A 72,089-nucleotide genomic window follows, 5' to 3' on the forward strand; every position below is an offset into this window, starting at 1 on the left:
CACTCTAGATAGGTCTGCCTAGCGCTTTCCGCAGACAGGGGAGCTCTCTAAGGCGGTACGGGACCAGATTGCGGAGATGGACCTGCACGACCTCTGGCGCACCATGCATCCCACCGATAGGGACTACTCCTACTTTTCCCACGCACACCGCACTTATTCGCGGTTGGATTATCTTTTGGTGAGCTGCCCACTTCGCTCGGCCGCCACGGCGGCGGACATCGGGGTCTTGTCCCTGTCCGATCATGCGCCGGTTTCCGGAGTCTTTGCGTGGCCGGCGGCCCCCCCCTCGAGAGGGATGTGGCGGCTTCGGGACACGCTTCTCCATAAGAAATCGGTGGTGAAGCGAGTGGAGGAGGTCATCCAGGACTACCTGACCCACAATAACAACTCTGACACGTCCCTGGCTACGCAGTGGGCGGCTTTGAAAACAGTCGTCAGGGGAGAGTTTATCTCCATTTCCTCGGCGGAAAACAAGGAACGCCAGCGCAAGAGGGAAGAACTGACGGCGCAGGTTAGGGAGCTTGAGCAGGTCCACCGCCGGACGGGGGCTCCTCGTGTTTGGAAGCAACTGAAGGCGGCACGGAAACTCCTCTCTGCGTTGGATCTAGATCGGGCGGAGTACGCAGCGCTGCGCCTGAAACATGCCTTTTACACCGGCGGAGACAGGTGCGGTAAGCTCCTGGCCCATAGGCTCAGGGCTGCGCGGCAACGCAATGTGGTGAAGGAGCTGGTGGGAGTGGATGGGATCCCGGTTTCCGGTGACGCGGAGGTGGCAGATACCTTTCGATCCTTTTACGAGGCACTGTACGCTTCAGAACCTTCCCCACCGGGAGAGGCTGAGGCCTATCTGGAATCCGTGACCCTCCCGGCCCTGGACCCCTCCCAGGCGGACCACCTAGAGAGGGACATTCACGTGGAGGAGGTCATCTCCGCGATCGCACGGCTGAAGCATGGTAAAGCCCCGGGCCTGGATGGCTACACGGCCTTGTTCTACAAGACCTTCTGTCCCACTGTCGCTCCTCTCCTGGCTCGCTTGTTCAACTCCTTCTCCGAACCGGGCGCCATCCCACCGGACCTCCTCTCGGCGACTGTGTCGGTTATCCCCAAGCCGGGGAAGGACCGGACCTTGTGCGGCTCGTACCGGCCCATTTCGCTCCTAGATGTGGACCTCAAGCTTTACACCGGAATCTTGGCGGCCAGACTGGGTCTACACTTACCAGGTTTGGTGGAGGCGGATCAGGCCGGTTTTGTACCCGGTAGGCAGACGGTCGACAACACGAAGAGGGTGACGCACGTGCTGGAAAAGGCCTCACGCATCCCGGGGGAGCGGATGCTGCTATCGGTCGACGCGGAGAAGGCCTTTGATAGGGTTCACTGGCCATACCTCGAGCTGGTCCTTGGGAAACTGGGGATCGGCGAGAAGTTCCGCACTATGGTCTTTAACTGCTATAGGAGACCGTCGGCGTCAGTGCGTGTCAATGGACACTGCTCCAGCAGCTTCACCATTGAGCGCGGCACGAGACAGGGTTGCCCTCTCTCGCCGCTCCTCTTCGCCCTTTATATGGAGCCGTTTGCGCAGAGGATCCGCGACAACCCGAACGCTATTGGGGTGAAGATGGGGCAATACACACACACTGTCAGCTTATACGCGGACGATGTCTTGCTGACCCTAGATGACCCCAGGCGGTCACTCCCTGCCTGCGTCCAGGAGCTGAACGCTTTTGCCCGCGTTGCGGGCTTTAAAATGAACATGGCCAAGTCGGCTGCACTGGATGTGTCGCTCTCTGCCGACACCAGACGGGACCTTCAAAGTCTCTTCCCTTTGCAGTGGTCCTCCTCCACGGTGCCTTACCTGGGCATTTTGCTTGCTCCCACCCTGCCTGCCATGGTCGCAGCTAACTATTCCTCTCTAGGCAAAAAGATAAAGGAGGAACTCGGCCGATGGAACAAGGGCCTACTCTCGTGGCTGGGCCGAATTGCGGCGGTGAAGATGACGATACTGCCCCAGATCCTGTATCTTTTTCGCGCTCTACCTCTTCAGCCCCCCGTGGGTTGGATACGGCAGGCGCAGGCAGACATCTCCCGCTTTGTGTGGCAGGGCCGTAAGCCTCGGATGAAGCGGGTCCTCTCCATGCTTGCCCCGGAGGCGGGAGGTCTCGGGGTCCTGGACCTCCGGAAGTACTTTCAGGCGGCGCAGCTCCGGTACCTGGTGGAGTGGAGCCGGTGGGAATCGGACAAACACTGGCTCTTTCAAGACCAGGCAGTCGCAGGCCGTACCCTCCAGGAGGTCCCGTTCCTACGGCGCATTCATTGCCCGCCTAATCTCTACGCCTCCTTTATCACCCGGGTCCCGCTAAGAGTGTGGGACGCGGTGGGTGAGCTTCGGGAGCTCACCACTTTTCCGTCGCCGTTCACTCCCATTGCTGGCAACCCGGACTTCACTCCGGGCCTGGAGCCGGGGGCTTTTTCCCACTGGGTGAGTGCGGGATGTAGGGCGCTTTTCCAGATCTACGGGCCGGAGGGCGTGCTCCCCTTCCAGCAGCTCCGACAGGAGTTTGGTCTGACGGAGGGGGACAGACTGCGTTACATGCAAGTCCGCCACTGGGCTCTTCAACCCTCAGTGCGTGACGTCGCCGCCCGTACGATTACGCCCTATGAGCGATGGTTAGTGACCCGGGCCTCGGACGCCAAACTCATCACTGATTTGTATAAATTTCTCCAACCCCCGCCGTTTCACTACCATAACCCAGGGAGGGAGCGCTGGCACAGGGAACTGGGCAGGACCCTGAGCCACAAGGACTGGGACAAGATTGCGTATCGGGCGAGGCACTCTGCGTACCACACTGGGCTGACGGAAACCTTCACTAAAGTGTCCACCTATTGGTACTACACCCCGGAGCGGCTCTACGAGATGCGCACACTAGGCGATAAGGGTTGTTGGCGCGGCTGCGGACAGGAGGGCACCCTCACGCACATTCTCTGGGAGTGCCCGGTGCTGTCGGCCTACTGGAAGGAAGTCTTAGATGAGGTGGATAGGCATTTTGAGATTGAGCTCCCGCGCTTCCCCGCGTATGTCTTGCTTGGCCTCCCCAATGACTTGATGTACCCGCTGAAATCCCGCAGGGGCAGGCAGATTGCGATTGCGCTAGGCTCTGCCGTTCAGAACATACTTGTCCTTTGGCGCACCCCCACTGCCCCTTCTATCACTGGTTGGTTGCATAGGCTCTGGCAGGTACTGGGTATGGAGAAGATATCGCTAACGGTGGCTGGGAATGTTGACCAGTTTGAGGAGCTCTGGCATCCCTTTTTGGCACTGCTGTCCACGGAATTTCGCGAGCTAACGTGTCCACGGTACTTGCGCCTCCTTAGGCTGACACCGCCTGCGCCAGCGGCGGAGTGATTGTGCGGATTGGGGACCGGGGGTTGGGGGTGGGAAGTAGGGTTATATGCTTCTAATGCTGACTTTCGGACGGGGATGTTGGGGTATTGTTTTCTTTTCTTTCCTCCTTGCTTTTCTTTCTCCTCCTTTTCTGGGGTCGAGGGGCTGGTGGAACGGTATGCTCCTCTTTTGCTGTGTCGCAGAGTGCTATTCTGGCTTGGCCTTGCCTAGGGAGTGGGGGCCTACAGGGGGGTTGTTCACAATGCCTTATTGCCTTATGTTTTTGCCTTGTTACCCTCTGGGGCATCCTGCCTCCCTCTTCTTCTTCTGACTCGCTGCAACGTTTTGCTTCTTGTATTGTATGTTTACCTGACCTCCTGCTCCCCTCCCCGTGTTTTTTATGCCTTAATAAAATACTTTAAACCTAAAAAGGAATCGTTCCGGAACTGGATATCATGTTCCTGCAACCACAAGGGGTTCAGGAAGGGATAGAGCCATATTTTATTGACAATACATAGCTTATATACTTAATTTACATCATAGAAAGCAATATAGTAGGCGTAACAGCTGAGAGAAGACAAGATAACAGCATCCACGTGTTACTAGTACGTAATCAGAAGGCGTGGACTAGGCGTGAACTGGAGGTGTGTGCTAGAAACGTCACAGGTAGGTGTCACTTGTGGGTGGCACTAAACAGAAATGTTGCAATGTCAGCAGAAATCGGAGGCTTGGATGTGCGCGCAGCTGCATGACGTGTGATTGACGCGAAGCTGGAGGGTGCTGGGGACTTGACATTTGAACTAACGGAAAGAGACAGAAGTCTGGCATGTCAGATCAACTTGTGTTTCTATCATATCTGATATCTGGTGTTTTAGGAACTGAGTTATCTGGGCGGAAAGGTCTCTGGGGCAGAAGCTATTCTATACTGGCTGAGGGTGCGTGTATAAGCGCCTAAGTGTCTGCATGAGAAGCGTGGGGGCATGGGCCTTCCATGGTAGCATGGTAACAGGAGCTATGAATTACTTGCATAGAGACAGTGTGGCCGGGCCCTTTCGCTCTGCAGCTGGGGAATGTTTACTTAAGCTAGTAGGTAGGAATGCATTTTCGAGGAGCAGATCAGATAATTCGAAGGTTGAAGTCAGTCTTGGCAGGAAGCAGGCTGAGCTGAGCGCGGTGGGTCGCGCTGGAAGTAAGTCAGAGTTCACGGGTACAGAGACAGCCTGGGCTGAGGCTTTCGGAGTCAGAAGCCAGAAAAAAGGCTCGATGGCAGAAATTCAGGGCCTACTTAGCCAGAGCTGAAAAACGTGTAAAGTACACCACAAAAAGACGTTGGCATGGTATACTTAGGAACTGAATATTGAACCCATTCAGGGTGGGTCTGAAAGAGGACATGTTAACGTTGGACGCAAATGTATTTGCGTCTTCATAGCTGGCACAGGAGGGAAGTTACATGCACTTTAAGCTGGTACATGGAGACGGTGGGGTACACGATAGGGAACACAACTTGACCAAAAATTTATATTTCCTCACCATCCTCAGATTGTTTTTTCCCGCCATTGGGTTCAGATGCATATTTGTTAACTCAAGTTCTGAATCGATAAAAAACTTTCCTTTTGGCCAAAAGGCCTTTAGTTATCTTCGGTATTGTCTTGCGATCGGTGCCCAGTTCTTGTTCCAGCTCGGTTCCTGAGCCGGACGTCCAGAGGAGCCGCGTGGCTTTTGGCGCTGAAGGCCCGGTCGACGCCAGAGGCCTTACCGACGAACCATCATGGAACGGAGCCCGTTCAAGAGGTGTCCTGTTTGCAATTCCAAATATCCTCACATTGATGTTCACCCGGTGTGCAACAAGTGCCTGTCTCCGGATCATGATAAAGCCAGCTGTATGGCTTGTTCTCGTTTCCGCTCCAAGAAGACGATTCGACTTCGACGCGCAGCGCGCAAGGAGGCCCAACAGACGGCACCTGACCCGGTGAACATTTTCGATACCGAGGAGGATGAAGGAGTCGAGCAGGAAGTTCGAGAGAACCTGTCTGATCCCGCTTCGGAGATCGACTCCAGTTACGACGCTGATGTTGAGATGGTCGATAATGAAGACGTCGTCGACGAGGTAGGAGACGACGATGTGGCCTTTGGGGCCGTGGAAGATAGATCGAGCGAGGAGCTAGGCCCAACCGTTGGTACGGGGGCCGAGACCCAAATACTCAATAAGGCTCAGGTCGAGGGATCGCCACATGGCCTTACCCGAGATCGTACACTTGATTCTACAGCACTCGCCTCATGGCCCGGCTACGGAAATTCAGGGCCTACTTAGCCAGAGCTGAAAAACGTGTAAAGTACACCACAAAAAGACGTTGGCATGGTATACTTAGGAACTGAATATTGAACCCGTTCAGGGTGGGTCTGAAAGAGGACATGTTAACGTTGGACGCAAATGTATTTGCGTCTTCATAGCTGGCACAGGAGGGAAGTTACATGCACTTTAAGCTGGTACATGGAGACGGTGGGGTACACGATAGGGAACACAACTTGACCAAAAATTTATATTTCCTCATTCCCTCCTTGTTCCCTACGGACCCTTCATGATATCTCGATCCTCATGAATCGATCAGTCTGTTCTTGTAACATCATTTGCTCGTCTTTCTTTCTTTGACGGTTTGAGAGGAAACTGGAATGTCCAATACATGATGTGGCACACAATCCACAAATCGCCGGCCCACACTGTAGGCACAGGCAGCAACTGAATACTATGATTAGGCCAATACCTAGGAAGGATAGGATCTTCCATCCCCAAGCAGTTAACGTTGTCCAGAACCAACCGGACCAAGTGCAGGTGCCTGGATTCTGATGTATCAGATTGGCAATTTTATGAAGACGTGTAATAGCTTTGTATACAGATGGCGCGTTTTCTGGAATGAAAACACAGCAACTTGACCCGATGACCTTACAGGCTCCACCTCTATCTGCCAAGATGACGTCAATAACAAGACGATTTTGAAGGACAACAATCCGCATAGCAGACTGTTCCTCTGTTAAGTTACCTAAGGCGGAGGCAGTTTCATGTACTACTGCTTCAAGTGTTCTTGTTAATCTACGTATTGCTTTACTATTTTGGACGGGGCCTACGAAGAAAAAGAATCCTTTATTAAAATCTGTGTATTGCTCCCATGCCGTTTCAGTATAGTCGACAATCGGGAGGTCTCTTCGGAATCTACTGTCTACTAGATTTGTATTTCTATGATAATCAGGAGGAGCTAAGAAAACCGGGGGCAGAAGGAAGGCAATGTAACAGGTACCATCCCAATCTGGAGGTAGACTTATGTATGCGGTATGGCCACAAACAAAATATGAATGACGTCTAGCTCGAAATGAGGACCTACCCTCATCAGTGAATTCGACCACAGTAGTACATTTACTATGACCTAAGTGTACTGAACCCTTCTTTTTAACACAAAAATGACCAGTGACTGGTAATACTGACATGGCGGGGAGGGTGGGTGCAGCTTCGGACTCAATAGTAAGAATCATAAGGTTAACTGTGTAATTGCCTAACCCATATACTTCGTTTTCTAGATCAGTCCCTACTGTAACAGATTGCCCTTCACTGTCAGGATAACAGGCGTAGAATAGAACCAAATTCAGGTTTCCCCAAATCCAGCCCCTTTCGAGGGTAACGGCAATATCAGAATCTATGGAATTTATCAATCTACTCCATGCACCGCAGGAGCCATTGTGAGAGAATGGATACGGAAAAAGAGGCAGAGCTCCCTGGTATTTCTGATGGGGAGGGAGTCGGCCACATACCCAGCAGTTGGTAGCATTGCTAGTTTGATGGGAGTTATGTAACATACTAATGAATGTGTTGTTGCGCAGCGCGAGTCTGTAAGAAAGCTCATGTGGAGGTAACTCACTAAAAGAATGTTCAGCAGAAACATTGTAAGCAGATGGTTCACGCTTGAAAATAGGGTAATAGATGGGGAGCAGTATACTTGCAACAATAATCAGAAGACTTAGAAAAAACATAATTAATAGTGTCACTATACAGTGACTACGCAGTGATTTGCAATATGTACGTTTCTTGATTTCTCTCTCTCTATCTCGATCTAGGGGATACATGTCAGAAACTATTTAACCGATTCACCTAGGGGAGGACTTAAACAATTAAACTGTCTGACTTGCTAGATCGGAGCTTTTGTTTATACTCCTCTTGGGGAGTTTTCTCTCGTTCGGAAACTTTAAAGTCACTCGGCTTAATACAGTCTTTGGAGGGGGTGGACGAGTCTGGGTCTGGTTTCAGTTCATTGCATAGTTTAATATGGCTCGTGTGGATCCACCCCTTTCTGCCCTCCACTTTCACCGCTGTCCTCGTAGTAAGAAGAACGGTCTTCGGCGCTTTCCAGCGGGGCTCCAGCGGACTTTTCCTGTCAAAGTTCCTAATTAACACCAGGTCGCCAGGATGGACATCATGCGGCTTTACATCAGTGTTGTCAGGGAAGGCTGCGGCAACCTGTGAACGACATGATTGGAGTGCAGATATCAAGGAGGCAAGGTAATCTGTCAACATGTTACAATCAACATCAGTAATTTTCTTAGGAATGGGCGTCCCCCACATATTCGGTGGTCTACCAAAGACCACCTCGTACGGTGATAGTCCTGATCTCGAGTGGGCAACCATTCTCATGTAGAACAGTGCAACTGGCAGGGCGACTATCCAGTCGACCCCTTTCTCCTGACATATTTTGGCAAGGCGGGTCTTTAGTGTCTGATTATGCCTCTCTACAAGGCCTGCGGCTTCGGGATGTCGGACACAATGGAATTTCCACTGATATCCTAGCAGCAAAGAAACTTGTTTCATTAATTCGGATGAGAATGGCTGTCCGTTATCTGAGTACACGACACGAGGCAAGCCGTATCGTGGGAAGAATTCTCGAACCAGCTGCTTGGCAGTGGTCGGGGCAGTGTAATCTGGGACTGGATATGCTTCGGTCCAACGGGAAAGTGTACAAACAATTACGAGGACATATTTGAATCCTCGACAACGGTCCATCTGGATATAATCCATCTGGAGGACTTCAAAAGGGTGATCGGGAGGGTGAAATCCACCTTGCTCTACAGGGACGCTTTTACCTGGATTGAACTGACAACAGATCATGCAAGTACGCACTTTCTGTTTTGCTGCTGCTCGTAAGTGTTTATTGCTCCAGAGATTTTGTAAACTGTCTAACATCGCTTTTTCTCCTAGATGTGCTGGACTATGTGCTGTATTTATTATGACTTGAACCATAGAGTCAGGGAGAAACCATGTAGATTTTCCCTTCGTCATCCAACCTTGATCTGTCTGGATCCCTCCTAGTTCAGTCCATTTCTTTATTTCATCTGCAGTAGCATGTGTCTGAATATCGATCACATCTAGGGCGGGATCCCTGACTGTCATACAATTTGTCGGTACTATTGTCTTTGTCACGTCAGTTGTCTGGGTGTGAGTCAGTGCTGTATGTTTTGCTGTCTGGTCTGCCAGGTCATTACCCTGGGAAACAGAATCTGTAACTTTAGTATGTGCTTTACACTTCATGACGGATATGCCTGAAGGCAGATGTATTGCTTCTAACAGTGCTTGAATGAGAGGACCGTGTTGGATCTTGGCACCGTGAGAGGTCAAGAAACCTCTTTCTTGCCATAACATGCCGAAGTCGTGTACAACTCCGAACGCATAACGGGAATCTGTGTATATGTTAACATTTCTGTTCTTGGCTAGTATACAGGCTCGGGTCAGAGCAATAAGCTCTGCCGCTTGAGCGGACAGTGTGTCAATACGATGTGTTTCTTTAACTTCAGTTTCAGTGGTCACTGCATACGCGGCCACTAATTCTCCTGTGCTTGTTCTCATACATGAACCGTCCACGTAAAGTGTCAGGTCTGGATTTGTCAGTGGAACATCTGTTAAATCTCGTCTGGGTTTTGTTACTGCATCAATGATCTCTATGCAATCATGCGGGGCTGGATCTGTCATAGTTGTAGGTAACAATGTTGCGGGGTTCAGAATGCTGCAGCGTCTGATTTCTATGTGTGGCTGGAATAGCGTCAATTCGTAACCTGTCAGTCGTGGTATAGTCAAGTGCTGAGTCTGGGTTCTGTTTAAAAGAACCTCTACAGAATGTGGAACTTGTACTGTTAACTGATGTCCTAAAACAATTGAATCGCTCTGTCTGATTGCTAATGCTGTTGCTGCTACTGACTTTAAGCATGCAGGGAGTGCCTGAGCTACTGAATCCAAGGTACTTGAAAAATAAGCGCAAGGCTTATGTGAACCTGCTTGGTCTTGAGTGAGGACAGACAATGCTGTGCCTTCACGTTCTGTAACAAAAAGTGTAAACGGTTTGCTGTAACATGGTGTCGCTAAAACTGGTGCTCGACATAATGCTTTCTTTAATTCCTCAAAGGCTTGTGTGTGTTCCTGAGTCCAAGGGAGGACAGTCGAAGTCGCTGCCTCCTGTGTCGTTAACTGAATGAGCGGTTTAGCTAGAAATGCATACTGGGGAATCCATTGTCTGCAGTACGAGGTGAGGCCTATGAAGGCCCGCACTTCCTTTTGTGTCTGGGGTTGTGGCATATTTACAATTAACTGAATGCGATCGGGAGTGAGCTGTCTCCCCACTTTGGACAGCAAGTGACCCAAGTACACAACTTGCTGAACACAGAATTGTAGCTTCGAAGGAGACACCTTGTGTCCCTTGTCGGCCAGAAAATGTAAAACTGTCAGTGATGCTTGTTCACATTCGGGCTCACTTCGTGCGGTGATCAGCAGATCATCGACGTATTGCAGTAGAGCGGTATTAACTGGCATTTGAATACAATCTAGTTGTCTTTTCAGTGCTTGACTATAGATGCTGGGGCTTTCTGTGAACCCTTGAGGTGCGCGGGAAAATTTGAAACTTCGTCCATTTAAACTGAATCCGAAGAGGTATTGGCTCTCTGGATCAATGGGTACACTAAAGAAGGCGTTCTTGAGATCAATTACAGTAAAGAACGTTGCTTCAGAATCAATAGCAGTCAATAGGGAAGAGATATCGGGGACCACAGGGTACTGTGGAATAATACATTTATTCAGTTCTCTTAGATCAATCACCAGCCGATATACTGGCGGTGCATTGGGGTCGGTACGTTTAAGAATCGGAATGATGGGTGAATTACAGATATTGGAGTCGGTCTCGACGACCACTCCTTGGGCAATGAGCTCTTCAATGATTTCCAGTAAAGCCACTACAGCATCGGGTGGTAACTTGTATTGTCTGATTCTGGGTAAAACAACTCCTGCCTTGAGTGTAACACGGTATGGTGTGATATGCATACAACCTACATCAGTTGGGCCTTTTGCCCACAAGTGATCTGGTACATTTTTCAATCTGACATCAAACTCTCGTAAGACATAATGACCCTTGTAATCCCGCAGAAAGAGTCTAACTCCCTCCGGGGAACAGCATATTATGGCTCCTAGAGCCTTCAATGTCTTTATTCCTTACAGATTTTCTGGACATGATTTCGTGAGTAACAAGTCTGTGATACGTGATAATGGACCCACAGCCAGGGGAACGGGTTGCGATACCTCATTTACGATAGGCTGTCCTGAAAAACCAAGGGAAACATTCTGTGAGCCTGAGAGGGGTGCCCCTGGGACTTCATCATGGCTGATTGTGGTGCGACTTGCCCCTGTGTCAATTAAAAACTTTCTGTCTTTTCCCAATACTTGACTGTGTACATAAGGACCTTCTTGATCTACAGGAATTTCAATAAGAGGCAAGCCACCTTCCCTCTCTAGGCTGTTTCATGTGTATCGTGGGTAATCGGGGTATGCAGACTGGGCATACTGGTACATCTGTTGCGAAACTTGCTGAGTTGCGGCAATGGGCTGTGGCTGTGGTACCGCTACTGTCTGTGCTGCATGTGATGAAGCATGCATAGGCTGCGTATTCTGCATGGGCTGTTCGTTCTGTGAGGTCTGTTGATGACCATGATCTTGTCTAGGCGGATGCGGTCTTTCTTTTGTCTTACCTGTCGCTATATTATGTTTCAGACCTGGGCATTCGTGTACGTAGTGGCCTGGCTGCTTGCAATAATTGCATGTCCCTTTAACGGGAGCTGTAGCGTGACCTGTCTGGGTCGTACCCTTTCTCTGACCGTCGGCTGGAACCGACTGGGCTACTAACATTTTCATTTTCGTGTCTTTCATGCGTTTCTGTTCCTGATCTTGTTCTTCTCTAATTCTGTTCTGATGGTATTGTAGCATTTGTAACATCTGGGATGGCGTATTTGCCTGCCAAGTACTTTCAACTTTGTACACGCGGTTCTTAACTAATGGCAGGGAATTCTCGACTAATTTTGATACAAAAAGATGCGGATATGACTCGCTACTTGGTTTAAGGCCACTATTAATAATGAAACATTTCTCGAATCTTGAATAGAAGTCACTAGTATCTTCATCATGTTTCTGTTTACAGGACGAGATGGCGTCCCAATCTTCCTTTCTAGTTGTCAATAATCTTGGCAGAACCTGTACTAGCAAACCAGGTAATGCTTTAGTTTTCTCCCCAAGGCCTACCCCTGGGACACGTTTGTTCTCTTCGTCTTCTATTTCTGTCCATACAATCTTTTTCTCCCCCACCTCCCATTCTTTTTCCTTGAGTTTCTCATAGATGCCCGTGGGCAGCAGTACCTTTAACATTTTCATGATATCTTCATATGTGTAATCCCCCATCAGTAACATATCTTTAAGTTCTCTGTGAAAACCTGCAGGGTCTTTATCGTGGCACGGTACTAGTTTCTTCATTTCTAACAGTTCTAACTTAGTCAGAGGCGTGTGTACATACACACGTTTCAAGTTATGATCCTCACCCATAACTGGATGCACTTCTCGTAAAGGGTTCTGACTTTCAATGCCATGCAGACGTTCCATATGATACATTTTCCTTTCTGGGGGCGGAGCGGGAACATATTCGGAGCTTACGAAAGTGTTATATCTATGTCGTTGTTCTAGAATTATTTGAATTAATTTGGTGCTTAAACCTCTCCATCTATCCATGAGTAGTGCTTCTAATGTATCGTGTAAGGGACCTGGATCAGAATGTTGGTTTCTGTATAACGTGAGGAGGTGCTGAATCATGTATACACCTGCTAATTTCTGTTCGTCTAGGGAAAGGTTCAGGAATGTCTGCGCTACTGTGTCATCATTCTATATATCCGGATTGTCAGCCCATAATACTGCTGACCGAGCTAGTTCTTGTTCATCCATAGAATTGAGTACATGGTACCCCATTCGGTCTCGAAGCCTTTTATCGGTCTCCTGGAACTGATGTTCAGTAGAATTCGGATTGGTTAGGCCAGAGAGAAAAACTCTCTTGCTTTCTGGACGAATGCCCTTCCTAAGGTAAGTTCCCTTACCTACATACGCTATCGTGTCTGTAGTCTTTTCTTGTTCTTCAGGTTCTTCTTCCCCCTCGGAGGAAGCCTTTTCTTTCTCTTCTTTGTGTATGTCTATCACTGCTTTTCTTATTTTCTTGTACATACTGGCTATGCAGGTCCCCTTGTCGTGTTTTCCTTCAGATATATTTTGACCCCACCTGTTTAGTGCATCTAATTCACCCTGATCTGTCTCAGGCCTGTCTCGTTCTCTTATTAGGCAATTTATGAAAAAACGTAGTATCTGTGCTTGAACGTCAACTTTCTGATGCTCCATGGCATCCTTAATACTGTCAGGGTCTACCCCAGTCTGAACAAACTGATATATTCTATCTAGGCGCTCCTTCATTCCTGCAAATAACAGCAGGAAATCAGTAGCAGATCGTAACCGTAGTGATGCCATCATCATTCTATCGTCTTTGCCGGGTACTGGATCATATCTGCAAACTGTAAGGTTTTCTTTGAGTATGTCGAGGCGGGGTGATTTGAACGTGAAAGGACTCTGCAAGTCCCCGAGCTGTAACCTGTGCGTTAATGGCGGGGTCCGGAAACCCCCGGTCGCACCTCCTGAGGCGGAAGCTTGGACATTATCTCTCTGTGGAGTCTGTATCTGAACTTGAATTTGTCTTTTAGTAGGGTCAGGTAGACGTGGTTTCGGTAGATCAATTTTAGGTGCGGGAAGTGGTGGAGGTGGTGGAACAGGGGGAATCTGTCGGGCGGGGGAACCTTGTTGTGGTACTGGCGGAATATGATCTTGGGGCGGGTTACCACCCCCGTCCCTGTCGTTAGGCAGGGCGCGGACAGGCAGATTGGTGTAAGCGGGAGCTACATCCTCTAGATAGGAATTCAGGAATATGTCTTTAGTGGTCCTGTGAGTTACTTTAGTTGGAACCAATGGTGGCGGCAAATTTTTCGGTATTTCTGAAATGGCCTCAGGCGAACCCTCGGCCGCGAGATACATACCGTTTACGAGATTGTTTCGTGCACGGTCTACTTGCTCTGATTTTACTCGGATCCCTTCAGTAACTAATTCGTTTTCTTGAGCTTTATCTGATTCTTTAAGTCTGTCTTCTCTACGGAGTGCTTTTTCAGCACGCTTATGTGATTCCTTACGCCAAAATTCTATGGCGTCTTTCTGAGATTGTCTGGCTTTCTTTTTCCATAATGCTTCCTCTACCTTCATGATGCACTCGGCATCCCATGTTCCGGTAGCGGGCCATCTGTGTCTTTCGTCTAGATGCTTATTATAATCGGCCCATAAATCTAGATACAATATGGCATCTATGCCATGTTTATGGTACATGAAATTTCCAGGAGTGTCCCTAGGGGGGATAGGAATTTCTTACTCTAGTATCCCTTTCCTAGTTCCTATCTGCTTTAACTTGTTAAAAAACGGCATTTTCCTTACTTAGTACTGAATGCTCGATATTCCTTGCTCTTAATTCTAGACACAGCTAGTTACACAAGAACACAATAATGCACATTAAAACAGTCACTCATACAACGACATTGATCACATGAAAAAACATTTAAAAGCACATATGACTACCCCCTATACTAGATGTACTGCTAAACAGCACAGATACACTGCTGAGCACAGTGCAAGAACTGGAATCATCGGATATACTGCTAAACAGTACAGATACACTGTCTAAAACAGTGCAGACCGGACTTGTGTACCCAAACCCGTCTAGATACGTCCCAGCAATGGTACTCACCGGGAAGCACGGAAAACAGAAGGCCTCGGAAAACTCGACTGGACTGGACCGGACTCAGCTCGACTCGACACGTGGATACTTCGGAAAACTGGTGGGCCTCTTGACACCTCGGACCTTGCTTCTTTCGGCTAGGCTCTGGTCGGGATCCTCCGCACTCCTCACCGCCTCGTCTGGGTGCTGATTGCAGTCTTCGTCACCTCCGTGGGCCAGAGGGAGATACAGGAAATCCTGCCGGTACGCGTAGGCTCCGTCTAACTGATTGCAGGGGACAGAGTTTGCAACGCACCAACCGGCGCGTGGGGTGGGGGAGGGGTCCCTATTCGGGCGCCAGAATGTCGTAAATATTTAATTTACCGTCTTAATTTCTATGCAGGTAAGTACTTAATCAATAATAACTCAATCGGAAAGAAAGAGACAGAGTCCGTGGTGTTAGAGTTCTTAGGGGTTTTATTCCTTAAAAAGGAATCGTTCCGGAACTGGATATCATGTTCCTGCAACCACAAGGGGTTCAGGAAGGGATAAAGCCATATTTTATTGACAATACATAGCTTATATACTTAATTTACATCATAGAAAGCAATATAGTAGGCGTAACAGCTGAGAGAAGACAAGATAACAGCATCCACGTGTTACTAGTACGTAATCAGAAGGCGTGGACTAGGCGTGAACTGGAGGTGTGTGCTAGAAACGTCACAGGTAGGTGTCACTTGTGGGTGGCACTAAACAGAAATGTTGCAATGTCAGCAGAAATCGGAGGCTTGGATGCGCGCGCAGCTGCATGACGTGTGATTGACGCGAAGCTGGAGGGTGCTGGGGACTTGACATTTGAACTAACGGAAAGAGACAGAAGTCTGGCATGTCAGATCAACTTGTGTTTCTATCATATCTGATATCTGGTGTTTTAGGAACTGAGTTATCTGGGCGGAAAGGTCTCTGGGGCAGAAGCTATTCTATACTGGCTGAGGGTGCGTGTATAAGCGCCTAAGTGTCTGCATGAGAAGCGTGGGGGCATGGGCCTTCCATGGTAGCATGGTAACAGGAGCTATGAATTACTTGCATAGAGACAGTGTGGCCAGGCCCTTTCGCTCTGCAGCTGGGGAATATTTACTTAAGCTAGTAGGTAGGAATGCATTTTCGAGGAGCAGATCAGATAATTCGAAGGTTGAAGTCAGTCTTGGCAGGAAGCAGGCTGAGCTGAGCGCGGTGGGCCGCGCTGGAAGTAAGTCAGAGTTCACGGGTACAGAGACAGCCTGGGCTGAGGCTTTCGGAGTCAGAAGCCAGAAAAAAGGCTCGATGGCAGAAATTCAGGGCCTACTTAGCCAGAGCTGAAAAACGTGTAAAGTACACCACAAAAAGACGTTGGCATGGTATACTTAGGAACTGAATATTGAACCCGTTCAGGGTGGGTCTGAAAGAGGACATGTTAACGTTGGACGCAAATGTATTTGCGTCTTCATAGCTGGCACAGGAAGGAAGTTACATGCACTTTAAGCTGGTACATGGAGACGGTGGGGTACACGATAGGGAACACAACTTGACCAAAAATTTATATTTCCTCACCATCCTCAGATTGTTTTTTCCCGCCATTGGGTTCAGATGCATATTTGTTAACTCAAGTTCTGAATCGATAAAAAACTTTCCTTTTGGCCAAAAGGCCTTTAGTTATCTTCGGTATTGTCTTGCGATCGGTGCCCAGTTCTTGTTCCAGCTCGGTTCCTGAGCCGGACGTCCAGAGGAGCCGCGTGGCTTTTGGCGCTGAAGGCCCGGTCGACGCCAGAGGCCTTACCGACGAACCATCATGGAACGGAGCCCGTTCAAGAGGTGTCCTGTTTGCAATTCCAAATATCCTCACATTGATGTTCACCCGGTGTGCAACAAGTGCCTGTCTCCGGATCATGATAAAGCCAGCTGTATGGCTTGTTCTCGTTTCTGCTCCAAGAAGACGATTCGACTTCGACGCGCAGCGCGCAAGGAGGCCCAGCAGACGGCACCTGACCCGGTGAACATTTTCGATACCGAGGAGGATGAAGGAGTCGAGCAGGAAGTTCGAGAGAACCTGTCTGATCCCGCTTCGGAGATCGACTCCAGTTACGACGCTGATGTTGAGATGGTCGATAATGAAGACGTCGTCGACGAGGTAGGAGACGACGATGTGGCCTTTGGGGCCGTGGAAGATAGATCGAGCGAGGAGCTAGGCCCAACCGTTGGTACGGGGGCCGAGACCCAAATACTCAATAAGGCTCAGGTCGAGGGATCGCCACATGGCCTTACCCGAGATCGTACACTTGATTCTACAGCACTCGCCTCATGGCCCGGCTACGGACATTTCTACCGAGCCACTGGTTGACCGATCGAAACCGAAAGAGAAAGCATCGGTGTCTACACAACCGAAAACACTGGAAGCAAAATCGAAACCAAAAGTGCGTATTGCTGCGGTCGGCTCGAAAACCTCTGAACTGTCGGCACCGACGAAGCAAAAAAGTGTTATCGACCCGGTGAGGTCGCTAAAGGGTGTCGAGCCAAAGACTGGGACACCGAAGACACTGGTCAAGGTCGTCGACCCGAAGAAGTCGGCGCCGAAGGCCGTCTACACAGACAAAGGACTCGGAGCTCAGAAGGTTCTTCATCCTACGCGTCGACCAGACAAGGCTGGGAGCGGTACTAACCTCGAGTTCACTCCTGGCAGTGGCTCGAAGGAACCCGTCGAGTCGACACAGCCATTCGCCTCCTTCTCGAAGCAGGTGTCCGAATCGCTGAAACGCATTAAAGAGAAGGCTTCTACTGTCGGACCGAAGGATACTCCACCACCTAAGCCTATCAGTAAACCTCAAAAATTGTCGGCACCCATACAGTTCACACTGCCGCCGAAAGTGGTCCCTAAGGCCTTCGCCCCTAGAACGGCCGTGAAAGCGACCAAGAAGGTGTCCACGGGGCCGAAGCCTTCAACTGCGGAAGTGGTCACAAAGCATCGACAGCCTCCGATTGAAGTGCAGTCGAGGCACTTCATCGACGCAGACACGGATAGACTTTCTATTTACAAACAAAAGATCGGCCCTGAACAGCCTATGGAGTCATATAAAATCCCATTAAAAAAGAAGGATTCTGCTACATCACCTCTTCTTGTTGAACCTGTTTCACCACATGGCCAAGACACTGCTCCTATCTCGCCCACATACTCAAATGTGGAAACAGGGGAAGGTGACAATGAGGGGTACAGTTATCCAATAGACACTGATCCTAAAGATCACAATGAACCCTGGGCAGACGCTGCTGACACAGGAGATCCACACACTGTCCCAGACAGTCATGTCTATGCTGTGAAAACCTCGCCTACTGAAGACACGGCGGCGTTTAATGCACTTATTGAAAGAGCTGCCAAAAACCATGATGTCCAGCTCCATGCTGACCCTATTGAAGTGGATTTGTTGTTTGACATCTTCTCAACCTCAGAGAGAACTGTCAAGACTCTACCAATGCTGAAGGGTGTCTTAAAACATGCTGCAGACATTTTTAAAGAGCCCACAAGGGCGGGGGTGAAAAACCCCAGAATTGAGAAAAAATACAAACCGGCACCTGGGGACCCTACCTATATCAAGGGACAGTTGCCGTTGGACTCTCTGGTTGTTTCCAATGCCCGGAAGAGGGCAAACTCGCAAACAACGGGTGATGCTCCTCCCCCTGACAAAGAATCTAAAGTGCTAGAAGCATCAGGGAAAAGGGTGGCAGCTCAAGCGGCCAATATCTGGTGCATTTCCAACACTCAGGCACTCTTAGCCAGATATGACAGGGCTCATTACGATACACTTGAAATCCTGTTACAACACTTGCTAGATGAATATAAGGAGGCAGCAGAGATGCTCATACAGGAAGGGAAGCTTATATCGAACGCATCTATCAAGTGTGCGCTGGACGCAGCAGACACAGCGGCCAGGGCGATTAACACAAGTGTAATGTTACGGCGACATGCCTGGCTGAGAATCTCCGGTTTCAAACCCGGATACAAACCACCATTCTGAATCAGCCTGTTAACCCTGATCACTTATTTGGACCAGAGGTGGACACCACCTTGGAAAAGATCAAAAAGGACACTGAGACTGCAAAGTCTATGGGGGCTCTACAGTCGCAGCTGTTCAAGGGTCGTTCTTTTCGTTGCTCAAACAATAGAGAAGTTTCCAAAGGCCAGCTGTCCCAACAAACACAATACAGTAAAGGAGGCGCGCAGACCACCTACGCCAAACAAAGTAGAGGTGGCTATCGTGGAAACAGCGCCAAGGGCAGAGGTCGTGGAAACAACATCTCCCGATCCTCCGCCACTAACAAACTGTGACGCCTTGTCACTGCCCCCCGGCCATACCACACCTGCCAGTCTGGAAATCCATCACTACAGACAGGTGGGTGAGGAAGCTTATCCAGTACGGTTATTGTCTGGAGTTAACATCCACTCCACCCAACATACCCCCAAGACAACGTCCTATGTCCACAAAGCATTTGCACTTATTGCAGCAGGAGGTAGTCGTCATGCTGCAAAAAGGAGCCATAGAGCTCGTGCCTGTGGAGGAAAAAGGTACAGGTGTGTACTCGCTGTACTTCTTGATCCCAAAAAAGGACGGGTTCCACAGACCCATACTGGACCTCCGGCCCCTAAACCAGTACCTTCTATCAGAACACTTTCACATGCTCACATTGCAGCAGGTTCTACCGTTACTCAGTCAGGGAGATTTCCTCACAACATTAGATCTGAAGGATGCATATTTCCATATTCCGCTACACCCGTCACACAGAAAATACCTCAGGTTCACCATTCAGAATCAGCATTATCAATTCAAGATCCTCCCTTTCGGAGTGACGACGGCACCCAGGGTGTTTACCAAGTGCCTGGCGACAGTGGCTGCACACCTACGGAGACAGAACGTTCACGTCTACCCTTATCTGGACGACTGGCTTATCCAGGCGAAGTCTGCCGAGCGGTATGCCCCCCACATGTCCCACACCATTCACCTTCTTCACGATCTGGGGTTTTCACTGAATTATTCAAAGTCCCACCTTCAGCCCGCCCACGTACGGCAGTATCTGGGCGCGACAATAGATACTCTGGCAGCCAAAGCACAGCCAAATTCAGTGAGGATCAACAGCATTCAATTGCTGATACAAAAATTCAGACCACAACACTCGCTTCCGGCACGAGTGTTCATGCAGTTGATAGGCATGATGGCCTCCTGCATCTTCATAGTCCCGCACGCGAGACTACATATGCGTCCGCTTCAGGAGTGCTTAGCACGTCAGTGGAATCAGGCTCACGGACAGTTGAAAGACCTAGTGTTGGTGACCGGTCGTGCACACAACTCTCTGCATTGGTGGAATCCACAAAACCTTTGCAGGGGCCGACTGTTCCAGGAGCCTGTGCCACAGATTATTCTGACAACGGACGCATCTCTCCAGGGATGGGGAGCTCATGTACTCCACTACACAGTGCAGGAACTATGGACAGCGCAGCAAAAGAAGATGCACATCAACCTTCTAGAACTGATGGCTATCTTCATGGCGATGAAAGCATTCAAAGTACATCTGTGCAACAAGGTCGTGTTGATCCGGACGGACAACATGACGGCCATGTACTACATACAAAAGCAGGGAGGTACACACTCTCCACAGTTGTCTCATCTGGCTCCGAGCATGTGGAAGTGGGCCATTCAGAGGAACACCTCCCTCATGACGGAACACCTCCCGGGCAAGGACAATCAGATGGCGGACCTGCTCAGCAGGTACAGCCACCAAATGCAAGAGTGGGAGATACACCCATCAGTACTCCAGCCGTACTTCCAGCAGTGGGGTCATCCAGAGATAAACCTGTTTGCCACAAAGGAAAACGCCAAATGCCAAAGCTTTGCCGCCAGGTTCCCACACCCACAGTCGCAGGGCAATGCGATATGGATGAACTGGTCAGGCATATTTGCGTACGCTTTTCCACCAGCACTCCAACACAGTTAACACCACACTCCTTCCACATAGCAGTCAAGTATCCTGACATGAAGTTTGCACCTCTGTCAGAGACAACCTCCTTAGGAAACCCCACTCTGGAGAAAACTCCAAGTAGGGCCCTGGCCACAACAGGAGCTGTAGTGGTCCTAAGGGGAATAGATTCTGGATACCTGGTGGCATGATCCACTACCACCAGTATAAATCTGTGTCCAGATGCTGTTGGGGGGTCCATTGGTCCAACAATGTCAATCCCCACTCTTTCAAAGGGTACCCCCACCACAGGTAGTGGTATAAGGGGGGCCTTTGTGTTGCCACCTGATTTGCCACTGGCTTGACAGGTGACACATGAGCGACAAAACTCTTTAGTGTCCTCGGACTTATGAGGCCAGTGAAATTGTGGGGCAAGCCTGTCCCGAGTCTTGTTCTGGCCTAAGTGACCTGCAAGGGGAATTTCATGGGCCAAGGTGAGAAGGAAACCTCTCAGAGACCAGGGGATGACCAGCCTCCTGGTAGCACCAGGCTTGGGGTCTCTTGCCTCAGAGTAAAGGAGTCCATCTTCCCAATACACTTTATGGGCACCTGTGGCATTCCCTGCAGCCTCAGCAGCAGCTTGCTGTCTGAGGGTTTCCAGAGATGAACAGTCTAATTGTGCTCGTCTCAAGTCTGCCCTGGAAGGTCCCCCTGTCCCCAGAAACTCTACCTGTTCCGGCTCAAGTTCTTTTAGGACAGTTCCTTCTGGGGTCTTTGGGTCAGTCTCCTGTGAGAGCTGATCCTCTCCTTGAGGCAAGGGGGAAGGCACTGCCTTAACCCTACTGTTCTTTCTCTTGGTGAGTGTCTGGTCCATTGTTCCAGGATCCAGCACTAGTTCAGCTGGGCATTTCTTGGCCTGTGACCTAGTCACAGCAAGGACATGTGCTGACAAACCTAACATTTCCACATGAGTCCTATACTCCACATCTGACCATAGGGAGGATTCCAAATCATTGCCCAAAAGACAGTCCACTGGGAGGTCTGAACTAACAACAACCCTTTTGAGGCCATTTACCCCTCCCCAGGAGAAATTAACAAGTGTCATACTATGGGTGGTAGTGACATTGCTAGCATTGATCACTAGGTAGTCTGAACCTAGTATTACCTGATCAGGGTCCACAAAGTTTGGTGTCACCATAGTGACACTGGCACAAGTGTCCCTGTAGGCCTGAGCCAATCTCCCATTGATTAAAGGTGTCTGTCTATACTTGCCCAGAGTACTGGGACTTATTGTAGGGGTCAAATCCATGTCCCCAGTACAAACAAGAACAGCCTGGGTAGGTACTCTGACTAGGTCAGAGCCTGCCTCAGATACCAGTGTCAAACCCACTAAAGTCTTAGGGGGGACACTACCACTACTAACTGAACTAGGGGTTGCAGGTGCCTTAGGGGCAGTAGTGGTAGGAGCTGGGCCTTTCTTGGTGCAATCACTAAACCAGTGAGTATTACTTTTACAGTACTGGCACCATGGTTTCTTCTGACCATTGTTCTTCTTCTTTTGGGAGTTCTGGGACCCTCCCTCCTCTAATTGTTAGGGCCCTGTTGAAGACTTCTGGTCATTTTGTTTACTCTCATTACCCTTCTGGTCTGCTTTCTTCTGGCCACCACCCTGGTTCTGGTTCTGCTGCTTGACCCTTGTCCTGACCCATCTGTCTGCCTTCTTTCCCAATTCTTGGGGAGAGGTCAGATCTGAGTCAATAAGGTGCTGATGCAACAACTGATTTTGACAATTACTTAAGATTTGTTCTCTCATAATTAGATTATACAATCCTGTGTAATCAGTAACTTTACTTCCCAGTAAAAAGCCTTCAAAAGCCTTAGTGGCACAATCTACAAAGTCAGCCCAATTCTGAGACTGAATTTTCTGGGTGTCTCTGAACAGCAACCTGTACTGCTCAGTTGTTAGGCCAAGCCCATCAATCATGTATTCTTCAGGACTTGGTAATTGTTAGCATCCTCAGCTCTAGTAGTGAGGAGCTTATCTCTACCTTTGCCTTCAAAGGAGAGCCACAGAATAGCTGCCCACTGACTCTGGGGGATGCACTGGACAGTGCAGGCCCTCTCCAGAGCAGTCATCCATTTGTGGATGTCATCCCCTTGTTTAAAGGGGGCACTATTTTACTCGGGTGTCTAGTATCAAAACTCCTGTCCTTATCTCTAGGGATAATGCTGCCACCAGTGGGGTCTGCCCCACTCAATTTCTGCTCTCTGGCAAAGGCAAGTCTCTCTTTGGCAAGGGCAAGTTCTTCCCTCTCAATCCTCAGATTGACTTCCCTCATTTTAGCTTCATGCTCTCTTCTCTGAGGGGATGTCATCCCTCTGTGAGAAGATGCCTGAGAGCCATTGGTATGAATAGATCTGTTAGAGCCTGTGGAATGAGACCTAACTTGTCTACTCTCAATGTTAAGCCTGCCTGAGAGTGGGCCTGGGGGTCCCCCAATTCCATTCTCATGCATGCTTAAGTTGGTCCTGGTGAGCCTACTGACTACTACCTGACCTTTGTCTGCCTCATCCCCTGACAACTCCTGTTCCTCTTCCTCCTCTTCACTTTGTTCCATTGAGGTTGAGGTCAGGGTCCCCAAGGGTTCCCTCTCAGGGGGGCATGCTCCCATCTGGATTATGGGGGCCTGTTTTAGAAGCCCTCCTGGCATCATAAGTCTCTAAGAGACCTATCAGAAAAGGAGTGGTAGGGTTAGAACCCTGTTTTAGTTTCCTGGAGGTACACAGTTGTCTCATCTCCTGGAAGCTAAGAGCTGCATATCTGGAAGTGACCTGTGGAAGGTCATCAACCACAAGGGGGCCCTCTGTGTTCCCTCCTGTGGTAGACATGCTTCTAGTGAGGTGTAAGGGGTGCACTTACCTACACTATTTGTTTGCCTACTGATCCCTTGCTAAGAGTTGTAGTCAGGGTGTGCTAGGCCCTGTGACACTACAACAGCTGGTTCAGTAGAACTCAGACTATTCTAAGCTAAGTTATATGTACCTTGGTACTTATGTGATCTTTCAAATGATATTCTTAGGATACGTGCGAGGTAAAACAGCAGCAAGCTCAAATCCCAACCGCTGCACACCAATGTGAGAAGTTGGCCTGATATATAGTGCTCACTATTTTAGGATCACTGTGTATCATACCAAACGACCCTTATTGATGATTGGTTGTAAGTCAACCTTATAGACAAGCTATCCTACTAGCGTGGACAAAAGCAGTCTTTAGGCTAAACTCTAGAGGGCGTATTAAGCCAGCTGTTTTACCATCACATATACCCCTTGAACACCAAGTGAAAGGAAACCACACAAGTTGTTATGAAAATAAAATATATTTATTTATAACAAGTCTACCCTGAACTCTTTATGAGTCAGGGAGCTAAGCACAATACAAAACTCTTACGAAAATACTTCAAGTTGCACAATTTACACAAATGCCCGAGGGGCACGAAAAACCATATACACTAAAAGTGGAATGCGAAATACTAGCAGGTGAGTAACAAGATCCAGAGGCTTCAGGATCGCTAGGACTACACTACTGAACTCTAAGGTTAGGAGCAGGAGGCCTAGGGAGATCGGGTGCAGAGTGTGCACTCTCACGCGGGATGCGGGACAAAGTCTATGGAGGCTAGTATTGCTAAAGTTACTGTTTCCGGACGAATCAGACTAGGTAGACTTAAAACAAAAAAGGATCATGACACTTGGATAGTGAACCTGCGTTGGAGCACTGAAATGCTCGGGTTACCTAGCCCAGGGGCTGCGTCTGCATAGGGTTCAAAAGACGTCGGGAATCCTTGTTGTAGTCTATGGAGCCTGAAAGAAGAAGTTGCTGGCAGGCGACCAGTGAAGATGTTCAGTGTGATCCAAGCCTGGATCGGTGATGGAGACGACCTGAAAGCAGAGGGGACTCAGTTCTTAATCACTAGCCAGTGATTGTGTGGGCACCAGGATGGCACCGGATGAGGTCACCGCGATTAGGTTTGTGGCCGACGCTGGACTCTGCAGTCACACGGGCCAGGAGGCGTTATCGGCAACCAGGCTGGAGGTGCGAGCTGTCCCAAGAGGGTGTCTGCTTTCGGCGAAGCTGGAACCAGGATTGGAGCAACAAGCCTTGGCAAAGGCAAGCCCACGCGGTGGAGTCCAGATGGTGTCTGAAGTGGACCAGGAGGGTTCGGGGCGCTCCTCTCTTGGAAGGGAGCAAGGGCCAGTGTGGAGCAACCAGACCAGCGGTGAAAACGTCGTGGTACGTCGTCAGGAGGGCCACTAGCCGAAGGGCAAGTGACCGGGCAATGTGGCAATTAGCAAAGAGCAGAAGGGCCCCACGCAGATCTCGTGGATGCTGGGGGGCTGGACTTCGGTGCTGGAGCTGCTCTGGGTTGGGGTTTCTCAAACCCCAGTGCACTCACTCGAGGATCCCTCGGCGGTCGTGCTGGTTAAGCGTCGTGCTGGTTTAGAAGATGGCCGGTCCCTCAGGTCTCGTCACACCCACGAATCTCAGCTGGGCTGATGATGCAGGTAGAGGTCAGAGATGCCAGGGAATCAGAGTTTTGTCGAGCTGGTCAGTCTTGATCCGGAGGATGGACGTGCAGCAAACCGCGATGCTTAGGTGGTACCTGCGGGTGCAGGGTGGCTACTCCTTAGCCACAAGGGAGAGTCTTCAGAGAATGGCAAGAGTTCCTTTCATAGAAAGTCGTTCAAGATTCAAGATTATCTAATTTGGGAAGGGGGCCCGCTCCTACCTTTATTCTAAGAAAAGGGGCTGGCACGCGACTAGGTCCTGCCCATGGGTGGGACCAGGAGGGGGGTGGTTACACCCCTCTCCTTTGTCCGGTCTCTCCCCAGCTCAGGGGCTGGGGTGCCCCTGGAACTGGTTTGAGCCGGCATATGCACAGTGAGCACCGGGGTGCCACTTGCAGTCACCTTCCTCCCAGCCCTGCCTACCTGGGATACACAAAACCCTGTCTGGGATGGTGCTAGCACCGCCCCTGACAGGAAACCCTTTGTCCAAGCTCTCCTCGCTGGAAGGACTCCCAGCAGCAGGAGGTCAGACTTGTGTCTGTGGTGGCAGCATCCATTTTGTGATGCTGAGGCTCGAGTTAACTTTAACCGGGGTTCACAGTTACATACATGTCGTGTCCCTCTAGAAGGGTGAAATGCTAACCCCGTCGCCAGAATTGGCGAGGGGTTAGTATTCCAATTCGGATGACACCTTACTCGACATGTTTTGATAAAGCGATACCAAAGTTAGCAAATAACCGCGAGGATTATAATGCACATAAGAGTATATGGTACGCGTTATCATGGAACAGTTATTAGGACTTGGTTCCGCAAGCTGCAAACGGGCTCAGCTCATGCCAGAGCACCATCTCACATAATTCCAAGCACTCTGCCTTCAGGATTGTTAAGGCCTGCCATAGGAGTGACTGATAGGAATACATGTGTCCATTTTAGGGTTAGATATAGGAATACTAGATCTAAAGCAAAGGGTGATTACACCACCTTGCCCCAGCTGTCGTGCAGCCAGTTGTGTCAGATTTGGATGGCCAGCCAGGGGTGGCATAATACATGCTGCAGCCCCTGGTAGGCCCTGGGTACACCTATGCCCTGGATACCTAAGGTATGCTGTACAGGGACTGATGGGGTGGCCCAGTACCTATTGGTAAATGCACCTAAGGTACATGTGTGTCAATTTAGAGAGAGAACAGCTAGGCTCTGGGTCTGATTAGCAGGCCCACAGCCAGGGAAAGTCGTAAACCAGTGAAGCAAAAAGCAAAAATCGGGGGTGATCATAGGATTGCAGACCCCACTCTCCTACACTCAGCAGTTTGGCTCAGGGAACTATAGAGCTAGTTTCTTCAGGATTACCTGAGGGTTGGTTTGCCTAGCCTCACACATTCATCCCTTACATGCACAAACCAAGGAACTTTTTTTAGTACCCTTGGTTAATCTAACAGCTCTTTGGTTTCTGCTTGGTAGTCTACCAGTTCTGGGGTCACCCACTTCCTATGCCAAAAGGTTAGGGGTCGTAGGGCAACCTCATCTTCGATCAGGGCTATGCCCAAGTCTAGCCGCAAAGGGGTTAATGGGGTGCTGAGCGGGAGGCCCAAAATTTGTCTAAGGAAACTGTTCTCAACTTTGCTTAAAGAGGCAGAGGAACAGTGGCCCCAGAGTTCGGCCCCATACAGCGTGGCTCCCCTCGCTTGCGCCCTATAAATCTCCATGGCAGGGCCAAAAGTTTAATAGTCGATTCCCATAGCAATTTAGCTATACCCCCGGAAGTCTGGGCTAATATTAGCTTAGCTTTGGCTATTTGGGGCCCCCAATCCATGTTTTCAGTAAGGGTAACTCCCAAATAGTCAAATACAGAAACCTTATCCAGTGCAATGCCATTTAGTTGCGGATTTGGGCGTGTCTTCTTGGGTGGATTAACTACCTTGAATTTGGTTTTCATGGTGTTAATCTCCAAGCCCCTATTGTTACAGAAAATGACAAACCTGTCCAGTATCCTCTGGATGCCCATCGGCGACTTGGACAGCACGAGAGTGTCATCAGCAAACATCAAAGCTGGTACCTTTGAGTTTGCTAGCTTGGGGGCATCATTGTCCTCAACCTCTGTAAGTTGGGCAATGAGTGCGTTGACAAAGAGGCAAAACAGGGTTGGTGTGAGCACACAACCCTGCCCCATTCCTCTGTCAACTGGGAGTCTGCTGGTTAATTCACCGCCTTTGCCACATCTTACTTGAGCATAGGTGGTGTCATGCAGCTTAATAAGCATGCTGAGCAGGTAAGTGGAAATCCCCAGTTCTCTTAACGCCCTCAAAGTTTGATTCTGGGCACCAAATCAAAAGCCATTTTCAGAGCCACAAAAATCAAATAGAGGCTGCCACCCTCCATTGATACAGTCTTCCAAACAATGAGTTGGAGTCTATATATTTGGTCCACGGTGGAGGTGTTCTTCCTGAATCTGGCTTGGTAGGGGCTTATGACGTCATTCTCTTGCAACCAGCCCTGAATTCGACCTAAAAGTACTTGTGCAAACAGTTTTTGTGTGACATCGATCAAACTGATCGCTCCATAGTTTTCAGGGAGTAGGGGTGAGACCTTTTTAAAGTCTGCGACAATTTCTGCCCCAGCCCAGGTGTCCGTAATCGGCATGCCATTCATAATGGTGCTAAATAGCAGGCACAAATAGGTACCCTAGATGGATGGTTCTTCCCGAAACAAATCCCATGGTAACCTATCTAAACCAGGTGCTTTGCCTGCTGGTAGTTTCTTAATTGCCTTAATGACCTCGAGGAGGGTTATCCCAACAGTCACCTCGTCCGCGTGTCTAGGCACAGTAGCAGGTGAGTCCACTACCCGGCCGCTATCTGCACCCGAGTCACCTAGAGGAGCGCTATGGTTAATAGAATATGGATCAATATCAATTTCTACTGCATACAATGCCTGAAAAGGATCAGCCCACATTTCTGCTGGGATATTCGGTTCAATTGCTGGGTTACCCTCCCTACTACCTGTTCTGACTATGGCCCAGAATCCTCATGTCCCGGTTCAGTAGGGCGGTTTTAATGTCCTCCCATTTATTCTCTTCCCGGGACTGCTTTTCTTGACAAACAGCTTCTTTGTATAGGACTCCTCCTAGTTTTAGTTAATGGCTTGTTTTTTTCTTTAACAGACGCTCGCAACGCCCGTTTAGCCTTATGGCAATTATCATTAAACCACGTGTGGGTTACCGTTTTTATTTTTTTTTATGGCGTACTACCGGGTAAAAAATATCGGCTAATTTAATTGTCAGATTCTTGTGGAGTGCTTCAACATGTTTAATATGGGCTGGGTTATCACAATGAAGCAGGAACGCTGCTAAGTTCCTGCAAAGCTGGTATTACCATTTCATAGAGAGCTCCCAGCTTTTCAGGTGTTTGTTTTATTGCACCCCCCCACTTGATTCTTCTCCTGTTATTGGTGAGGAATAACCTCCTCTTCAGGGCGGATTTTTAGCAGGGAGAATACCTGAATCCGGAACCTTCAACGTCAATGCCAGGGTGTTGTGGTCCCTATCATACTGTGGTATGACAGCAAAATCGAGAACCCTATACCATAATCTGTACTCCACTAGAATATAATCTAAAAGGGAAGCTTGGCCGATTCTATTAAATGTCAATTTGCCATTGCCTGTCAGAAGGTGTACGACCATTGCAAGCTCTCAGCAAGTGATTTAAAAAAATGGCATTTATTTGAAGTACCAAAGGGGACCATGTCTTAACTGGATGAACTTGTGGGTCTGGGATAGCCCACTGAGAGTCCTCCTCATTGGTGATCATGTCATAAATGCCAGAAAGGGGTTCGAAATGACAATTTAGATCGTCCACAACTATCAGCCTCGAATTAGACGGCACTGCGGGGATTAAAGAGTTTAATTCGTCGAGGGTTTTTGATTCCTGGCTCAGACTTACAGGCCGAGAGTAGACATTAATAATGGCAAACTTCAGTTTAGAAGGAAAACTAAGCATTTCACATTGAATGTCCGAGGAGGTAATCAGGGGTCTGCCCCTCTCTCTAGTGATAGCTGGGATATTAAATGTTACAAACCCCACCCTAACACAGTCATCTCTTGCCCAAGTCTCCTGGAACAAACAAACGTCGAACTGGTCCAAAAAAAGTCCCTATTCAGGGTAAGAAAGTTTACCCTTGATGCCAGCTACGTTATAGGAGTGGATCTTCAACTCACTACCTGGACATGAGACTCCTCCCAAGAGATCGGTGGAAGCTTCAATTGTTATAAGACGGTTTATCCCCTTTGCGGTGTCATTAGAAGGGGTAGAAAGATTAATGGGTATAGGGCCAGGTGGGTAATATAGGCCCACCTGGGCCCCACTCCCCAGAGTGGGCTGAACGCAATCCCCCATTTCAATGTCTATCCCCACTAAGGGTAACTGCTTTGAACTCCCCTGATCTAGCTGCACACGCCCTCTCTGGGGTTCCTGGATACTCTTGGGATAGCCCACACCCTTTAAACTTAGTGGTCAATCTACATCTTCCAGGGCCCCATATCGATTGTTTACAGGCAGATTAAAAAACAAAGGTCTGCTAAGAGGATGTCTGTGGGCAAGATTCTATTCCTCCTCCAATTGCCTTGCATGCCCCAAGGGAATATTTGCTGTACCAGGGTTGAAACAATGAGAATAGAAATATTCCAGCGGAAGAACTCTCACCTCTGTGCAGGGCTCTCCAGGGGTGGTTTTATAATTTAAGGACATACGTACAATCTGAGGGTTTTTAAAGTTGACAACCACACAATCTGAAAGAGACGCGTTAGTGATAGATTCCTTACCTTAGAATATCCCCAGGCGTCAGACTGGATCCAGACACTTTTGCGTAGCAGTACCTTTGCGCGTCGGTAGGCGTCGTCTGAGGCTCCGCGTCCGTCGTGGGCGCCGTGATGACTTCGTCGGAGTACTTAGACGCCGCCTCCGCGTGCTGACGTCAGTTCTTCTTTTTCCGCGCTAGCCAGCGCAGATCTGGAAAAGGCAGTAACCCAGTCAATTTTTGACTCACTTTTTTTTAGATCATTTTTGATCCTTCTCGAAGTCTTGCGACTCCGATCGGTGCCGTGGGGATGCCTGGTTTCAAGCATTGTGACGATTGCGACCGCACCATGTCGGTCACGGATCCTCACCGCCTGTGCCTGACTTGTCTAGGCGTTGACCATGACGACGAGGCCTGCCCCGACTGTTGGTCCCTCTCGAGGAAAGCCAGGCGGGAGCGGTCACGCAGGCGGCTCGAACTCCGGCAGTTGGCCCCGCGCCGAGTGAGGTCCCGGTCCCGGTCCCACGGGAGGTCGAGGGACAGGTCGTGGGGACGGAGCCATCACAGCTCCGGGAGTCGGCACCACTCCTCCGGGTCCAAGTCGTCAGGTAAGAAGCACAAGAAGTCAAAGAGACGTCATCGCTCTTCTGACTCCCCCCGACGCTCGCGCGATGCGGCCGGGGGTTCGGGTGACACCACCGACGCGGCTCCTTAGAGCCGCTGGCATCTTGTCCCGCCCCACACCCTCCGGTCCCTGGGCAGAACGCGACGCCGGAGGAGATTGAGCGCTTCCTCATGGCCATGAGGTCCCGTATGAACCGAACCCATTCAATTACATCCTCAGGAGATGGGTGAAGAGGAGGATTGGGAGGGGTCTGAGGACCCTCTGACCAAGGAGTGTAAGTCTCATTAGGACTGGGCAGGAGACCTTGGGGAGGCCAGTTGCCTGGACACCTCTCCAGACACTGGTTTTGTCTCTCCTCCTACCGTGGCTTCGGAGGAGGGGGCTACCTTTGGTGTGGTGTTGACGAGGGCTGCCAAGGCCTTTGGCCTTGAGCTCCCCGTCACGGCCGTGAGGACTAACCTCCTCACAGAGGTCCTTAAACCGCAGTCCTCCTCGGCTGAGCCTCTGCTGCCCTTTAATGAGGCCTTGACCGACGTTCTTTTGGGCACTTGGTCCAGGCCCGCTACGGGTTCGCCCGTAGATAGGAACGTGGCCAGACGCCACTGCCCGGCTCCGGGCGACCCATGTTTCCTGTCCTCCCACCCCACCCCTAGAGTCTGGTCATTCAGGCCTCTAATTCCCACACCGCATTCCCGACGGCCCCGCCGAACAGGGAATCCAAGAGGTATGAGAATTATGGTAAAAAGATATTCTCCTCCCTTAGTTTAGGACTGCGGTCTTCCAACACCGCATGCCTCTTGGGCCGCTACACCCACTCTCTGTGGGAAACGGTGGCGGAGGTGCTGCCAGAGTGCCCGTTGGAGGTACTGGCCAAACTCGGCCAAGCCCTTGTGGAGGGCCGGGATGCAGCCACGTATTCGATCAGGTGTGGGCTGGATACCACCGACTCGCTAGGCAGAGCGATGGCTACGACGGTGGCAGTGAGACGCCACGCCTGGCTGAGATCCGCCAATTTTTCAGCAGATGTCCAGAACACTCTGATGGACATGCCGTTCGATGGCCGTCGCCTCTGTGGGGACAAGGCAGACCACGCGCTTGAGCGCTTTAAGGACTCCAGGGCTAATACCAAGTCCTTGGGCCTCTCGGCCCCGTGCCAGCAAACTGGTGCCTTTCAATCCTTTCGTGGCCAAGGAAGGGGCGTCCCCACACTTGACGCCAGCCACTCGCCGCAGACTAACATCCAGCGCGGCAGCGGCCGTGGAAACCGCCGTGGAGGCGGTCGGGGAAACAGGCGAGGTCAGTCCACACCTTCCCCCGCAGCATCCGCCTCTAAACCCTCCTAGTCCGTGCTTTTCGGCCCATGTGACGCCAGTGGGAGGCACGGTTCGCCATCACCACTCTCACTGGCGCACTGTCACTTCGGACAGGTGGGTGCTGCCGATCGTCCGGAGGGGCTACTCCCTCCCCTTCGAGATGGCTCCTCAAGCCATGCCACCGCAACACCACCGCGTATTGGGGGATCACTTGCGGCTCCTGCAGGAGGAAGTTTTCGGGCCTCTTGCCCAAGGGGGCCATCGAGCGTGTTCCTGGGCCAGAAGTAGGACGTAGTTGCTACTCCCACTACTTTCTGGTACCCAAGAAGGGCAAAGGGGGCCTACGCCCTATCTTGGATCTGAGGAACGTCAACGGCTTCCTCCGGAAGGAGAAGTTCAAAATGCTGACTCTGGCTCAGGTCTTAGCTGCCCTAGACCCAGGAGACTGGATGGTAGCGTTGGACTTGCAGGACGCGTATTTCCACATCCCGGTCCTGCCGGCCCATCGGCGTTACCTGCGGTTCACGGTAGGCCACGAGCACTTTCAGTTTACTGTGCTCCCCTTCGGCCTTACCAGCGCCCCACGGGTGTTCACAAAGGTGATGGCGGTGGTCGCAGCTCATCTGCGCTGATTAGGGATCTCAGTCTTCCCCTACCTCGACGACTGGTTGTTGAAGGCGGGCTCACCCCAGACGGTCATCAGCCACCTCCAGACTACGGCGGATCTCCTGCACCAGCTGGGGTTCTCCATCAATGTGCCGAAGTCACACCTGTGTCCCTCGCAGAAGCTCCTTTTCATCGGAGCGGTTCTCGACTCGGCGCTGTTTCAGGTTTACCCGCCCTAACAGTGGGTTCGGGATATACAGGCTCTGATTCCAATCTTCCGGCCTTTATCTCGGGTTTCGGTCAGGTTGACGCTGCGGCTTCTGGGGCTGATGGCCTCCTGCATCCTTCTGGTGCATCACACCAGGTGGCGGATGCGGGCTCTGAAGCGGGACCTGAAGTTTCAGTGGGCCCAGCATCAGGGCAACCTGTCCGACCATGTCCTGATCTCGGAGGGCACTGCGAGACAGCTGCAGTGGTGGCTCATGGACCGCGATTGGGTCAACGGCAGATCCCTCTCCCTTCCCCAACCGGAGCACGTAGTTGTGACGGACGCGTCGCTCCAGGGCTGGGAAGGCCACCTGGGAGAGGCGGAGATCAGAGGCCTCTGGTCTCCGGCGGAGTCCCGGCTCCATATCAACATTTTGGAGCTGCGGGCGATTCGTCTAGCACTGAAGGCATTCCTCCCGTCTGTCCGAGGGAGTGTAGTGCAGGTGTTCACGGAGAACACCACTGCCATGTGGTACTGCAACAAACAAGGCAGGGTTGGGTCGTGGACCCTTTGCCAGGAGGCTCTGCACCTCTGGCAATGGCTGGAACATCAGGGCGTGACTCTGATGGTTCAACACCTGGCAGGTTCTCTGAACGCCAGGGCAGACTAGCTCAGCCGCCGGTGCATGATGGTTCACGAATGGTGTCTGAACTCGGACGTGGCGCATGGTCTCTTTCTGCAGTGGGGAGAGCCTTGGTTAGATCTATTCGCCACCGAAGAGAACGCTCAATGTCATCAGTTCTGCGCGTTGGAATTTCCAAGGCGGCACTCGCTCGGAGACGCTTTTCGTCGCGAGTGGAGTTGCGGTCTGTTGTACGCCTTTCCGCCTATACCACTTCTGCCCAGAGTGCTGAAGAAGATCAAGCGCGATCGGGCACAAGTCATCCTTGTGGCTCCGGACTGGGCATGAAGGTACTGGTATCCCGAGCTACTCAGTATGTCAGTCGATCCCCCGGTTCGTCTGCCTCTTCAGGAAGACCTTCTGTCGCAGCAGCAGGGGACGGTCCTCCACCCAAACCTGTCCAGTCTCCACCTCCATGCTTGGAGATTGAGCGGCGACAGTTGAGGCCATTTGACTTGCCTCCTGAAGTCTGTAACATCATTCTGGCAGCCAGGCGTCCCTCCACAAAGTCGGTATACGCCTGCAGGTGGAATAAGTTTGTGGCATGGTGCACAGCAAAGGCTGTGGATCCCCTTAATGCCCCTCTTTCTGAGGTTCTCCTCTTTCTTCTCTCTCTTGCCCAGCAGGGCTCTGCTCTGGGCACTGTCAAGGGATATCTCTCAGCTCTTTCAGCCTTTCTGAGGCTGCCTGATCAACCTTCTTTGTTTAAGTCCCTTATCGTTAATTGATTCCTGAAGGGCATCACTCATACATTTCCTCCTGTTCCCTTCGTGATGCCTCAGTGGGACTTGAACCTGGTTCTTACGTTTCTGATGTGCGCTCCCTTTGAGCCACTTCACAACTGTCCTCTTCGCCTTCTTTCTTTGAAGACTGCCTTCCTGGTAGCCATCACCTCTGCCAGGAGAGTGAGTGAGCTCCAGGCTCTATCTTGTAAGCCTCCTTTCCTTTCAGTTCATCCGGACAAGGTTGTGTTACCGAAGAGGCCCTCCTTCCTACCCAAGGTAGTCACGGCCTTCCACATTGTGCAGTCCATCACCCTGCCCACCTTCTTTCCGCCTCCGCACCCCTCGAGAGAGGAAGAGAGGCTCCACCGTCTGGACCCAAAACGAGCGCTCTCATTTTATTTGAATCGCACACAACAGTTCCGGGTGGATGACCAACTCTTTGTTGGATACGCGGGCGCTAAGAAAGGGATAAGCGGTGCACAAGCGGACCATCTCCCGGTGGATCATCTTGTGTATCCAGGCGTGTTACTCCTTGGCTAAGAAGGAACCCCCTGTTGGGCTGAGGGCTCACTCCACTCAGCCACAGCAACTACAACTGCCATGGGCCGAGGTGTGCCCTTGCAGGACATTTGCCAGGTGGATATGTGGGCCTCGCTGCACACGTTTGCGCAACATTATTGCCTGGACAGTCAAGTCCGGAGGGATGGCTACTTTGGCCGTTCCGTCCTCCAGGACTTTCTGGTGTGATTATTGGTTTGCAGACCCACCACCACGGGGTTGGTATTGCTGGGGTATCTATTCTAAGGTAAGGAATCTATCACTAACGTGTCTCTTTCAGATGCACAGGTTACTACTTGTGTAACAATATATCTGTAAGAGACATTAGTTAGTGATAGATTCCTTACCGACCCACCCATCCTCCCCGTTCTGCGAACCGATATCTAGGGTTAAGGTCATCCCCTTTCAGGGCCCTAGTTTCATGGCACCAGTGTTGGTTTTTGGCATGGCTCTGCGCTTCTGGCGCGGAAAAGCTGTGTCTAAGAACTGACGTCAGCACGCGGAGGCGGCGTCTAAGTACTCCGACGACGTCATCACGGCGCCCACGACGCCGACGACGGACGCGGAGCCGCAGACAACGCCTACGGACGCGCAAGGGTACTGCTACGCGAAAGCTTCCGGGTCCAGTCTGACACCTGGGGATATTCTAAGGTAAGGAATCTGTCACTAACTAATGTCTCTTACAGATATATCGTTACACAAGTAGTAACTTGTGCATCTCCTGGATTAGGTTTTTTCCTGGGTCCCACCCAATCTACTCTCCGCACCAGTAAAATTTCCCCAGCCCTCTCATAGGGGAGCTGCCTATGTGTTGCTAACCAAAATAAGCTCTTATTCCTAGGTTTTAGCTGCGTCTCCCTCTGGGTAACATTGAGAGGTGGGACCCCTGTTAAGATAATTACATAGGGTGATGATTCTGGAGGGAGGTTTATAATTGGCAGGGCAGCGTCTGCCTTCCTCCTCGGCTCTTCTCTATTTGTACTTGGCCCTGCTGCATTGCTGGTGGATTGATGGGTGCTCAGCGTGTTAACCATTTGGGGGGTACTCTCCTCCGCCCTGCGGACTGTTCTCAGCGTTGTATTTGTAGTGTGCACTTGCTCTAGCTGTGCGACAGGGTGCTGGGGGTAGAGCTGTGGTCTCGACTAGTAATCTCTGCTCAAAGACTGTCTCTGTCTTGGACTCCACTGCTCCTTTAAAAATTCATAGGAGCAGGGGGAGACCTTCATCTCCCTGGTTCACGGACAGCTTAAAAAATCTGAGGATGGGTTGCAGGCAAGCGGAGAGTAAGTGGAGACAGGCATACTCGGACAGGGACAGGCTGGCATGGAAAATAAAGCTGGTAGAATACAAGAAAGAGATTCATAGAGCCGGACTGTGTCAAGAATGAGATCCCCCCCCTCCCAGGAATTGTGCGAGAATCTAGCTGGATTCTTCCAGGATAAAATTATTAAGATCATTGAAGACTTGGGGGTGGATCAGCAACAATCCAGAGTCAATAGCCTAGACTCATTGGTATTGGCTTAGTGTGATAGACTAGAAACAACAAAAGGAGGAAGAAACAAAGAAGTAGTGAAGTCAAAAATTAAAGAGATTACTACAAGATAGGCCCAAATGACAGACCCAAAAGAACAATACTATAGTGGGTTGTGCATACACAGTGTAGAAAAAAGAACCCTCAGGCACCAACTGAAAGTCGGTTGCCAGTTGTCTTCATTTGGTTCTTGTTTGGAAAAATTACCTCCAACAGTGATGAGACAGTGAATTAAAAGGAGCACGGGCTACTCCCCAAATCCTTTTAATTAAGCGGTAGCTCTGACTCCATTAAAAACAATGGTGAAAGACGGACATCACAAAGGTTAAATTAATGTAAACCAAAATGTCCTCTCCAAATAAACATACAAAAAAAGGTCGACATGTTTCTGCTATATGGAGCCCAAATTCAGCTGAGCATTCTTCAGGACCAAAAAAGCCTCACCTCATAGGTGGCGCACGCTAAGGCTTCACAAACAAATAAGGCGGGACAAGCAATTACAAACTTGTAAGTAATCGGTGCGCACGGACTTCTTCATGTATTCCCTGCACTTTGTGAACGATGCAGAATCTACAATACATAAAAACATTAAAGAAAGACCCCGTGAAAACTTTTCATAATTCGAAAATACATTAACTACACTTTAGTTAAATATATGGGTGCACGTAATATAAACCCACTATAGCCCAGTGTGCAACATTAGCTTCAAACGATTTGTACTTCTGAAACACTAGTGATTAAATTCATTTAGCCAGCATAACATTTATATACACCAGAAAATGTCCTCGGATTAATCCATATTAACTTTGCAGCGTTTATTAGCTGTATTATGCTTTTCACGATATTTACTTCCTCTGGCACAAACAATCTTGTCTGATTTGAAGGCCAAGGGGGATATCGAATACCAAGATTGAATAAGTGCCCGTTATAGATTGGAAATAAATAAGTACATAAAATACACCTCCGGATGTGTTAAAAGGAAAGGAAAAGAATCCTTTAGGAAAAAAAAACTCACTCGTGTTAGAAGTGAGAAACGTCTCTTAGGCTCGTGGCAGGGGGAATCTTCACGCCAGGAGCATCTGAATAGGAATAAAATAAAGACCGGGTAAAGGAAACGGACAAAGCGTCTGCTTCGAGTCATTTCTGAAAACATCGATATCACAATGGCGGGGCAGGAAGGCAACAAACGCTGCAGAGAAAATATTTCCGCATTGTTTTTTAACTTACTTGTGTCCCGACGACTGCCCGCATATAAACCTAACGGGTCCACATCCACGGCCTGAATACCAAGAGGCCGCGGAAAGGATGTTGATTATGTAGATGCGTGACCGACGTGAATCGCGGTCACATGACCACCATTTCATCCTGCAGTCTTAAAGGGGCCCAGATCAATCACGGTTGTATATAGAAATAGTGCCATTCTCTTTTGAAGAAAAACTTTATCAATCCACAATCATATTTTAACAGAAAGCTGTGTAAACAAGAAGCTGGATTATTTAAAATAATGCTGATACGCGTAAAGTGTACTTCTAAGGTTGATTTCAGGGATACTTAGTGACATAACATGTGTTCATTAATCGCTCGTGTTTAGCCGTTCGTAAAAGCCCACCCTTGATCCTAAGTGCTTGAAGAACTTTAGACCCATCTCGCTTCTACTTTTTCCAGCTAAAATCGTAGAGCGGGTGGTGGCAGGCACTCTTTCCAGACATCTCGAGCAACAGAAGCTCTTGGAGGAAGTGCAGTTTGGCTTCCGCCCAGCCCATGGTACCGAGACGGCCTTGTTGACCGTGCTGGATGAGCTTCGTTGGCGAGCAGACACGGGTCAGGCAGGTGTGTTGATACTGCCTGACCTGTGTGCCGCCTTCGATACGGTGAACCATGCCATCCTACTGGACAGTCTGAGAGAGGTGGGGGTTGCTGGCAGGGCCCTGGGGTGGTTTGAGTCTTTCCTCCAGAACAGAGAACAAGCGGTGGCCCTCCCTCCCTTCCAATCCACCTTTTCTACCATCTTGCACGGCGTTCCCCAAGGCTCAGCAGTCAGTCCGGTGCTGTTTAATATCTATATGAGGCCCTTAGTTGCAATCCTCAAGAAATATAACATCTAAATTGTCAACTACGCTGATGATACGCAGCTGATTCTTTTCCTGGAGGGAGATAACTCGACCTCCTTGGAAGAATTTCATAACTGTCTGCGAGATACGGCGGGGTGGTTGAAAGCGAACTCACTACAACTCAATGCGGAGAAAACGGAGGTGCTATACTGCCCTAGGCCTAGGGTGCAAACTCTCCTACCCTGTAACTTCTGGCCTGGGGACTTTTCCTCAGCGGTACAGCCAGTGAAGGTAGTGCGTAACCTAGGTGTTATGTTCAATACGGAGCTTTCTCTGGAGGCGCAGGTGTCAAAACTAGTAGCTGGTTGTCTCGCTGTCATCAGACTTTCCAGAAAAAATCTTCCCCTATTACCGCCTCCTGCCCGGGTTGAGGTGGTACGCTGCACTGTGCTCAGCAGACTAGATTATTGTAACTCCTTGTTGCAGGATTCTCCAAGCTTTCTTATGGATAGACTTCAGAGAGTCCAGTCTACGGCGGCTAAACTAGCCCTGGGGTGGCCGACGAGAGCCTCTTCCTCTACGGCCTTGGCCCAGCAACACTGGCTTCCGGTGAGACAGAGGGTACAATTCAAGTCTCTCTGTCTGACCTTTAAGGCCCTGCATGATCTAGGTCCTGTTGGCCTACAAAGGAAATTTAGATGGTATGCTCCAGCCCACAGCTTACGATCCTCTTCTGCTAGGTTGGTGACAATACCTCGGTTCAAGAAAATCAAAGCAGGAGCAAGATCGTTTGGCATTGCCGCGGCGAAACTGTGGAATGCTCTCCCGGCTGAGCTTAGACACATTTCTGATCTACTCCTGTTTAGGAGGAGATTGAAAACACTTTTCTTCCCGAAACTCTAGTATGCTTCCAGTCGCCTTTTATGCTGTCTTGAGTCTGCCAGCGCCAGGATGCCTTTTAGGTGACAGATGCGCTTTACAAATGCAATAAATAAATAAATAAATAAAATATTAGAAGCTTGAGTGCTAGGAATCACCTGTTTGCCTGTAGGAGCCCTCGATTTAGGCTCCAAGTCAGAATTTGAACCTCCCTCCCTCGATGAAAATAATGTTGCTCTAGAACTGGCTTGCATTTTGCTCGTCCTCACCATAGATGTCAGGGATTTTAATTGATCAACTAGGGGGGCAACCTCTTGCTTAATCATGTCACTAAATAGTAGCGGCTACGCCCAGACTGGGTACTTGGGGTCTATACTAGGGGCTGTTGCAGGTTCTCTTATTGGGTTTCTATTAGGAAGATCTTCTGCCCTTGAGTCACTCCCTCCTCTTACTCATGGTTGCCCTCCAAACTATTTGCTTGCGTTTCCCTTTCTTACAGGTACCTACACCCTCCTCTCCCGTTTTTGTTGTAGCAGTCCTGGCAATCATTTGGGTTAAGGAGGGCGGGAGATCATCTCCAATTAATGACAACGCTACAGAAGGAGTATTGGGACTGGGCAAATCCACTATTGGCAGGAAAAGGTCAGGGGTAATTGACAGCCGCCTTTCGGTGCGTTCGCTTTCTGATGTAACAGCACCTATGACTCTTTGTAGCATCTTGTCAATTGATGTGGGGGAGGGGTGGGGGGGGGGTTAGAAGAATTAGCTTGGGCCCGGGTTTTTTTGGTGATACAAGTGCGCTTCCCCATAATAGGATGTAGAAAAGCAGCCCGTTGTGTTAAAACCCTTTGTGAAAATCAGCGAATAAAATGGCAATAGACAGAAACACGGGGCTTATGGTAAGGACTCAAAAAAGGGTACAAAAAGGATTTGATGTACTCATAAGGGAGGGAACCCTTAGAGAAGTTCATCATAAGGACCACGAGAAAAATGTCAATCAAACCTAGCATGCAGCATTTACAGTTAATAGGAGTCCGGAAAACACCAAAAGGTGACCAGTCTACTTGCCGTTGAGGAGGACTTAGAAAACGGTTCAATGGCGTCCTAGATGGCGCTGGTCTTAGGGCAGAGTTGGTGTGGAGAAATCAATTCTATGGGGGTGGCCCTGCCTTGTCTCTTCCTGTCTGACGGACAAGGACGTACCCGCCCTTGGCCCAGGCTTAGCCTGGGCACGGCCCGCGGGCGTCCCGTGTCGCGGGAAGGCTGCAGCGCTTTTTTTTTGTAAGTATGGCCATTTTTTATTTTTTTTTACTGCACACTTCTGAAGTAACACAGCTTTTGGTCTACAACCCCTGGGGCCGGCCGCATAATTTATAATTGCTTCTCAATGTTATATTGTCAACATAGCCCTTTAGCCGATATCCCTGGGGTCAGGCGGCGCTGCAAGGAATGGTGTACATGATTTACTCAATGTGTATATCGGACCACCGAAAAGGCCTATATGTTTCTCATTGCAGTCTGTCTTTTCTCATTGTATAATTATATAAAACTCTTAACAAACAAACTCGTCGACATTCAGCACAACACTAGTCCCAGTAGGTGTATGAGTAAATCCACTCTTGGGATCAGAGTTGACCCGTAGTGCATCAAGTATGACGTCTCCCCATGTACTTTAACTTGGTCCAAAGATATTCTTATTATTCCCACTCTCCCTCTGCCTCCTCATCAGAGCCGGTATCATCGTCTTCCGGTAGTGGATCACATAGGTCACCCCTGTATGAATTCCATGAGGACCAAACCTTGTTCCATTTACGTGGGCATGCCCTATTTACACTGTTCGTTCCGTAAGCATTAATAGGTCCATGTTTCTGCCCCACTGTGCCACCGTAGGCAGCTCTGGGGATCCCCATTTTTGCGCTATGTTCGTTTCGCCACCATCATGGCTAAAGTACCCCATATCAGCCCGTACCTGGATAGATCATTCGGCTCCCAGATGTTTAACAAGCATTTTCGTGGTTCATGAGTCAGACACCCCCAGTGCTTGTGACATTGTGCGCATCACTTGACCAGTAGGCAGTGATTAGTGGGCAATCCCAAAGAGTATGAAATAGTGTACCTTCCTCCCCACATCCTCGAAGACAGTAGGGATGTGGAGCTCTGTGTTATTTATGTAGTGTGGTTCTCGTATAGTATATACGGTGTAGGATTTTTAATTGGACTAGCTTGAGCTTGGCCGAGATTCCCACCTCTCTTGGAGATGCCAGCGCCTCGTTCCATTCCGTCTCATCCATGTCCCCTAGTTCATCCACCCATTTTTCGCGCAGTTTCAGCGTAGGGTCTGGTTGGTTGTTCAACAGTTTTTTATAGGTAAGGGAGGTGGCGCTGCGTTGCATACAGTCTGTAAGCAATCTATCCTCAAGCGGGGAATATTCCGGGACCTCACTGTCCAGTGGTATCGCCTGCAGTAATGCGTGCCTTATCTGTACGTACCTATAAGTTTTTTTGGGGCCTAGATCATACTGTTGCTGGAGAAGGGAGAACGGGATCACCGTTCCCTTGTCCCATAGGTCTCCTACTGTAGATATGCCAATGTTGTCCCATTGTGTAAACCCTTTACTCTTCTTCAACTGTCCCAATGCCTTAGTGTCCCAAAGTGGAGTAAGTTTAGTGATGGTATCCCTCCACCCCAGCTTTTCCTGCGCCGCATGCCACAGCGTGGCTGTGTGTTTCGTGGGTCCTACCAGTCGAGCCGCCTGACCTCTGTTGTAGAGCACTGAAAGCATAGGTCTGTGCCTAGCTGAGCCCTTTCCACCCTGTATGCCGGGTCGTCTCGAGGCGCATGAATCCACTGGTTGGTGATTTTAAGTTGGGCGGCCCAGTAGTATAATTGCAAATTCGGCAGAGCAATACCCCCTTCGTACCAACTCCTAGTCAGCTTGACATGGGCGATACGTGCCCGCTTGTTGCTCCAGAGCAAGTTGGATAGCAAGGCTGTTATCTGTCTGAAATAACTCGGTGGGACAGGGTAGGGTGAGTTTTCCAGTGCATATAGGAACCTCGGGAGTGTCATCATTTTATAAAGTGCCGCTCTACCAAGGAGCGTCAATGGCAACGAAGCCCAGTGTTTAACGTCAGTTCGGAGCCGGGACTTGGGTGGAGTCAGGTTTTTATCGAAAAAATCTGCTTGGTTGTCAGTTATGTGAATACCAAGGTATTTAAAGGATGATGTGGTCAGTTGCAGCGGGCATTGTATACTGAGCTGCGGCGCGGGCCCCCTTAGTACGTAAAGGATAGACTTTGACCAATTAAGAGTATATCCCGAGGATGTCCATAGTAGTCACATAAGGCCAATAGGGCTGGTACACTTCTTTCTGGGTCTGTGAGGTACACTAATAGATCATCGGCATATAAGGACACGCGGTCCTCCCATCCCGCTCTCCAGCTAATACCTCATAATAACGGTGTATTTCTGATCAATGTCATTAGTGGTTCCAAGACCAGGGCAAACAATAAGGGGAGAGGGGACAGCCCTGTCGAGTCCCTCTCGCCAGATGAATCGTGCGTGAGATGTGACCGTTGGCTGTGATACGTGTGACCGGATTTGCTTATAGGAGACGTACTCAAGCTATGAACTTGGGGCCAAAGCCCATATGTGTCAGGACTGCAAAGAGATGCCCCATTCAACCATATCAAACACCATCTTGGCGTCGAAGGAGAGGATCACAGCTGATTCCGTTAGTGACGGAGCCCGTGCCATCACCCCATGTACTTGCCTGAGGTTAAGGGCCGTGCTCCGGTTCGGCATGAAGCCCGATTGATCGGGGTATATCAATAGTGTGAGATGGGACATCAATCTCGTGGCTAGCACCTTCGCAAGGATTTTGGCTTCAGCATTGATGAGCGAGATCGGGCGGTATGACGTGCATGCTGAGGGTGGCTTGCCAGGTTTCAGGATTGCCACTATGGTGGCTGTCCGTTGGTCTATGGGGAGATCTGCCTTCTCTCGGCTCTCTGTGTACATATCTAGCAGGGGCGCGTTAAGCGTGTCTGACATAAGCTTGTACCACTGTATGGGAATCCCATTCGGGCCTGCTGCTTTCCCGGATTGTATCGCGTGGATTGCTGATTGGATTTCCTCAACAGAGAGGTCGGCTTCCAAGTCCTGGATCGCTTCTGGTGTAAGTGTTTGGATCTCTATGTGTTGTATAGAATGCAAGGCTGCATGTTGGCTGCAGCGCTTTTGAGCGTGTGATGGCTCCTCCCTCACAGCTGTGGGCACTCGCTGGAATCGCTGGGCACTCTGGGACTTGGAGTCCCACCAGGGTCAGCGTGGCTCGGTTCCAGGTGGTAAAGGCTAGCCAGAAGAGGCGTTGGTGACAAGGACTACACCCTGGGACAAGGTTCCCACCAGGGTGGGGGGCGTGGCATGGTGCTCGGCAAGATGGCTGTGCTGCTCTGCTGGCCGCCGATAGACATCCTGAATCTATCCTGCCCTAACTAAGCCATCCACATAATGAAGCCCCAATACTGACTTGCTGGGCACCTGGTCGAGCCGGCGGTGTGTTCTGGGCTGAATTGGGACGCGCTGTGACGAGATCGGCACAGCGTGGCAGGCTGTGGAGCTGAAGTAATGGCAGCATTGTGAGCTGGTGTAATAAGCTGCCGAGTTCTGAGATGGCATGGGCCAGGGCTGTTGTAGTGGCTGGAGTGGAATGAGAGGCTCCTGAAAGTTGCGTGGACGAGCATGGACAGCAGCGGAAGGTTAGCGGAGACCCTGCACAGAGGGGCCGGGGCGCCGCTCTACTCAAGCGGCCGGCCCGGTGCTGCGAGCAGGCCTTATTGGTTCGTCCTCCGTGGAGCGAGATCAAGATCAGACCCCCAACCCTCAACCCCCCCTTCCCCTCCACCTCCACCCACCAGGATACAGCTCTGGGTTTCTGGACTCCCCCTGACAAGCTGCCTGCTTACTCGCCAGTCGTGCACACAGGCGGAAATATAATTACACGCATCCAGGACCACTGCCTGACATTGTGGCGATAGAGGCCCCCCTGGAGGTTCAGCGTGATGTGACTGGATTGCGGGGTGGCTGACGTAGAAAGGCACCTGCTGCAATGGACCATTTGCTTTGGGGGGACACTTTGTGGACAAGCCAAAGTTTTTTCTGGGACTGCACACCCCCTGCATCCAGTGGTTGTTCTCCCGGCCCCCCCTGGCTGTCCTACACTGTGCCATATAGGCTGGAGAGTGCATCGGCTGCACCTTTGCTGTGTGTCTGACTAGAGTGGGGCCTCGATACTTGAAATTGGCCCAGTGTAATATTCCTTACTGCTACACATGGCTGTTTTTTTGTACCTAAGGGCCCTTTTACGATTTTCACTGGGGAGCAGGTGGCGGCAATAAGGCTCCTAGCGTCCTGGCAGTCACATTAGCTTTACTTAGGGCGCGAACTTTAAAGCTGCTTATATCTTCAAGACACATGTGGAACGGCTTAATTTTTGCCGCACTGGGTCCTCGTCACCAGCCGAGCGAAACATGGGAAAACCAACCGCGCCTCATGTTTGAGTTGCGTAAAGGCGGAAAGTCTGCGCAGAACGCGGTATTGGACTCGCATCAGCGCTGGCTCCTACGGCCCTTGAGAAATCACTTGCCGCCATTCAAGCAAGCCTTCAGGCAATAGATGGAAAGATTGAGCCCCTTAATGGTAGGATGTACCACTTTTCCGTGAAACTAGATAAGCAGGCAGCACGTATTGGAGAAGCGGAGCAGCACATCACGGATGCCGAGGACGGCCTGCAGCAGGTGGCGTAGAAGACATCGGACATCACAAAACTATTAGCGGTCATCCAAGCCAAGAATGAGGACATTGAAGCGCGGTCAAGACGCAATAACATTTGCGTTTTGGGCCTTCCTGAATCCACAAATGTGGGGCGTTTGAAGGACTACATGGAGACGCTGCTATAAGACGTCTGTGGCAAGGATGAACTATCGCCCGTCTTCGCTGTGGAGCGGGTGCATAGGTCCCTGGCGGCGCACTCCCCTCCTGGAGCTCCTCATAGGCCAATAATTGCTAATTTGCCTACTTTTAGAGATAGAGATGCAATACTGCGCATCACACGTCAAAAAGGCTTGATCATTCATCAGGGCAATGCATTGTCATTTTACGCAGATTTCAGGGCCACAGTGCAAGCTGCTCGGAAGGAATTTCAAAATGTTAAGAAAGTGCTAATGAAAGACCAAATCCCTTATGCCATGCTCTATGCAAAAAAACGATGGATTTGGGCCCAGATCTTTGGACTGGGTTGAGTGTGTGACATTGATCCACATTCGGTCCATCACCTGTTGTGTTTGCATATTCCGCCCTAAGTGCGCTGGGAATGCCCAGACGTGGGTCCCAGGCACTCCACACCACTGGAGTCAAGCTAGCCGGGCTGATGAGAGGTGTTACCTCGAAACCGGTCCAGTCCTCGGATGCTTGATTCCGTTCTGGGAAGGACATGGCTTTTGTAGTTCGGACTGGACTGTTCCCATGGGGCACAGGGTCAGAGCTGATTTGCATATCGCCATTGTCTAACCCAGGGTGGTGTGGAGTGCAAAAAAACGATGGATTTGGGCCCAGATCTTTGGACTGGGTTGAGTGTGTGACATTGATCCACATTCGGTCCATCACCTGTTGTGTTTGCATATTCCGCCCTAAGTGCGCTGGGAATGCCCAGACGTGGGTCCCAGGCACTCCACACCACTGGAGTCAAGCTAGCTGGGCTGATGAGAGGTGTTACCTCGAACCCGGTCCGGTCCTCGGATGCTTGATTCCGTTCTGGGAAGGACATGGCTTTTGTAGTTCGGACTGGACTGTTCCCATGGGGCACAGGGTCAGAGCTGATTTGCATATCGCCATTGTCTAACCCAGGGTGGTGTGGAGTGCAAAAAAACGATGGATTTGGGCCCAGATCTTTGGACTGGGTTGAGTGTGTGACATTGATCCACATTCAGTCCATCACCTGTTGTGTTTGCATATTCCGCCCTAAGTGCGCTGGGAATGCCCAGACGTGGGTCCCAGGCACTCCACACCACTGGAGTCAAGCTAGCCGGGCTGATGAGAGGTGTTACCTCGAAACTGGTCGGTCCTCGGATGCTTGATTCCGTTCTGGGAAGGACATGGCTTTTGTAGTTCGGACTGGACTGTTCCCATGGGGCACAGGGTCAGAGCTGATTTGCATATCGCCATTGTCTAACCCAGGGTGGTGTGGAGTGCAAAAAAACGATGGATTTGGGCCCAGATCTTTGGACTGGGTTGAGTGTGTGACATTGATCCACATTCGGTCCATCACCTGTTGTGTTTGCATATTCCGCCCTAAGTGCGCTGGGAATGCCCAGACGTGGGTCCCAGGCACTCCACACCACTGGAGTCAAGCTAGCCGGGCTGATGAGAGGTGTTACCTCGAAACTGGTCGGTCCTCGGATGCTTGATTCCGTTCTGGGAAGGACATGGCTTTTGTAGTTCGGACTGGACTGTTCCCATGGGGCACAGGGTCAGAGCTGATTTGCATATCGCCATTGTCTAACCCAGGATGGTGTGGAGTGCAAAAAAACGATGGATTTGGGCCCAGATCTTTGGACTGGATTGAGTGTGTGACATTGATCCACATGCGGTCCATCACCTGTTGTTTGCATATTCCGCCCTAAGTGCGCTGGGAATGCCCAGACGTGGGTCCCAGGCACTCCACACCACTGGAGTCAAGCTAGCCGGGCCGATGAGCGGTGTTACCTCGAAACCGGTCCGGTCCTCGGATGCTTGATTCCGTTCTGGGAAGGACATGGCTTTTGTAGTTCGGACTGGACTGTTCCCATGGGGCACAGGGTCAGAGCTGATTTGCATATCGCCATTGTCTAACCCAGGGTGGTGTGGAGTGCAAAAAAACGATGGATTTGGGCCCAGATCTTTGGACTGGGTTGAGTGTGTGACATTGATCCACATTCGGTCCATCACCTGTTGTGTTTGCATGCCCTATCCGGCGCCATTGCGGATTGGGGCTGCGGACAGTGGAAAGATCTTCACGAACCCCATACATGCTATGGAGCACGCTAAATCTCTGCGACGCCAGCGGAACTCCCCAGCTCACACGTCAGTTGTCGATGATTTAACAGTAAGCGGGTGTGTGTTTTGTAACACAGCGGTACATATCTGACCCTTTGGATACTTAACAATGCTGAGAGGATGTTCTGTTTGATTTTTCCGTTGGAGGCACAGTTTGTTGTTAGGTTTGCATGACTTACAAGACCAGCGCTATGAGTGTTGCTGACTGTAGTCACAAAGCGCCCGAACATGGGTAATGGAGGTTGCTGGGTAGAGATGGCATTGTGGCTTCGTTGATCCACTTGTAGCTGGCCGATATTGTGATTCGACGTGTCTAATGGAGTCTGCACACCACATGTCCGATATTGTGATTGATCCCCAGCATAATGAGAGGGTCATATCGGCTATGGGAGGCGAAAACACATCGGCGGACCCCTCCCTACTAGATCTGGGAGTGGCTATCGCCGCTACAGCCCCCGATGGGTAATCCCCACCAGACATACCTTTTCTTGTTGCTGTTGTTGAGGGTGGAGCTATGTGAGGGTCATTTCTTTGGCAAATTGGTGTTTCTGAAGTGGGCGGAGGGAGGGAAGTATGTTCTATTGTTTCCTTAACGAAGGTACTGTACTTGAAGGTCAATAACATATATAAGTTGTGTAGCTGTAGGCACATGTACTCTGCAACGGTCAGCTATTGTTATGAGGATGATTATCACTATAGATTAAAGGAGAAACGTATGTATCACTTGGAACGTCCGTGGTTTAAACACGCCCAAGAAGACCAGGCAAGTGTTAGCGCAATTAGACAGGCATAATGTAAAGATTTCTCTGCTGCAGGAAACCCACCTTAGTAAGCTCACGGAAGGCAAGGTAGCATGCCGCTGGGCAGCTTACCGGCTGGTGTCCTCACATTCCACATTTGCAAGGGGAGTCCTTATTCTGGTCAAGAGGGGTGTCCCGTTTACTGCATTACAGACTAGCGTAGACACGCTGCAATCTTCCTTGAGCCAAGTATTTTTCTCCTCATTTTCTGCCTCATCTTGTAAATCTTTTACTCCCTGCCATGTTTCTACCACAGATATTAGCATGAGAGAATTCATTACATGCTCATTGTTCTTTTCCCGATTAAGTGAAAGATTGTTCTTTGCACAGTAACGTGCAGTCTCATCAGCAAATGCTTTTCCTTTAGTGATGTAATCTTGTCCCTTTTTATGCGCTCCACATTTAACTACTGCTATTTTTTCTGGCAATTGGATTCCATCAATTAATCTTTTAATCAATTTTGCATTTCTAATTGGAGTCCCTGCAGAGGTCAGATAACCTCTTTGAGACCAGAGTTGTCCATAATCATGGACCACTCCATATCCATACTGACTATCAGTCACTATGGTAACTTTTTTTTCTTTAGCTTTTTCACAGGCACGAATTAAAGCTACTAATTCCGCTATTTGTGCAGAACGAATTCCTTCAAGAGTTGAACCTTCAATTATTTCAGAAACTGTACAGATTGCATATGCTGCTCTCAGGATACCTTCATCTGTTCTTAAACAGGAACCATCCACAAAGTAAACAATGTCTTACTCTGGCAAAGGTACATCTTTAATGTCCTTTCTGGGTTTTGTGCAATATTCTAGAACATCCAAACATTGATGTTCTACATCATCATCATCATCTGGAGGAACATCTGGCAAAAGTGTGGCTGGATTGAGATTCAAACATCTCGCAATAGATACATTATCTGATCCCAGAATAATCTTTTCATATTTTGTTAATCTATTGCTAGACAAATGCTTGTGTTGGGGTGATTGGGAAGAGTGCTAGTGAAAATTGTTAACATGTGTGGACCAGTGATAGATGACACAAGCCCTATTTGCAAATGTTTAATGTCCTGCGTACATGGCCAGTGGCGGCACTCGTGGGGGGGGATCTTAACACACATCTCAATCCACGAGTGGATAAATCTAACCCAGCTGGTGCGCGTATGGTTAAAGTTGCAAAGTGTGTAGGAGACAGCATGCTGGAACTGGGACTGGTGGACGTCTAGCGTCTGCGAAATGAAAGGGTATTAGCAAGTACACACAACGCCAGAGTTTAATATTTGGTCTTGGCTGGACTACTGGCTGCTGAATGTGGAAGCAAATGAGTGGGTTGCTGAGGTTCAAACGATCCCGAGGACTTTGTCCGATCACAATCCGTTTCTCCTTGAATTGACCATACCTGCTAATCCACACAGGCCGTTCACATGGTGGTTTAGAGCAGAATCACTTCTAGATCCGACATGCTGACACTGTCAAGACTGCTATCATACAATATTTCGCCTTAAATGTGGGCTCGGTGGAGAGCCAGGCGACACTCTGGGAAGCCTTTAAGGCTACGATTAGGGGGACGTGTATCAGTACTTCGGTGGGGATCCTTAGGAACTTTAGGGAGAAACTCTCTACACTGGAAAAACAACTGGGAGATCTAGAGGCCCAATACAAACGAGTGCCGTCTAGGGAAACACTGGCCCAAATTCACGAATACATTGAGGAATACCACTCCCTAGCAAAAACAGAAGTAAGGTATTTATCCAAAAGACATGTGGCCAGGACTTATGGCGAGGGTGGGAGACCGGGTAGGACATTGGCAAATCGGTTGCGGGATAGGGCTAATCACTCCGCGATTGATCATAATGGCGATGGAGAAGAGTATTATTCTCAAAATGCAATAGTGGAACAATTACAGAAATGTTATGCCACTATGTATACATCTCGGGGTGCGATGGGCGAGAGTGCCATGAACGATTATTTAAATGACACGGCCTGTGCATGGTTGTCAGACTTTCACAGGAAATATCTTAGTCTGCCACTTGATGAAGAAGATGTGAAGGAGGCTATATTGTCTCTCCCGAACAATAAGACCCCTGGGCCAGATGGCCTCACTGCAGAGTTCTATAAGGCATATGGGGACCTTCTTGTCCCGCAGCTGTTTGAAATGTATGCAGAAGGTCATGACACGGGTAGTCTCCCCACCCCCCCCCCCCCTTCTTTGCGGCAGGCCTTAATCATTGTCCTATTGAAGAAGGATAAGCTTCCAGAACATTGCAACCAATTCCGCCCATTGTCTCTTATAAACTTGAATGCAAAAATATTAGCGAAAGTTCTCGCCTCTAATTTACAGCCCCTGATGCCACTTCTGGTACTCCCGGACCAAGTCGGGTTTATCGCGGGGCGCTCTACCTCCCTTATTCTACGCACTATTTTTGCCATGTTCCATGTACTCAATCCTGATTTTTCGGCTGTTGCAGTCCTTCTGGATGCTGCGTTAGACTCTATAGAATAATATGCTACATATTTTGCACAGAATGGGATTCCCCCTCGTTTTCGTACACTGGATACAGGTCTTATACACTTAGACCTTACGTCTGAGTCATTTAATATAGAGCGGGGCACACGGCAGGGTTGTCCCCTCTCTCCACTTATCTTCGCCATCGTACTGGAACCATTGGCGTGTAAGATCCGGTAATGTCACAGGGCTACAGCGCTAAATTTTAATAACCGGCCAGTTGGGATTTCATTATATGCGGACGACATGGTCCTTTATGTTTAGGAGCCGCAGTGGTATCTTTCCCAGGTCATATGTGAATATATCAAATTCAGCCTATTTTCAGGACTCCAAATAAACTGGGAGAAGTCTGTCATTGTTCCTTTGACGGCGGTCACAACCTCGCCCCAAGTTGAGTATCCACTGGTCTGGCCTGCTGAACCAGTCAAATACTTGGGGGTGTTGATACACCAAGACCCTGAGGTTGTGATCAGAGAGAATTATGGCAGAGCCTACACAGCGTTGGTTCAATAGGTTGACCGTTGGGTTTGTCTAACACGGTCTCTGGCGGACCACATATCCATAATAAAGAAGGTCATCCTTCCTAAGTTTTCATAATTATTCTGCAACATTCCGGTCCTGCTGACTAAGCATTTTTTTTTTTAGAACAGTCCAAACTCAGCTGCTAAGATTAATATGGGGAACCAAACAACAGAGAATTAGCTGGCGCACACTGACCCTAACATACGAGGGGGGGAGGGGTTTATGCCCTGGACATTTATGTGTATTACCTATGTGGAAAAGAACAGTATGCATATTTTTGGTTTAAACCGCATGACTTTATCCCACATGTGGCAGTGGAGGAGGGCGATGCTCATCCTGTTCCTTTCCGTAGTATCCTTACACATGTTAATAGACGGACGCCCAGGGAGGAGATTAACACATTAGTTGTCATGCTGGCAGCGTGGCAGGCAATTGGAAGACGAGCGAATAAACTCCCTCGATATGCACCAGCATTACCCATAACTGGACACGCTGCTTTATCTGTGGCTCAAGATTATGGCTCGGTTACTTCACTTAAGGAGGCAGGTCTCGCACTTATGAGCGACCGATTCCCTGATGGAAAATATATTACGGGGGAAGATTTAGGATACATACAAAACCCCACACTTTTGTTCCAGTTCACCTGCTATAGATCGAAACGGGCAGTAAAGGAACATCATACTGATTTCCCTGACGAGCCCGAGACCCTGAAGGCATTGCAACTGGGGATCACAGCTCGGACAAGGAATAAGCTGATCACTAAACTTTACAAAGCAGTTCAAGATGACACAACCCATTACACAGACAAGAGTTTGGCATGCTGGAATACTGTAATAGATCCCCCTGTCACCGAGGTAGAGTGGGAACAGATTTGCCTGCTAACAGGACGCCTGACGTCAAATAGTAATTTACAAATTATCCATTTAAAATGTTTACACCAAGTGTACCATACTCCCCAGAAATTGCATTGGATGGGGCTTAGAGAGGTGGACTGTTGTAGGAGGTGTGGTGGAGAGGGGGCTGACTTTATCCATCTAGACTGGTAGTGTGGGCGGGTGCTCTGTTACTGGGAGAAAGTTCTGGCTCTTATACATACCATGACGGGACTAGAGCTGCAAGGCACGCCATTAGTGTCTATTGGGATACGTCCCCCAAACAAAAGGTGTACTAGGTAGGTTTGTAAGAGTGGCCCTACTATTGGCAAAGAGGCGGACCGTGTTTACATGGGACAGTAGGTTGATCCCCAGTGCGGATGGGTGGATTAAAGACATGGTGTGCTGTCGAGAGCAACTCGAACTATGCGCAGAGGAACTGTAAGTTTCTTCCAAGCCCAAAGATATATGGGCCCCCCTGCGAGAATACCTGCTGACCCGCAGCAAAGTAGACTCTGAATAAGCCACGCTTGCGGTAGAGTGTTTTCCAAGGGACTGCAATACCTGGACGTTGTATTTCTTATGTATTTTGTGGTAGGAGTATACAGAGACATGTACAAGCCTGTTGGCCACTGATCTTAGGAAAGTACCTGCATTTAATCGCTGACCATAATGTATTTTCGTTCTGTTATGTTGTATTTGGATGAGCGTTTTTTGCAATGTATGCCAGTGGTATAGATAAGATGTATGACTATGAAACACTAAATAAAAAAATTAAAAAAGGATCCCACCAGGGTATTTCAGGCAGTGAAACTGGCCCCCAAACAAACAGCTTCACATGACCCGCACCGGGGTAATGCTGCAGGGCTTTTGAAGCGTGATGGCTCCCCCCCCCCCCCCCCCCCCCCCCCCCGCAGCTGTAGCCACTCGCTGGAGTCGCTGGGACTTCAAGTCCCACCAGGGTCAGCGCGGCTCGGTTCCAGGTGGTAAAGGCTAGCCAGGAGCAGTGTTGGTGACCAGGACTAAACCCTGGTACAAGGATCCCACCAGGGTGTTTCAGGCGTAAAACTGGACCCCAAACAAACAGCTTCACAGGACCCTGTCAAGAGAAGGTTTTCAAAGAGTCTCTCTATTACTCATTGTGGCTGTTGCTGCGAATCCGGGCAGGGGCGACGGGTCCTCTGGAGTCCGACACAGGGTGTCGGGGGTCCTGGGCGCCGCGCAGCTACTAGGTGGGAGCAGCCACGGGGGCCCAGACCATTAACCGGCCGCTGCAGGGGGTGGCGGAGTGCGGGGCACAGGCGTGCAGCTGTGTCCCGGCGGGCTGGGGCTTGCGCTCCTCGGGCTCTCGTGTCCTGCCCCCACGGCGGCCTCCTCCTTCTGCCACGGACTCTCTCGGCTCGTGCTCTCTCTTACCCATTGACTTACATTGATACTGCTCTCGTGTTCCCACTCTGCACACGGCCTCCGTGGGGCTCCTGGTTACATCCCTCTGGTGGTTCCTTGGGCCCCCAGCACGTCTACGTCTTCTGGGTATAGTCTTCAACCAAGCCGTGGTTCGCATACCACTATTTTAGTATATGGTTTGGACTCCCCTTGGTGACCACTGTGTGTTTTGTGCTACCTGCCTATTTCTATTGCAAAGTGAGTGTCTATTGTTAGTGAGTGTCTTATAAGAAATATATATTTTTATAAATACACTGTGTGGTTCTTTTTCACTTACTCTATACCTATAAAGTAATTTTCTTGTGAAACAGGCTGATTTACACTCCTTCTGGACTAAGCCTGAAGGCTGCTCTCTACAGCTACCACTTAGAGAGCTTTCTAAGATTGTCTAAGACCACTAAAATCACCATAAGGGTTGTCTGGGTTGGTGCAAGGTGCTCACTTACATAAGTGTACACGCTAATACCAAGCCAGCGTTTCACAGTGAGCTTCACACAGATCCTGATGAATGGGACAACTATATTGCCCAATGTCACCGTCTCCTACCCCTGACAGTGGATGATTCACCTCTTGCGAATATTGGCAAAATCTGATAGACATCTAGCCGCTGATTCCTTAACTTAGAATATCTCCCGGTGTCAGACTGGATCCGGAAAACTTGTTCTCCAGCAGTGCCTCTGCGTGCCAGGGGACGGTGTCGACCGGCTCCGTCCTGACATAGTTTACGGAAGTGACGTCAATGGAGCCATATAAGTCGGGCGTGGCCACGGAGCTGATGAGGGAAGACGTGTGAGCCTGGAGCTCCGCTCCGACCCCGTTGTTTATCCTGCTTCTGGACCTGGAATCGATCCCCTGAGCACCCATGGTAGTACTTGTAGGGGCTGGGTGCACCCGCCGATGGTGACTAGACGCGGCGCTGGAAGACGGACCCAGGAGTTCGCAAGGGAGTAGTAGAGTACAGCAGGTACAGCCTACCCGCAACAACACCGAGACCCCCACCGCACTGACAGACCGGGAGCCCTGAATTCACGAGGCTAGCAGCTGCCGAACTGATATGGAGGGGTCCGACGGAGTGGCAACTCATCTTGGGTCAAACGGACGTGGAGACCCGGGAGGCGGTCACCCTGTGAAGCGGTGACCCACGAGGAAGAGGTAGTCTTGCCCCCTCGAACGCAGCACTGAGGTACCACTGGGGAGTATAGGTTCGCAGGTGGACCGCCATTTTGGGACTCAGACTGCCATTTTAAACATTTGGATGGGCGAAGAACCCCGCAATGCGGTACATACCGGTGGGTGCTGCTGAGCACGTCTAAGATCAGCTGGCAGCTGATTGAGTGCCCAAAAAACTGCATTGTATCTCAGCAAGGGCCCTGGAGGGCTGAAAACATTGACAGCAGCTGCGGGGCACTGTCTGCGAGTGGAGACCTTGGGGAAGAGTTTCCCGCTAGACAATGGAGGCTCGGGAGGAGACTGCCAGGCGGTAGTGTGTGTAGTGGTGGGACCGCAGAGTGGAGGTCGGCGGGAGGCCCTGGGGTGGCCCTACCCGAGGGGACTGTGCTACAGTCTTCATTGGAGAGACTGATATCTCTTTGAGCGGCCGCCTTGTGTATCGCGGCAGAAGGCTGCCGCTACGCGAGGTGAGTGGTGACCACATAGCTCTGGGGACACCAAATACTGGAGCACACCACCGGTGGTAACACCGTGGAGGATGGGACGGTGCAGTGGCCCACTGGCTGACATAGGTGGGCTTGGAGTGTGACGAAGCAGCTGTACACGAGCTTTGGGATGCAACTTCAGCCCCTGAATGTGCTTATTTCCTGGGGAGAGTGGATTGGCCTGGCGTGGGAAACCGCTTTAAACCCGGGCCCTCAGCGTTGGGGGGGAGACTGTGGAAGAGACTGGTAGGTTGACCAGAACACGGCTGGGAGTCGTTGGGGGGTGGCCCCGGATGACAGAAGGATATGTGGTGAGAGGAGTGCGCCAAGGCTGCAGGGAGAGACCCTACTGGTAGAGTCTCTAGATCGGCACCTGCGATAGGCACGTGTAGCATTAGAGGTCAGCTGAGAGACTGCACTGGTGCTGGGACTTGCAACGCAACCATTAATGGGGAAACCATGGGGGAAGCAAGGGGGAGCGCACCCAGACCTGGAGGAAGACTTAGGTGCGCAAGAAAAGCAAGAAGTGATAGCACAACACCGGAGGGGATAATGCAGCAACAAGTAGACCAAATTCTTAAGGCCATCACCGACACTAGTGATGCTTTCCAGCAGGACATTGCGCATGTAGCGCAGGGGCTGGGCCTTCTTCGTGCAGATCATGCTAAGCTTGCTGACTGGGTAAAGCAGATGGAAGTAACCTTGGGGTCCCTAGAACCTACCCAAAAGGCGCTGGAAGCTCAGATGGCGGATGTCAAGCACCGATTGCAAACCCTGGAGCGGAGGGTTGAAGGCGCTGAAGGGCGGAACCGTAGAAACAAAATCCGCGAGGTGGGACTGCCGGAAGGAGTGGAAGGGGCTAATATGTTGGACGACTTGGAAAATTGGCTAAGAACTGAGGTTGCCCCTGGAGGCCTAACCTCTTTCTATATCCTGGAAACAGCACATAGAGTGCCAGCTCGGCCGCTGGCGCCTGGCAGGCCGCCCAGAACGGTGGTGGCGAGGCTTCTCCATTACAAAGATAGGGACCTTCTGCTGCACAAGGCTCGTTCCTCGGGCCCCTACAAAATGGACAACTGTAGCGTGACACTGTTCCTGGATTACACATTTGATGTACAGCGCTGCCGTGCTTCGTTCTTAGAGGTCAAGAAGGAGCTCCAAGACGAGGGTCTCCAGTATTCTTTGATGTTTCCCGCGCGCCTAAGAGTGGCCGTGGACAGTTAGGCATATATTCACGACAGCCCGGAGGAAGCCTGGACTTGGTTGGAACCTTACAGAGCGGCACGGGTGAAGCGGGATGCAACATGAGTACACCAGCTGATGGCCAGCGCCCGCGCCGATCGCGGCGCATCCAAAGGCGCCGTCCTGTTGCTCGAAAGCCCACGGAAAAGGGCTCCATGGGGTCGGATTCTGATGAATCAGAAACGGGAAGAGTTTGATTGCCTCACATGACAACTGGGACAGCGAACGAGATTCCAGATGATTAATACTGCAGAATCAATCTATGAGTGCATACGGGGGGGCTTTGTTTTGTTCTTTGCTGATTCCCATCCCTCCTGTGGATGGCTATTGGATAAATGTTGGAAGGGTCGACAGGGACGGATGGGTGTTTGAAATATGTGGTTCCCTTATATCACATTGCCTCAAGGGATGTTGAGGCTTAGTTGTCACTGGGGGTAGGGCGCAGGATAATGGAGGAATAGTAGGTCGAAACTCTACGGCTCTAGGCCGCCTCCCCTATCTTTGTGTGGTTGTGGTTCCTCAGTAGCTACCGGTGTTAGTTTGGCTGGGTACTAGATTTGTAGAGCCTGTTCTGGTGTGGGGATGTTGGGGAAATTCAGGTTTTTTTTAGAGGGGAGTTCGAGCCACCGGTGTGATCGAACATCGTGAGCAATTGTCTGTGAGATTTATGCGTCAGCATGGGGACGTTACTTGAATTGAAATGCATTACCTGGAATGTGTGGGGGCTGCACACAATGATACAAGGCCATAAGGAGCATGCTCCCGGGACTGTGGAGCCATGGCCCCGAAGGCCTTGCGGGAGCGGCGCCGGAAGTTGCTTTAGGTCCAGCATTCCTCTCACCGCCCGGTTCCATTTTGTTCCGGCCTGGGATCCGAATTGGGAATCGGTTCCATCCGGCGCCGTTTTCAGCGCCGTTCCCGAAGCCACTTGTCCCTTCTTCGGCTCCTGCCCTGCCGCCGCAACCGGCTCCATCTACGCTGGAGCCGGACGAGGACTGGGATGGCTCCGGAGACACCCTCGGCCTGCAGTGTGGCTCCAAGCAGGATTGGGTGGACGACCTTGAAGATGCGGGCGAACTTGATGTGTCTTCTGACCTGGGGTTTGCCTCTCCTCCACCTACTATGGGAGGGCGCTTCCTACACCGTGGTGCTTCGTCGGGCTGCAGAGGCTCAGGTGGCCCTTAAAACCAACCTCCTTACTGAGGTGCTCCAGACTGCGTCTGCGTCGTCAGAGCCGCTGCTCCCTTTCAAAGAGTCCTCTTGGGCACTTGGTTGCGAGCAGCCACGGGGCCACTGGTGGATAAAAACGTTGCCAGGCATCATCGCCCGGTGCCTGGTGATCCTGCTTTCTTGACCACTCACCCCACGCCTGAGAGCCTGGTCATTCAGGCCTTGAGGTCGCAGAGTGCCTTTCCTACAGCTCCGCCGGATAAGGACTCTAAAAGGCTGGACCAATTTGGCAAGAGGTTGTTCTCCTCAGCCAGCTTGGGGTTGCGGTCGGTTAACACCGCCTGCTTATTGGGCCGTTACTCCCACGCATTGTGGGATCCGGTGGCTCAGGTCTTGTCTCAGTGTTCTGAGGAGGTTCAGGCTGTCCTTTCCCAGGCAATTGCTGAGGGGAAGGATGCGGCTAAGTTTGCCATTAGGTGTCATTTGGACACCGCTGATTCGTTGGGCAGGATAATTTCCACGACTGTGGCGTTGAGGTGCCACACCTGGTTGCGTTCCACAGGGTTCTCACCCGATGTCCAGAGCTCGCTCATGGACATGCCCTTTGATGGCTCCCGCCTCTTTGGTGAGAAGACTGACAATGCCCTGCAGCGCTTTAAAGACTCTTGGGCCACGGCCAAGTCTTTGGGTCTTTCCACAAAGAACCCTGCCACACCTAGGTTTCGTTCCTTTCGTGGCCAGGGCAGGGGCACCCAATCATGCTCTTCGGGCAACCTGGTGCAGAACCAGCCTCAGCGTGGTCGTGGATTCCGCAAGGGCGGGTCTGGTAACCAGCTCGCGGGTCAGTCCACTTCCACCTCTGCTGTTTCCGCCTCTAAGCCTTCCTAATCCGAGCTTCAGGGAGCACCCCACGCCGGTGGGAGACCGGGTCCGCCACCACCTCCACCACTGGCGCGAAATTACATCGGACAAGTGAGTGCTGCAGATAATCTGCCAAGGTTACGCACTCCCATTTCTGTCCTCCCCTCCGGCCATGCCACCTCGGTACCACCGCATGTCTGGGACTCATTTGGCTCTTTTCCGTCAGGAAGTGTCTGCTCTCCTGGCCAAGGGGGCCATCAAATGCGTTCCCAGTCAGGAAGTAGGGTGGGGTTGTTTTGCCACTACTTTCTGGTCCCCAAGAAGGACAAGGAGGGGCCTGCGCCCCATCTTGGAACTCCGGGAAGTCCATCGCTTCCTCCGGAAGGAGAAGTTCAAGATGCTGACCCTGGCTCAGGTCATGACTGCCCTGGAGACTGGATGGTGGAGAAGTGTGGCTCACTGGTTAGAGGAGGCAGACCCAGAAGCAGAGGTGAGACCCGGGACCAGGGTTCAATTCCCGACGCGGCAGGGTCTTGAGCCCAAATGTCCACGGACTCGATAATTCTCGCTTCGGTGCCCACTCGAATCATGGGTTCACACTCTGCAACTCTAGGCATTAGCTTGCTTAATCTCCACAACGGCCCCCCGCGGAGGAATGCCTGGCTTTCACCTTGGGGATGCCCAGTACGGGTTATCTCCCAGGGAAAAAGCCAGGACGGGTTCCCAAGGCAAGCGCCGAGATGCTCCAGGTTAAGTCGAGCGCTATAGAAGACTGTACAATAATAATGGTGGCGTTGGATTTGCAGGATGCTTATTTTCACATCTCCGTCCCGCCGGCCCACTGGCGCTACCTGCGGTTCACGGTAGCCCAGGAGAATTTTCAGTTTGCTGTGCTCCCCTTGGCCTTCCCAGTGCCCCTCGGGTGTTCACGAAGGTGATAGCAGTGGTCGTGGCTCATCTGCGCCGGTCGGGGTGTCAGTCTTCCCCTACCTCAATGACTGGCTGTTGAAGGTGGGCTCACCCCAGGCAGTCGTCTCCCACCTCCAGACTACGGCCCACCTCCTGCATTTGCTGGGGTTCTCCATCAATGTGCCGAAGTCGCACCGAGTCCCTCTCAGAAGCTCCCTATCATCGGAGCGGTTCTGGATTCGACGCTGTTTCTGGTTTATCCTCCTGAGCAGCGAGTCAGGGATATTTAGGACATGGTTCCGATCTTTCAGCCTCTATCCCGGGTTTCTGTCAGGATAACCCTCCGGCTTCTGGGCCTGATGGCCTCTTGCATCCTGCTGGTGACACATGCCAGATGGCATATTCGGGGTCTGCAGTGGTACCTGAAGTTCCAGTGGGCACAGCATCATGGCGACCTGTCCGATCATGTCCAGATCTCGGAGGGCACTGCCCAGCAATTGTAGTGGTGGTTCACGAATTGGGATTGGGTCCATGGCAGATCCCTCTCCCTCTCCCAACCTGAGAACACAGTGGTGACAGACGCGTCCCTCCTGGGGTGGGGGGGCCTCTTGGGAGAGGCGGAGTCAGAGACCTCTGGTCTCCTACGGAGTCCCGGCTCCATATCAACCTTCTGGAACTGCCGGCGATCCAACTTGCCATAAAGGCATTCCTACCCTCTGTCAGGGGAAGTGTAGTGCAGGTGTTCAGACAACACCACTGCCATGTGGTATTGCAACAAACAGGGCGGGGTGGGGTCCTGAATCCTGTGTCAGGAGGCTCTGCGCCTCTGGACGTGGCTGGAACGTCAAGGGGTTTCCTTGGTGGTTCAATACCTGGCAGGTTCTCTGATCGCCAGGGCAGACTAACTCAACCGCCGGTACATCATAGATCACGAATGGCATCTAAACTTGGAAGTGGTGCAAGGTCTCTTTTAGCATTGGGTAGATCTAGTCGCAGAATAGGTGCGGCCTTCCCAGGGGAGTTTCCTTATTGCATTCAGCCCTTGTGTCTGCAATTCCACGTCATTGGGGAGGGGGATTATTGGAACCGGAGACGTCTATGGTGTGCCAATATGTAGTGATGGCAGCGGGGACCTTCAAAGCTATTATGTGCATATATAGACGGATGGTGAGCTAGGGTACGAAACCCTTGAGGGAATAACAACGGAAATGGGAGGCAGACCTTGGAAGAAGATTTCTGGTGCAACGTGGCCCGGCTAGTTGAGATAGCGTGGAAGAGCACGCGCAACGCCAGGTTCCAACTGGTTCACTTCTATATATTACATAGGGCACACTTAACTCCGGCTAAGATCAATAGGTATTTTAAAGTGGATACAGCTCAATGCCTGTGTTGTAATTTAGAAGGGGCGGTGTTTCACCACATGCTGTGGATTTGTCTGCAGCTGGTAATGTATTGGGAGGAGATGGTTGGGCTGCTCTGTGAAGTTACAGAAAGACAGATAGAGCCTGACATGGGTACGTGTTTATTGCACTGGTTTCTACATACATCTAGAACAAAAGTAACAAGTAAGTTCTTGGACTTAGGATTGTTGCTGGCTTAGAGGGATCTCACAACTCTTTGGAAATCCAGGCAAGGGACCAGCATTGCACGATGGAAGGCAGAATTAATTAAATGGGCAACCAGTGAGAGCACAGGTCGGTTCCAGCATGCTAAGAGATCTAATAATGATAGAACGCTAGAGACTGCAAGGGCGTGATAAGCATTAGTTGTATTACTACAGGTTCCTGGAGCAAATTCAGATGAAGACTCCGCACTAGAAGTACTGATCGGGACACCCTGAGCTGATGGACTACAGGGGAGTTTGACATTCTCAGGTAGCTCTGCTGTAGAAATGGTAAAATTACAGGCTGGGCTGAGCAGTCCGGATGTTGTTAAGCCAATTAATCTGGAATAATATAAAATACTGTCTCTTTTTCACTATATGTACTATGGACACACCGGTGGCAAGGGGTGGGGAAGGAGGAAGAAATGGGACTGGCTTATTTGTATATATTGAAGCGATTTTCAGTCAAACAGAGGTCTGTTTTGATTGTGGGCAGAGAACGACCCTAAATGCCATCAGTGAATGTTACAAAGAGGAGAAATGAGAGGTAGACTTAAGATTGCGAAAAATATAGCCATATAATTGCATTGACAAGGATGTCAAAACTGTATCTAGGAATGATTGTCATGATATATACTGACTCACTCGAAATGTAAAATAGCAGATGTTTTGTTGTTGGAAAAATCAATAAAAACATGTATTTTTTAAATTGAGGCATATAAGTCCCTCCCGGAGCACTGACGTCAGTTTTTCTTCTTTCCGCATACCAACATGGATCCGGGAGAAGCTGTTCCTCCACCCTGTTGTTTTTCAAGCCTTCTCAACGCCTTTTCAAGTCCGGAGCAGTGTGCTGAATCCTGCAGCCTTCAAGTTGTATGACATTACAAAAAGGGGGGTTTTACCCAAGCAGTCACAGGGACCTGGGCGATATCTGGTACATATAAAGGGGATCCCCGTAAAGAAAATAGTGTTGTGTCAAAAAACCAACAGTGAATTGTTCAGACACTTTCAAAAGGCAAAGAAAAACATCAGAAATTTCTTTTAAAATAGGTACTGTAATTTATTAACAATACCTTGCAGTGGTACTTTGAAGGAATTTTATGCAATTGTTACAATTGGTGCCCCGGAAAAAGGGGGGGGGTGAGGAGAGGGGAAAGGGGAGTGCTCGGGGGGGTGTAAGGAGAGGATGAACACAGTTAAAGAGACAAGTGATTAGTACAAAAATTACCAACACAGTCAAAAGAAATACAAATACTTAAGCCAAAAAATCTAGGCATACGATGATTAGTTATTTCACATAAGAACTTTCAACGGACACACAGTCCGTACAAAATCTGTAGAGGGCAGGTGCCGGAAGTTTTCTGAGGAACACCGTTGACGTTTCGACCCCTATATGTAGGCTGAGTTCAGTCCTTAAGTGGGGTCTTAATCAGGACATATGCGACAAGGGGAGTGAGGGGCAATCCATGGAGTCGTGGCCCCATAGAGCTCGCGATGTGGAACAACAATGGACTGTGCATGAGTCACAAGTCGATCGCCGAGGAAATGAATCTCAAAACTTAGCTGAAAGAAATGAGGCGAGTCAGTTTCAACCGTCAATTTCAAACGTTAAATGTCAAACGCTCACTGCGCTGTATTTGAGATCGATGGCTCAACATGGGTCGTAAATCTTAGCTGAAAGAAATGGGCCGAGTCAGTTTCAACCGTCAATTTCAACCGTTAAATGTCAAACCCTCACTGCGCTCGGTGGCTCAAATATCAATATGGGTCGTAAATCACTTCGCTGCTAGTAAGTCCATAGCCAGGAACTCCGCAAGCACTGCTACGGCTTATGTATTTGTATTTCTTTTGACTGTGTTGGTAATTTTTGTACTTATCACTTGTCTCTTTAACTGTGTTCATCCTCTCCTTACACCCCCCCGAGCACTCCCCTTCCCCCTCTCCTCACCCCCCTTTTTCCGGGGCACCAATTGTAACAATTGCATAAAATTCCTTTAAAGTACCACTGCAAGGTATTGTTAATAAATTACAGCATCTATTTTGAAAGAAATTTCTGATGTTTTTCTTTGCCTTTTGAAAGTGTCTGAACAATTCACTGTTGGTTTTTTGACACAACACTATTTTCCTTACGGGGATCCCCTTCAAGTTGTATGAGACCTGTATGCGGCTGATGTTGGCAACGGATCCATACAAGATCTGTATGTGGTGCTTGGGTGAGCACGACTACTCTACGGAGTGCGACGCCTGCCGGCAGCTGAAGCCAAATTCCCTACGGGAACGACGGATGAAGTTGATCTGTGCCAGGTTGTCCCGGTGCAAGTTCTCTTGGCGCTGGCCTCCGTCTCCAGCGGAGGGGTCTAAGCGGCGCAGTTCTTCATCCCATGCTGAGGTTCTTTTTCGGGACAGGTCCCGTTGGCGTTCCCTATGACGTTGGTCTCCTTCCTCAGGTAAGCACCGGAAGAAGTCACGGAGGCCGTCGACCTTTCAGAAGCGTGACATCTGGGCACCCAGCTACTGGTCTTCACTGGACAATGGTCCTCTGGACTCAACCCCCTCCTACCCACCATTTCCTGGTGATGGGGCAACTCGGACCCAGATGGAGGCCTGGTCCAGGTCTTTGCGGGCCATTTTTGGGTCACACCTTCTCCCTGGCACGCCTTCAGGCCCCACAGTGGGGGAAGGGACTAAGGGCGGGGGTTCGCCCTCGGCGCCGACCGAGTGCCTTGACTCCTTTTCCGGAGTAGTTGTGACGTCGGGACATTGCCCAAAGGGGCATCCCACTCTGACGTCTGGCCCTCCTGTGACATCTTCGCACAGCCATGTGGGGCTCCCTGCGTCGTTGCTGGATGCGGCTGCAGTGCGGAGCTCGACTCTGCGTCGACCTTCTTCCCCGCTGATTCCCATCTCGTGAAGGTTGAGTCTAAACCGGTCCGATGCCTGGCGGATGAGTCCTCTTCAGGGGTCGTCGACGTCAATCCAACGCAGGTTTGACATTGGTCGAGCACGGTTTTGTCCCCGGCTGTTCCCCTGTTGGTAGAGGATGTGGCACCAGAGGGTTCTTCATCCCCAGGGTTGTTTCACTGTTCCACGGATTAGGTGCCCATGGGGCACTGGCCGGCTCATAATTCTGCAGAGCCTCTGTTCTTTGGCCGACGGATTAGCCTGCAGCGTCCCCTACCGATGACTTGCTGTCACCACCTCGGATGGCCAGGGAGGCTAGCGCAGCGTTTGGGAGGGTGTTTCACAGGGCTGCGGATATCTTGCAGATGCAACCGCCATCTGTTTGCCTGCCTTCGGATCCTTGTTGGATCTTCTCCACCAGGGCATAGTGGACGTTGAGCCCCTTTTGCCTTTTGGCGGGTCATTACATGATGTCATTCTAAAAACTTGGGCTGGGGACCTCATTGGGGGACCCCTTGGGTCGTGCTATTGCTAATCGCCATCGCCTGGGTCCAGATGACCCTACCTGTTTGTCCCTCCATCTTTAGGGCTCAAACGTGGTAGAGGCAGTGCTCCCTCTCTTCCTCTCCTCTTCCTTGCTTCCTCCCACTCTGGAGTCTAGGCTGTTGGAGTCATGTCGCCGCAATGTCTTTGCGTCCACAGCTCTGGTCTTTGGTCCCTGAACATGTCCTGCGTGTTTGCTTGGGCCTCTTTTGCTCTTTGGGACTCAGTCGAACAATTCCTTCCCTCTTTGCCGGAGGGCCCTCGTGCTGACCTGGACTGGCTTTTTCAAGATCGCCACGACATTGCACAGTTTTCCATTCTGTTGGCCATGGATACCACTGACTCCGTGGGTTGAGCTATGGCCAGGTCAGTTGCTCTGCATCCCCATGCGTGGCTACACGAAGGCAGTGTCCCGGAGAATGTTTGAGGGCGACCTGGGGATCTGCCTTTTGATGGGGTCAACCTGTTTGATGGACATGCAGACTCCGCATTCCAGCACCTCATGTCTGGGTTCCCATGACTCCCATGGATTTTATTCTTCATGGTGGACTTTTGAGTTTGTACGCAGTATTGTCACTGCTCTTCTGGGTTCCGTTTCTGGGTTCAAGACTTTATTTCCCAGACAGGTTGTATGGCTGATCAGCTGTGTTTTTCCCTTCCTTTGGATTAGCTGGGACAGCTGTTTATACATTTCATTTTTGACCTCTGTTGCTTCAAAAGGTGCACCTTGCTTTTTATGGGGATGTGAAACACCCTATGTGGGATATTCCTTAGCTATTATGTAGCTGCTCGTCCTTGCCCAGGGCGTTTTGGAGGCTTCCGTGGAGTACTCCTTGTATATTTTCTGTCCCTCTGGAGACTTTTCCTAACTGTAGGCTTCTCACTTCTTTCCGTCTTCCTACTGTGGTAAGCCTCCTCCTCTGAAGAGACCCACAGACTGGCGTGTCCCTCTCCTTTAGCTTCTGTGTTGCAGCATACAGTTGTTTTTTAGCACTCTCCTGCTTGTCTGGTTTCAGCCTGCTCCAGTGTATTGTTTGGGTTCTGCCATATCCGGTAAGCCCCAGGGGGTTTCACGTCGTACTTATTTTCCTTGGCTTTTGTTATGGCCCTGGCAACTTCGTCTGTCTTTGGTGTGAGTACGCGTCCATGTGGGTGCCTTGTTCCATTCCGGAACTGTTTCTTTTTGCGTTCTAGGTGGGCACCACATGTGGATCCACACTGGTTGTGTGCGCTGTCACGGGGGCCCCCTAGTACTATTCCTTGCGCCACTGTCTTGGCTGCTTTCTCTTCCTGTAGTATTGTCGTCTTCCCTAGTGTTGGCAATGGCTTGAGCTTTTCGCTTGGCTCACACCCTGTCTGGGGTTTGCCTATGGGTAGTGGAGACTTCGCCACACAAGTCTCTACTGTGTGTTGATTTGTGCCCTTTGCTTCCCTCTGCCCTTTCCTGACTGGGGCTCACGTTCTTCTGTTTGTTGCCGCACACGTCTCCGGTACTTCTCCTCCTGGCCTTTGCTGCAGTTTTTAGTGGACGTATTCTGTCTCTGGATAATCTCTGGCATCATCCAGACTCGATATATACTTTTTCTGACTCTCTATGCCTGGATATTACTGACTACTTCTTCATTTTTGTGGTAGTCAGTGTTCCCACCTGTATCGTGGTAGCTCAGTCTTTCCTTCCCCGATCGGGGGTTGGTCTTGCCACTTTTAGTGGATGGACATTGTGTGTTTCACGTCGGTGCTGTTGGTACCCATTGGGCAACCTCATATTCGCAAGGGCTGCTCTTCGAGTTTCCGATTGGTTGTCAGTTTCATGACCCTTTCATATATTTCTATATAAGTCTTGAGGTGCACACACACAAGAGGGCAAGCATACAGGGTTTTCACTGCTGTGGTTGCTGTGGTTTCTGGGGATTGTTCCAGATTCTTTCTCCTTCTCCCTTTCCTTCTCAGTCTCTCTCTCCCCCTCTCCCTATCCCTCTCCCTCTCCCTTCCTCAAGGGAGATAGTTTTGTATGTGTCTGGCTTGCCGATGTCCTTTGGTCATTGAACTTGCGGGTACTATTGGCTGGTTGACTACCTGGTGATGTGCCCGTTTTTTCTCTGCTGACGCACACATGCTGTTGCTGTGACGTCTCATTGAGCTTGTGCATTTGTGTTGTGTGGTTTTCAGGGTACACTATGTCTGCTTACGTGTATTCTTATAATCCACATCTATGTATCACCTGGTGGTTGTAGTTTTTATGTGTCTGCATAATGACATCTGCCCCTGACATGTCATTATTGGGCATCCGCTGTTGTGCACGCTCTCTTTGTATGTTCGGATTCTGTCATACTGTTTAGTCCCTTCTCTGGGACCTTGTCTCTTGCAGGTCCTAGGATTCTATGCTCAGTTTCACTTCTTTTTTTCCAGAAATTTGTGGCATTCTGCCATTATGCACTGAACATCCTATTTCTGTGGTTTCGTTTCGTCCCTGTCTTTACAAAAGTGGGCTTGTACCGCCCTCTGACAGATTGTGGTACCTTGCTTCCCTTGCTCATCCTTCCACCCGGTGCTCATGGGTCTGGTGCCAGCCACGCTGGCATTGCTGAGCTCATGGGTCTTTTGTCTGCCACAATGGCATTGCTGCCCCCACCTTATTCTAGTTAATGCTATTGCTGATTACTTCCCTTGAGAACTTGGTGGCTTTCAGTTGCAGACCCTTCTCCCATGGGGTATAGCTTTGGTATCTATTCTAAGTTAAGGAATCTGCTGCTAGATGTCTCTAACAGATGAACAAGTTACTTACCTTCGCTAACAATGTATCTAGTAGAGACACAGTCTAACCTCACATTCCTTAATGGCCGCCTATTCTGTCCTGTTCGGCGAGGAACTTTTCTGGTTGGGTTCTACCCACTTGCCTCCTTACAGGTGGCCTTGATCTTCCTGAGAGGTGCTCTAGTTCATCCCCCCCCCAACCAGGGCAGGATGTATCATTCTGTTTTTGAAAGGTTGACTCAACACATTTTCGTTCTTGGGTGGTTAGGTTATCTGCTCTTCCATACTCCTCCACCCCGGTTCTTCCAGCGTCTGGATTTTCATGTTCTACCCTTCCTCCGTCCCCCTCTGTTTCTCCCCATTCATTTGGGGGCTCCTTATCTGTGCTACGATCAACTGGGTTGGGGAATCTCTTTGACTATGCTATAGCCTTTAGGTCATTATGGAGGGTGTGGTGTATATTCTCTATTGTTGCACACTTGTGGTCCTTGCCATAAGTCATGCTGTTCCAGTTTTGTTGTCCTTTACAGTTACATCCTGTGGTTATAGACTGTCTGTCATACAGTTCATCTTGTGGTTGAAAACTGTCCTTCGTTTGTCATGTCGTTTATTTCATCAACATGGTGATGTTTCTCATCCTTTTATGATTTATTGTTTTTGTTGTTTCTAGGATTTTAGATCTTTTTTGGCACACTGTTCCCATAGTGTCACAGTTTTTCTGGTGGCTTCGCGTTGTGGCGCTGAAAGGTTTCACAGTAGAAAATGGACGTCAGCACGCTGGGGGGGATTTTTATGGCTCCATTGACTTCACTTAAGTGGACGACAGGACGGAGCCGGGTGTGCCGTCCCCAAGCATGCACAGGTACTGCTGGGGACAATGTTTTGCGGAACCAGTCTGACGCCAGGGGATATTCTAAGTTAAGGAATCTGCAGCTAGACTGTGTCTCTATCAGATGAATCGTTACCGAAGGAAAATATCTCGTACTTCCACAACCTTCTAGAGAGAGCTTCAAAATGCTTTAACTCTTTGACCTCCCTATGCCAGCAAAGCAGGCTGAGTATTTTCTGTATGGTTTTAAACTTGAGACACAATGCACCCCGCGGGCTATCCTTATTGTAGATTTCTTGTTGCAGGAGGGTCTCAAACTGATGAAGACAACAGCGTCCATTCTTGCTGTCGTACCAAAGCTCGATTAGAAAAATATAAGGTCCCTGAAAATTCCTCCACGTGGCTTATTGGCCACCCTAGTCTAGATTTGGTCATCATGCAGATGTTAGAGAAAAGGACCAATAATCCTGCATCACCATGCATGGCCCCACTGGATAAAGAAGGCCTCCATCTTGACAACATAGGCAAAAGATTTTCTGCCCTGGCAACCACTTCCCTCGGAACCTCCAATGTCATAGGCCATCATAGGGAGATACGACCGCCTGGTGTGATACTACATCTCATCTCTGTTGGAGTATCTCCCTTAGGACAATAAAAAGGAGGCGAGAGACATTCTATCCGAAGGAGAAAGTGCCTCTTCCGAGATTACTGATATTGCCATTGACATCTCGCCCCCTTCCGTCAGGCAGATGGCTGGAGCTGTGGTGTTGAGACGCCAGGGATGGCTTAAGGCCACCACTTTCCATCCTGAGGTACATGCTAAGGTGGTGGACATACTGTTTGAACAAGAATGTCTTTTTGGTAAGCACACTGATGATGCACTCCAGTCAATCAAGTCAGATACTTACATGGCCAAATCACTCTGCAGCTTGCAGCAAAGGAAATTTCAGTGCTTTCGAGGCAGATGTATAGGCCAATTTCTCTCTCTGCTGCAGTTTCAATAGCAGTTTCAGACTTCTTCCCAGCTGGCTTAATGTTCATCCTATTCAGCCCAGGCCATCCGCCCGAACAAAGTATCATCTTATTTTAAGGCATCAGGACACTGACACCCATATGCGGTTGTGAGGTTTTTGGATAGCAGCAGTAGAAAATAATAAGCATCAGGCCTCTGCCACCACAGTCCCACTTCAATTCGGTCCACCTAGTCCAAATTCCTCGACAAATGGAAGTTCATATCTTCCTACTAATGGGTGTTAGACATTTTTCAGTATGGTCACACCCTAGAATTTGTTCAACAACCTACACATTTCCCTTGACAGAAGACATCACCATCTTCCAGTTCCTAAAAAGCAAATTGGATTAGTCTTCTCCAAAGAGTCAATTGAAGAGTTGCCACGTGATCAGAGCCATCTGGGATTCTACTCTCACTACTTGCTCATTAAGAAGAAGACCGGGATCAATACCCCATCCACTCTAGACCCTCTTAAAATCCGGTTGGAACGATGGGTAGGTCCCCTGGAGGATGAAGACTGGCGAGATGCTCTTATGGCCCACAGAACACTCACTATATTCACCGGACTCCGCCTTATCCAGACATTTTGTCTTCACTGCGCATATCTTACACCGACGAGGCTACACAAGGCGGGGTTTCTCCCAACCACACAATGTCCACACTTCAGGGGCGAAACAGCTGACTTCTTCCATATGGTCTGGCCCTGCACAGTCCTATCCAAATACTGAGCATCCTTTGTATCTGAACTGATTGGCATATTGGGATGGAAAGTCCCCCGTAATCCTTTGGCTCCTCTCCTGGGGGTAATGGAGGGAATGGATGACTCCCGAGCTGATAAGTTGTTCCTGGGAACAGCCATATTGATAGCTAAAAGGGACATAGCTTTGGCCTGGAAGGACTCAAGATTGCCTCTTATTTCAAAAGGGCGCAAGGGAGTGGACTGGTGTGCTATCCAGAAGAAAGCGGGCAACGAAGCAAGAGGATGCCCGAACAAACATGAGTATGGGGCAAATGGATGGGTTCACTGGATGATTGTCCACAGCGCAAAGGGCTAGCTCCTTGTCTTTTCATACCATCTAGGGAGGGGGATGTCACTTGTAATTGTAATGAAATGCCTTTCATGTCACAGTGGTACAAATGTTACTTTGTTTATCTTGTTATACAAGAGACCAATAAAATTAGATATCAATAAGAAGACCGGGAAATTAAGGCAAATAATGGACCTCCGGTTATTGAACACGTTCATCAAAAATCAACCATTCAGGATGATTTCTCTGAAGGAGATCCTGCTTCTCATGGATGCAGGAGACTATCCTTCCTCCCTCGATCTGCTAGATGCATATTTCCACATCCCTATACTTATTAATCATCCCAGGTTTCTCAGGTTTGAAGTGGCAGGGTGCCACTATCGAATCAAGGTGCTATCTTTTGGGTTGTAGTCAGTACTCAGACTTCATGTGCATGGCCCCTATGGCAGCCTTTCTCTGTTTGTCCGATCATGAGGTATACCCCTACCTGGACGATTGGCTAATCAAAGCTTCATCCTTACAGGTAGCCAAGCATTCTACAGAAGCCTTCTGGCAAATATTTCAGTCCCTAGGGCTTCACTTCAATGAGGAAAAATCAATTTCTGTAAGGACATAACAATCTGCATCCGTTAATACCCAACTGCCACCTACGCATGAGGTCTCTGCTGGAAGAGCTTAGGCATAATCTCGGGACTCATTCGACAACATCATTTCAATAATCTCAGACATGACTTTGTGAATGTCCTGGTGGATGGTCAAGGACAATATCTCTGAGGGCCTCTCCTCACAACACCACAGGTGGTGAGGTGGTGATGACTTTGGGTGCCTCCATGGAAGGATGCGGAGCCTGCCTGCAGTATCTAGCGATTCAGGGCAGACAGGAAGCGTTGTGCCACTTAAATCTTCTTGAGGTAAAGATCCACCTTGTTGTATCTGCTCAAACAGGATGAGGCGAGATCTCAGGTTCTCTCAGCTCAGGCACAACAGATATGGGAGTGGCTGATAGACAATGGCATCTCATTAAAGGTGGAGCATATTCTGGGAGTACAAAATGAATGGGCCGACTCCATCAGCTGGGGCACCAAACAGTGTCACAAGTGTGAGATTAGTGACAAGCCAGTACAAAAAATCTTCCAGTTGTGAGGTTATCCTACCTTGGAACTATTTGCTTCATCCTTCAACAAAAAATGCAATCTCTTCGCCAGCAGAGTTTCTCAGCCAGGATCTTGGGGAAAAGCCTCAAGCTTGTCATCAGTATGGATGTTCGCTTATGCATTCTCCCTGTTATGTCACATTCCAAGGATTCTACAGAAAATTAAACAAGAATAGTTCCGCCTCATTCTCATCTCCCCAGCATGCGGCAGACAGTACAGGTACTCCAGGCTGTATCGTGTATCAGAGTGCTCCCCCGTTCAGTTTAGACCAACCGAGGATCTTCTCTCAATGAACTGCGGTCAAGTGCTACATCCGAAGATTTGCACTCTTCATTTGTTCGTCTTGGCTTCTTACCACACTGAATCCGGAGCTCTGACAATATTTGACGAATGCAAGTCATTACTTCAAAAAGCTCAAGCTTCTTAAAACCCTCAAGTGCGACTCAGCGAAACGGAAGAGGTTCTGTGGATGCTGTGCTTAAAAGTCCTATCACTCTCTTTCTCCAATCTCTACCTCATCTTCTGCATCTTGACAAATCCGGTCTTTCCCATTTATCCATTAATGTACACTTGGTGTCTATTGCCAGGTATAGATGGGGGTCTGGTCAATTGTCCTTGTGGTCTAACAGTCTTGTCAAGGATTTTATGAAAGGTCTCTTCAGGGCCTACCAACCCATTAAGCTTCCTCCAGTGCTTTTGCATTGCAACACTGTTATATCACAACTCATGAGGTCTCCAGTTAAGCCTTTTCGCAAGTGCAATCGGAAATTCCTTTCTTGAAAGGTGGCTTTTCTCTTAGCCATCCCATTTGCAAGACTTTTTAGCGAAATTCAAGCTTTCACCATAACAAAGCCTTACCTCCAATTCCTGAAGGACACAGTAGTGCTTCATTCATTCCCAAGGTGCCTTAAACATTTCACCTCAATGAACCAGCAATTGTGGCTTCGTTCTTTCCCAATCTTCCTTCAGCGGCAGACAGAGCATTGCACTCACTGGTCATTAAATGTGGTTTGAAATTCAACCTGCAAAAAACTAAGACTTTCCATAAATCAACTCAAATGCTCATCTCATTCTATGCTCCTAGAAAAGTACCGGCCTTAACGCAGGCTAGTTTTGGCCACTGGGTCTCCTCGGGTATACTCTTCTGCCATGGTAAGGCAGGGCAT

The 72,089-nt window shown here is 50.0% G+C and overlaps 1 pseudogene; it reads left to right on the forward strand.

Moving 5' to 3' along the window:
* Nucleotides 1–16,808: 16,808 nt before the first annotated feature.
* Nucleotides 16,809–28,237, forward strand: LOC147674061 (uncharacterized; annotated as a pseudogene).
* The last annotated feature ends 43,852 nt before the right edge of the window (nucleotides 28,238–72,089 follow it).

The sequence above is a fragment of the Lissotriton vulgaris genome, chromosome 12 (assembly GCF_964263255.1).
Source record: "Lissotriton vulgaris chromosome 12, aLisVul1.2, whole genome shotgun sequence".
NCBI classification, from domain to species: Eukaryota; Metazoa; Chordata; class Amphibia; order Caudata; family Salamandridae; genus Lissotriton; species Lissotriton vulgaris.